This window comes from Malania oleifera, chromosome 5 (genome assembly GCF_029873635.1).
Source record: "Malania oleifera isolate guangnan ecotype guangnan chromosome 5, ASM2987363v1, whole genome shotgun sequence".
NCBI lineage: Eukaryota > Viridiplantae > Streptophyta > Magnoliopsida > Santalales > Ximeniaceae > Malania > Malania oleifera.
In genome coordinates this window covers 97,005,070-97,077,158 of record NC_080421.1, presented here as the reverse complement: position 1 = coordinate 97,077,158, position 72,089 = coordinate 97,005,070, and the positions used below count along the sequence as shown (strand labels likewise).

The following is a 72,089-nucleotide window of genomic DNA, read 5'->3' as shown; positions in this document are numbered from 1 at the left end:
ATGCAAATTTATTTAAGAAAAGGATATTTTTGTACTTTAAAATATGACTTCTTGTAATGAAAATATGAATAAATCAATTGCACTTTCTAAATAGTGAATTTCTATCTAAAATATTCATAATTTTTTTTTTTGTTTACTTGATGATCAATTAATGAATTTTTAAATTTTAAATGAGTTTAAAATTATGATGTGAGGGCACTTCTAGTTCTAGGTCTATCATTTTATTCTTAAAATGCATTTTTTTTTTTAAATTTATACTATTATTTATCTAAATAATGATAGACATTTAACAATAGTTTTAGAAAATATCATAAAAATTTACCAATTTTATTTTGAGATATGTTATTCATTTATATTTATAGTAGTGTTATATTTATATTATTTTTAATTCACTGATTTTTTTAGAGTCCAATCTTAACATATTTAAAATAAAATTTGTAAATTTAAATTCACCAATCTTTTCTTAAATTTGGTTTTTTTTATAAAAATGTTCTATCTTATTTTTAAAAGATAATTTTTTAACAAAAATAATTTGCACTATTTGTACTTTTATATATGATATGTATATCATTGATATTTTTTTTTTTTAGCCAATTGAAGTTTCTTTCTTTTAGGTTCAAACATTTAACTTATCCAAAATAGATGTTATGAATACAATTTTATCTAATTTTGATTACAATTTATTTCTTTTAGGAGTATTTTGTCATACATTTGAATTATAAGGATATTTTTTTTTGTAAAATAATTTATCATATTTGCACTTTTATTAATTTATATATATATATATATATATATATAGATATATGATTTAATTTTTTCAGCCACATATTTGTTTTTCTCTTGCATTCAAACAATAATTTGAGATGATATAATATATAGTCTTATCTAATTTTGAATGAATTACTTTCTAGTATCGAAATTTACTTCTTCGCGAAATATTTTTCTTAGGAAGACATTTTTGTTCACAAAATAATTAATTTTGAATTATGGAATTTCTAGGAAATTTTGGGCTTTCTAAATTTTTGTGATATTATTGAGGTGAGGTTGTACAAATCTTTGTGAAAATTTTGGAATCTTGTGAATTTTTTGGAAATTGACAATATTTTGTAGAATTTCTTAGATTTTAAAAAAATTTATATTTTTTTAACAATTTTTCTTGGCTTATTTAACTTTAACATTTTCATGGAATTATCGGAAATTTTATGGAATTTTTAGAATCAAGTTTTTACTTTTATAAATTTTCATTTAATTTAGAGACGTTTTATGAATTCTATGATATTTTAAAATTTTCTAAGTTTTTATGATTTTTTAAATTGTATGAATTTAATTTTTTAATCTCTTGAGTATTGTATGATTTTAAAATTTTCTAAAATTTATGTCATTTTAAAGAATTTATGAGATTTATTGAGTTTTTATGTTTCTAATTCATAAAATTTTTTAATTTTTTAATTTTTATAAGATAAAGGGCACTCACCATCTGTGAGGTTTGACAAAAAAATAAAAATCTCTTCTAAGGTTTCAAAATTTTCGTTGATCTCTCTTGAAAATTTTAAAATATCCCAATCATCCCCTAAAATTTGCCAAAAAGGTACAAATCTTTCTTTAAAAAATTTATCATTTTGTAAAATATTTGGAGAAATTTGTATTTTTTTTGATAAATTTTAGGGGAAGATTCCTAAAATTCTTTCAAAATCTTGGGAGAATTTTGTATCCTTTTAAAGATCAATGTCTTTTTACCTTTTTGGATTTTTGAAAATTTATAATTCCCTAGTAACGCTCTAAGACCCAACGCTCTCTAAGCCTAAAAAAAAAAATTTAATGAAATCACTGTTACAGTGAATCCTATAAATAAGATCTCTTTCAATTTATTTTCTCTAAGTATATCTCTTTTAGGGGTGGCAAAACGAGTCAAAACCGATGAGCGATCCTTGATCCGCACATTTAAACCAAATTAAGATTTAATACAAGTCAATCCATTTATAAATGAGTCAACCCGAATTCGACCCGTTTATTAAACAGGTTAGAAGGGTTCAAGTCGGGACACCACGGGTGACCCATTTATTTGCATGTATGCACCAAAATAACCCTAATTTCTACCCACTACCCCGCACACCATCTTCCTCTTCCAGTTCCAAGTACCACCCTAAATCCCTAATTTTTATCCACTGCCCAGCACCCACATGCCGCACGCCATCTTCCTCTTCCAGTCCCTCCCTAACCCTCATTCTCCATTTCCCCAATTCTCCCAAACCTGAAACCCTATTCCGGCAGCCGGCTGTTCGGCCTTTGACTAATAGCAACAGGAGATGTTGATTGTTAGGGACAATGAAGAAATTCCACGTTGAAGCTTATGACCCTAACTAACAGCAACAGGAGATGTTTATTAACGATTTGAATGCACGTGTGGGACTGTCAAGAGAGAGAAGTAGAGACAGAAAACAGATTCTGGTCGTCTGGGGTTTATAGGCTTGCTGAGTTGCTGTGAAATGGGGTGGTTTATGAGCTTGTTGAGGACCAATTATGGGTTTGCCATGAAAGGGCAAGGAGTGCATTTATAAAAAAAAAAAAAAAAATTATGTCATTTTTGTTATGAAAAATGTGTATGACCCTCCACGATCCCATCTTCCATCACTTCGATTTTTTCACCCCAATAAATGACTTATTATCCATATTGCCCTGCACCCTACGCCTCAAATTTTGGAACACACATCTATACATGTTTGTATACATGTTGCATGTTTGTATACTCACATGCATGCTTGAAGTAAGTAAGGTATATAAAAAGAAGATGAGAGATAAAGAGCTTGTACAAGACCGGTTCCGATATTTTGTACAAGATCGGTTTCAAATCATCTTGTAATTCCACTTGAAATAGTAAAGTTTTTATTTTTTCCGCTCGTGAAGTAAGTATAGTCAAACCACGTAAATTTCTGTCTCATCTCTATTTATTTTCCTGCATGTTGTATAACACGTTATATAACCAATTGAGTTATTTCTTTAATTATTATTTAATTTGTTCATTTCTTATAAGCTTTATACCCCACAAGAGTATAATATTCTCTAAATTAAAATAGAATATGCCTTTTAATTTTTAAAGAGTACCAATCTCTAGAATAGATGGTAAGATAATCCTCCTAAAAACTCTATATATATTTAAATCTCTTGAAGAGATAGTCGTTCTAAAGAGGCAATATATTTAAATCTCCTGAAGAGATAGTCGTCTTGAAGAGACAATATATTTAAATTTCTCGTCTACATATTTAATCTTCCAAAAAGATAGACCTTCTGAAGAAGATATATTTTTAACCTCCCGAAGAGATGTTAAAATCGACCTCCTAAAGAGGTGAAATGTTTATCCTCCAGATGAGGTCATATATTTAACCTCCGGAAGAGGTGGTAAATTATTACATAATTTAATATTGTAAATTAGAATCATACTTCTGAAGAGTACAAATTGAGAAAAAATAAAATAATGTTCCTGAAAAAACATATTTAAGTACCCCAGGAGGGTGAAAATAATATTATATTAAATTGTCTTATCATTGTTAATTTATTCACATGTCAAACATAAACAAAATTTAATTTGTTTCCCTTGACATCAAAGGCAATAATTATTTATCATGGATTATTGATATTGAAATCCATTTAAATGCAATGAAATTGGGAAATACTATTTTAGATGAAAATATTGCATCCCTACAGGATCATCCAAAAGTTATGATCTTCCTTATGCATGTATATATTATGATGCGTGGAAGGTGAATGGAGCGGGCGACTTATTAAGAAAATATTATATATTATTACATATATAATCATGCATGGGCTTAGACGTATTTGCCTCTTCTATTTTTATTTAGTTCCCCATTTAATTAATAATCTCTCTCTCTCTCTCTCTCTCTCTCTCTCTCTCTCTCTCTCTCTCTCTCTCTCTCTCTCTCTCTCTCTCCTCATAAATATTATCTCTCTCTAATTGCTTTCTCTCTCATATATTTTTATTATCATTGTATTTATAAAAGGAAGAATTAAAGACTAAATAGATTACTATCAAAGACTCACTTATCCTATATAAAATTTTAAATAATAGATTTAACCATCAAAAGACTGTGATTTTACCAAAAGTTCGATATAAATTATTACACCTGAAGTTGTAAGACTTTAAAACAGTCGGTGAATATAACTCAGTTTTGCATAAGATTAGGTTAAAGTTAAAATTATGTGGTAAAAATATTACTAACGAATATATGCTTGAAAAAAAAAAAATTTTACTAAATTTCCCTAAAGTGAATATTCTAAACTCATATCATGTCTTCTTGTTGCTAAGTAAATAACAAACTTTTGATAAAATATCACCAAACTCGTCCAACTAGTTCGACCCCATTCCCTGAAGTGAATATGAACACATTTCGTGGTCGAGGACGAGGCCGCAAGTATGATGGGCATGGTCATGGTCGTGGTCGAAATAACCAGGGGCATTGACGTGAGGTTACAATCCCCCAAAAGTGGGATAGCCTCTAGAAGAGGGATGGGCCCTAGAAGCGGGATAATTAGCAAAATCAATGACTTAGGCATCATGAAAATGAATACTACAGATGCGGAGAAAAATATCATTGGTCACGTACCTGTCCTATGCCCAGGCATTTGATAGATCTATACCAAGCATCTATAAAAGAAAAGGAAAAGAGTAAATAAGTTGAAACAAATTTTATCAATAATGTTGTTCCAATAGATTTTAATGTTGGACTATCAAACTCTGTTTATCTTGATGTTGCTAATTTCGTTGTAAATCAAAATGAAAATAATGATGTAATATTTTAGGATATATAGTAAGCAATATTGTATTTTGATTTTAATAAATAAATTGCTGCTATGGTCAATTATAATAATGGGTTTTTAAAATATGTATTGCACCGTGGATTGTCCTAAAGTTGTGATCGATTTTAAGATGTCTTTGGAAGAAGTTTATTTAACTGATAATGCTGCAACACACATAATTCTTCGAGATAGGAAATATTTTTCATTACTTGAATATATTTTCAACAAATGTTAATACAATATCTGGTTCTACAAATTTGATTGAAGGCTCCAGAAGAGCTAATATAAAGTTATCTAATGGTACTTTATTACAAATTGAAAAAACTTTATATTTCACCATATTTAGAAGAAATATATTAAGCTTTAAAAATTTAATGGATATCACATTGAAACTACAAATGAAGGCAGTAAAAAATTTCTCTATATTACTTCTATTGTTTATGGAAGAAACAAATTTTAGAAAAATTGCCAACTTTATTTTTCTAATTCGTATTATACAAAGATTAAAGAAGTTGAATCATATAATGTATTGTGTTAGCTTTGGTGTAATCCCATGAGGCGGGTGAATTGGCATTTAAAAATTATCACCTAGGTCAATCAGTCTAGCAGCAGTATTACACAACATAGGGGCAGTATAAGTATATATGAAATTGCATATATGAAATATTTATCAATATTTAAAGCATACAACGCAATTTCAATATTTCTCAACTCAATGCAATTCTGTGTCTATTAGATACGCAATATATTCAGGAAGGAAATTAAATCAAGCACACAGCAAAATATAATGCAGGAAATGTAAAAGTGACACCGAATATGATATCGGGGTTCGGCCAATCTTGCCTACGTCCCCGCCTTGGCACACCCGCACAAGGATTACACTAAGGCTCACTTAACGGGTGGAGCAGCACCTGAACAACCAGATCAATTAGCACATGACTGACCTCAACCTTTACAGACAATCCTTATCGAGCTAAATTACCGCCCCCTCAGACCACGCCTAGAATACAACAGTATTTTCACAATATAACTGGTACAGTGATTATGCTTCTCAGTCAAGTAGATATGTACCAAAATACAGTACAAACAAATATGCACTCATATATGGTATAGATTTAATGCTCAGGTGAGATCCAATATGTAAACTCTCTAAGATATGTGAGTATATGTATATGTGAAAGTTCAACCTTTGATTCAAGATAAGATATTCAACACACAAATAATCAAAAGAAGTTTAATACAATCCAAATCAAATATCTCAAGGATATTCTAAATGTATAGCACAATAGATATTTTGGATTGAAGCTAGCAAAAACAATATCAAAGATAATATGCAAACTTAAGTAAAATAATATTTTTGAAAATCAAAATCCACAAGCTTGATGAGTCTTGCAATCAAGATGCAAAGACTCACTAGCTATAAGGGTATTCCTGCTCAAAGATTTATTGTTTAAATCGGGGAAAAAACCCTAACTAAGAACTCGCAATGAAAATAATCAATCAACAAGCAAGGAGAGTTTTAGTAATGTAAAACACTCAATAACACTCTTGGGAACTTGATTTATCAAGGGAATAGCAAAATAGAAAGTGCATGGAACTAGTATGAGCTAAATGAGATTTGAAAATTTGAGAGAGTTTTTCTTTTTTAATGATCTTACTAATCAATCCTTAATTTTGCAAATGAGAAGATATATATACACAAGGGCAAAATTATGATCGTTGGGGATATGTAGGGTATTCTTAAACTTGTTTTAAAATGGTTTAGGAAAATTTATACTGTTTAATTAAATTTAACCCTAGTAAAAAATAATTTGACCCGTGAGATTCGGATGCCCAGTTTAAGGTTCGGGTGCCCGAATAGACTCAGCCATAAATTCAATTTTTAAAGGTTCAGGTGCCTGAATTGAGGATCGCTTGGCTGAACCAAAGTCAGTTGCATTCTGTCCGAGGTTCGGGTGCCTGAAGCTAAGTTCGGTTAACCGAACCAGCCAATTCGGTCGCTCGAGCCCATTTTGAACGTGATCGTTCGGGCGCCCAGGTAGTTGAAAAGTGTTCTAACACAGGTTCGGGTGCTCGAGGGAGATATGCTCAAAAGTGGTTCGGGTGCCCAAACACAAGGTCAACATGTTGACTTGTTCGGTCGCCCGAGTCGTTTTACACGGCTTGGGTTTAGTCGCCTGAACCCTCTCAAGATTTTCAAATTAAGTTCATTTTTACCTGAATTGATTCCCCTGATATAATAAGTGATGTTGGGGACTTATTAGTGCATATGTGTTAGGACCTAAGGTCTTTTCAAGTATGCCCAAAAACCTAGCGTCAGTCGACCAGTGCCCTAAATCCCTATGGTCTTGTTGAGCATTAAATCCTATCGTGCATGCAGATGCATTATTACAGACCATGTAAATTATATTACAGACCAATTAAAAAGGAATGCAAATACAATAGAGAATAGGTCTTTATTCTTTCGATTCTTTAGACGCCATAAATGAAGCTTGATTTTCATAGTCCATATGACTTGCTTGAGTTCCTACCAACAGTGTATGCTAAGGATAGACCTGTTCAAGAAGCTCAGTGCACAGGTGAGAAATATTGGTTTTGTCATAATCAAAACGGGATCAGACTCATAGAATCAACATTTTCCCCCTTTTTGATGATGACAAAACAACTTGCAAAAGTGGGCAAAGCCAAACAGGCTCCCCCTAAGTATATGCATAGAATTTAAATTTGAAGTACAGTCACATGACAAATGAAGACCAATTAACACAAATTTTGCATTCAATTTTAATTGTCAATAAGGCTCAATTCTGACATGTATTTAGATGTATTTAGCTTTCCCAATTTTGCATTAGACATTTCTCCCGCTTTTTGACATTAGTAAGAAAGGGCTAAGGCAGGAAAGTAAACACAAGACATTTAGATATAAGATTCAATTTTTGGAAAATTTTTTGAAATTTCGGCAGCATGTCGTTTGAAAATAGAGCAATTCCTAAAAATAAATCAAAGACCTGAATGATTACAAGAATAGCTCATTATCAATGCATGCAAGATATTCAGTATAGTCTAAAACAATGCATGCCATGATTCAAATACACCCAGCATTCATGATCAGTATGATGAACACATCTCAATATATATTAAGAACATGAATGAAAGTGCTAGAATCATTAAGGAATTTCAGAGCTTGAGAAAGTTAAGTTGAGTTGCTCCCTCTAACAATTTGAAGATATGGCTTAGGTGAAATGATTTGCTTATACAGATTAAGATTCATTTCATTATGCCTAGTAGTATAAGTTTCTTACGAACTATACTGGATATTGATTAAAATAAAAAAAATTTTAAACCAGTATAATTATCCCAACAAATCATACATGCATAAGAACAATGATATTGAGACATAACATGATGTTTATAAACCAAGAACAGTTCATATTAGATTATGAAGCTTTAAGTACTGGATATAATGTTCAAGGTTTTTCTAAAGAGCCTCAATATTTCAATAAATGATAGTGATGCCTATAAGATCTTTAAGCTCTTTCTCTAGGGATGAAGCTTAACTCCTTTAACTACCTGATGATTATGCAAGGATGAAATTTAATTTTCAATTAGTTTTCACTCATCATTTCAAAAAATATTTTAACATTAATTTTATCATAATCATCTTTAACATGAGGTTTTATATGGGAAAATCCTAACAAAATTTCGGCAGCATGTTGTTTGTATATAGGACAATTTCCCATAAAACTTGTACCTGATAGTAGGTTGTTTTCAACAGATAAATCATATAAAGCAAGGTACAACCTAATATCCACAACTGGCATGCAAATTATATCACTGCATCCGCCATGCAGGAGGCTTTTAACACAAGCATGCTTTCCAGTAGTTCAATCAACAACGCATAAAATAAATGAACTATCTAATAGATGATATGAACAATAACTAACAATGGATAGTTATGAGATTAGTGCAGAGTTGTTCTCACAATAGCATACATACATATAAGTATAAATAAACAATGAGAGCATTTTAATGAACATAGATACGAAAGGTAAATGCTCCCCCCCTTAATTATGCACTCGACTTATTTAATGTCTTTTTCTTATTTTTCAAATCATTTAGTCACACTACAAAAATAAGGTTACTAGTAACGGTTTTGTGAGTATTAGTGACAGTTTTGAATTAGTTGCAAAATTTGCCGTTACTAATACTTATTAGTGACGAATTTTTGAAATTGTCACTAATAATAGAGTATTAGTGACGGATTGAAACCGTCACTAGAAAACCTAAGCCTGTCATGTCACGACCTGCTCATTTTTCACATTTTTTTTTTATAATATTAATATCAACGTTATACATTCCAGCTCAGCAGGTCACCATCCACTTAGACCCGTGGGTACCAGGGATATAACAGAATATATATAGCAGAAGCCTAAGCAGCAGAAAACATATAATCATATACATCTCATCATAACTTGCATTATAACAACAGAGTTACTACAATCACTGTATCTCAGAATATACATCCCAGAAATTAAATCTAGGGACATTCCCCACAAAATCTAACTGTCCCTACAAAAACTTACCCTTCAAAAAGGGCAGCTAAATAGTACTATATCAGCGGGGCTTTTCCCACTCTCCTATCTGGGGTTCTTGAAAAGTTAATAAGATTTAGGGGTGAGACACCTCTCAGTAAGAGAAATAAACTAATACCAGTGTGTGGCAACATGAGTATTTCGTGTTATACATATACCATACATAACATATTCAGTACTATTTCGTCAAATCTGGAAAAACATATATATATCAACACATGGCAGAACATACTACATTTTCATAAACATATCTCATCTCATACAATAATAATAACATAAAAACATTCCTGGTAGGTTAGCTGACTGTTGTCATGTATTACCCCCACATGACTAGGTTGTGTGGCCTGAAGGCGGGACCTGATAATGGTTGGCCGACCACTTCCAAGTCAAACATATAGTCTGTAAATCCGATGGGCTTGCCTGACTTGGTCCGTACACCAGGGGCGATCACAGACACTTCTTAAAAGCCACATCGACCATCCAATCTCATACCACTCCGTACAGTGGCGTTAACACAAATATCATGATCATGAAGACCATGGACACATAGTAACGGTACCGTGCAAGTGCTAGCCTAGACCAAGCCAACCAGGTTCTGATATCATATAACATATTCTAAAACTGTGATACATAGATATCTCATATCATTTATTTTCACATCAATCATATCATTTTGCATATATACGTGTATCATGAAAATCATCAGCCCGTATGCTAGTATTACACATTTTATTATAGCTCGGCCCGTACGCCGGCAAATCATAGCACAGCCCGTACACTGGCAAATCACATCCACATAGCACGGCCCATACGCTGGCAAATCATATCCACATAGCACGGCCCGTACGCCGGCAAATCATAGCCCAGCCCGTACGCTGGCAAATCACAGTCACATAGCACGGCCCGTACGCCGGCAAAACATATAAAAATCTTAGCCCATACGCCAGTTTTCCATCATAAAAATCCATATCATAAACACATTTCCAAAAACAATATCTCATAACATTTTATACTCATGCCACACTAACAGATTTTCATATATTCAACATACGATCATTTTCACAGTATTTTCCAAATATAAATCATATATATATATATATATATATATTTTTTTATTTATTTATTTTTCCTGAATCCATATGCTATATATATAAATACATGCATTTTCTCAAAACAAAACTAGCTTAGTTTATCCCCTTAATTGATTCCTGAAAAGCCCCTAAGAAAATCTTCCCCGTGCCTGCAGGGTTCTCGACTCAACACCCTGAAAATGAAAACTCCTAGTATTAAAGTTCAATATTTTCGTACGTACTACATTTTCTATAACTGCCCCAAGTCAAATTTGGCTTAAAAAGCCTTACCTCAACTTAATGATGATTCCCAACTTGCTTTCACCAACGATCCGCTCCAACAGATTTGGAAAGAACTTCCCCAGGAGCGTCGTGGTGACTTCGGATTGTCGATTCAGCATAAATTTGGCCCAAAATCGATGAAATAAAGAGAGAGGACCGAAGGAGAGAGAGAGAGAGAGCAAGAGAGAGGAGAGAGTTTGCTTATGAAAGAAGTTAAAAATCGGATTTTTCCATACTTATAGACCAAGATTTGTCGAAGAGTCAAGTCCTTCGTCGACGAATTCTCACTAATTTCGTCGATGAAATTCAGTCGGTTCAAAACCCCCTCTCGGTATTTCTTCGTCGAAGAAATTCAGTCTTCGTTAACGAATTTTCTTAAGCCTTTGTCGACGAAATCCCTGTATTCGTCGACGAAAACCTGCTGTTTTCCCTTCGCGTTCATCGACGAAGTCGACGGCCTCCTTCTGTTTTTGGTTTCCATTTCCTTTCCTTTTATCATTTAATTCCCATTTTTATTTGGGTTGTTACATGTCACTATAAACTTTACATCGGTTCGATCAAAAATCGTCACTAAAGGCATAGTATTAGTGACGGTTTTAAATTCATCACTAATGCTCTATTGTTAGTGACAATTTGAAAATCCTCACTATTGCTCACAGGAAATTATTAGTGACGGTTTTTAAACCATCACTAATACTATAAAACTGTTACTAATACTATATTATTAGTGACGGTTTGAAAACTTTCACTAAAACTCTTTAAAAAAAGGCAATTATTAGTGACGATTTTGAAACTTTCACTAATACTTAAATTGGACAATTAGTAGTAACAATTTTAAAATTGTCACTAATAATTTTAAATTAATATTTTTATCAATTATTAATTCCTGTAAAATCTGTAATTACATTTTCGTATATGTAACATTAAACCATAATTACTAAAAAATTCATAAATTATTCAAAATTCTAATTCTAATTCAAATATATTATACAAATTCAAATTTAAATACAAATACATTATACAAATTCAAATTCAAATACAGAAATTTCATCTGTTCAGATAACAAAAAAAGTCAAAAGCTGCATCCGTAGTGCATGGCATCGTGCTGACGTTGTGATGGTTGCAAACCCTATAAATTAAGAAAGTAAAAAAAATTAGTATATGTTTTTTGAAAAATTTGGGCAACATTTCTCCTCTAAATATGACATTTTCCATAGAGATATGCTACAAACCTAGGTATTTACAATAAACAGTTCACAATAATCCAACCAGTAATGAATTTTACCAATGCACAAAAGCTTCATATAATAAACATTAAATAATGTAACGTGTTCATGCATCTCATAAACAATATATATTAGAATATAGTTCTATGAAAAATTAGAATATGATGTTTATGGTTTACATGGCTTCCATAGAACTCTAAAACAACTATAATAATCAAATAATGCAAATGAGTCCATGATTGATAAAATTTTTACTTAGCATATGCAAAAGTAAATTTAGAGATGAAGTTCAAAGTTCATTTGAAGTTCACTCATTCTTTCAAAAATGTTTTAACATTAAGCACAGTATAACCATATGAGCATATGGTATAGCTATGATTATTTTGGGAAAAAGTTAACAAATTTTCGGCAGCATGCCGTCTATAAATAGAACATTTCCCAAACCTACAAGTCACAAAAGCATGCAATTCACAATAATTTTGCATCATACAGATGTCATTTAGATTAAGACATGCAACAATCTAAAAGTATCTACTAGCAGGCAATACACATCACTGCATGGCATTCCAATCAATCATGCAGTCCTAATGTCCACTACCAGCATGCAGTTCACAAGGTATATCAATCCAAGCATGCAGTCCAGAAGTTAAATCATCTATTAAACTGAAGTTAGATAAGCACAAGGCAATTGTGTGTTGTGCGCAGGAAAAAATTTTGAGTGCGCAAACAATAGAAATTGCATGTGCTGTATGTACAAAACAGAATTGTAAGTGTGTTATGTGTGTTGGCAACATGGAAGTGTTTTGTAAGTAAGAATGCTTAGTGTTAGTTATCTTGTAGTACTTGTGAGGTACATTAGTGTGTGACCATATTTATTGTCTTGTGAGTGTCTCGATGTATGTCCAAGTGTAAGGTCTTGGGCATGTATTTTCATCTTGCAAGGATGTCCAGGTCGTAAAATTAAATAAACATAATACTATATATATACATATATATATATATATATATGCAACTCAACACTAAAACTACATACCCAAACAATTATTATTCAATCAGAGGAATTCAACAAGATGTTTGTTACTATCCAAGTGTGAAAAAAAGATGCCACAAATAACTTTAACACACACTGATTCCCACAACTTGTGAAAACTTACAAATCCTTTCTCGATCAAACAACTTTTCAGTTTTGGGAGTGCTTAGATATATACCCATCTCTAGCTGCAATCAAACAAGAATCCTAAATCACAAAAGCAGAATACAAAACTTCAAACTCAAAACAAGAGAATAGAAAAGAAAATTCGCAAGGCCTCACTAAGGAAAAAAAAAAAAGGAAGAAGAAGTCTAACTACAAATTCAATTTGAATCATAATGCTCTTTTTGGTTGCTTCAAAAAATGTAGAAGACATCATAGAAAATATAGATCTAATAAGAAACAAAAAAGGATTTTCAGAATACATGAACAAGTGAACCATATTCAACCCTCAAACTAGTAAACAAAAATTTGATTCCTTAATACAAAAATTAATAAATACAATCATCACATCAACCTAGAACGTGATGGTCACTGTATGATAGTATTTTATTTTCTATCTTGAAAAAAAATGAAAAACCAAGTGCTTGTAGGGAAAAAAATAGCACATTCATGAATCTTTGTTAAGAATGTTCTGAGTACCAAAGAAGATAGTAACCTTTGTCTTCCCCAAATCAACTTTAGAATCCTCGACCTTGATGGTGATGGAGCAGACGACGAGGTCATGGAGGGTAATGGAGGACAATGAGGTCATGGATGACAGAGAAGGACGACGAGGCCATGGTAGGTGGTGGCTACATCAACAATTCTTTATCTAATTTACCCGAAATTTCTTTTCAAAATTGATTTGAAATGCAATAAGCCTGCCCATGTAGAAAAAATGAATTTTAGTCTTTCATCCGATAGGTTGTCTCTTATAGTTAAGGTATGATTTAAATATTAATTTTATTTCTCTTGAATCTTAATGCCCTTCTTGTGGTCATTGCATCCACTTGCCTTATTTACATCTTAACTATAAGAGACAACCTATCAGATGAAAGGCTAAAATTCATTTTGTCTACATGGGCAGGCTCATCGCATTTCAAATCAATTTTGAAAAGAAACTCCGGGTAAACTAGATAAAGAATAACCATCCACCCCACTATAAGAGTACCTGAACCTCCTAATTCTTACCTCCATGTTTATCATAAACTCCAAAGAATGAAGTGAAGGACCATGGCCAGTAGCTTCACGAGAAACATGTAAACCTCTATGTTAGCCATAAATGAAATTGATCAGTATTTTATTAGGCTTCATTCGACATTTTATGCCTTTATTTGGGATGCAAAAAATGTGATAAAGCATAAAAATAAAGTCATATATTGGTCCATCAAAAATATAAAACGATGTTAAAAGATTAGAATTTTAGAAATATATGTTACAATTACAAATCAGTGGCAGCTTTTCAATGTTCTAATATATAGAATCTTTCTCTTAGCTATAGAATTTTACAATGTCAAATTTTTAGATGTCTAACACATGTCTACACCAAACTAAATCTCCTAAGAATTTTGTATATTGTCATATTGCACAACAAGTAGGATACATCGAATTGGACAATCCTTAAGAGAGACATTTTAACGAATCGAGCTTAAATTTAACTTCATTGTTGAAGATTCAAGTTAATATTAACAAAGAAGAAGGGGATATGGAGAGGGAGATGCAAGTTACCTCTTATTGTGTAGAAAAAGCACTATATAGGCCACTGATGAATGAAAAATATAGGCCACTGATGAATGTCCAGTGAGATCAAGGGCGTCAGTCACTTGGGAACAACGGGAGACCGGGAAAGGGGTTCGACGGGGGTAGCAGTGGGAGACTAGGAGAGGGCGTATGTACTAGGCCGTTAGTCCGCTACGGCTTCGACGAAGCCTGAGATGTCCGGCGAACAGGGCATACCAGGTGAGAACAACGGGAGACTGGGAGGCCGAGAGAGGTTCGCAGGAGCAGAAGAGGGAGACTGGGAGGCTGAAAGAGGTTCGCGGGAGCAGGAGGGGAAGACTGGGAGGTCGAGAGAGGTTCGCAGGAGCAAGAGGGGAAGACTGGGAGGCCGAGAGAGGTTAATGGGAGTAGGAGGGGAAGAGGACGAGCCAGCTGGGGAGCGGGAGGGGAAAGTGTGGGAAAATATCTCGCGGAAAGGAATAAGGGTTTTTGGGCATTAGTGATGGTTTCAAAACCGTCACTACTATTCTCCATTTTATTTTTTTGAAATAACATAACATTAGTGATGGTTCACAATTCGTCCCTAATAATGGCCTAGTACTGACGAATTTAGAAATTCGTCACTAATAAGGGACCAATGATGACGAATTTATAAATTCGTTACTAATATTTTGAACTTAAATTTTTTTCTTTTTTTTTTAAAAAGAAATATTAGTGACGCATCTAAAAATTCGTCACTATTGGTCCTTTATTAGTGACGAATTTACAAATTGTCACTGATACTCTGAAATTAAATTTTTATTATTTGTTTTAAAAAAAGGAAGTATTAGTGACGACTATCAAATCCATCACTAATAAGTGACCAATAGTGACGAATTTATAAATTCGTCACTAATACTCTGAGCTTAAATTTTTTTATTTTTTATTTAAAAAGGAAGTATTAGTGACAATTGTCAAATCCGTCACTAATAATGGACCAATAGTGACGAACCTACAAATTTGTCACTAATACTTTGAACTTAAAATTTTTTATGTTCTTAAAAAAATAGTAGTGATGGTTATTTAATCGTCACTAATGTTTATCTTTTAGTGACAAATTGAATTCGTCACTAATACCCTAGAAATCATCACTAATATTTTTCCGAGTTAATTTATGCGCAAAAAATGTTTTCGCGCGTTATTTTTCGATTTTTAGTGACGAACATATTAGTGACGAAATTGGTTTTTTTATAGTGTCAAGAGTTTTAAGTTAATGATTTAATCTTGGATTTGAGTTCTTAGGCTTATTTGACCAAAAAGTCACAATGGATATTTCTTTAAAAGAACTAAGCCTTCATTGCCTCTTTTCTTTATGAATCCTAACAAGTGAGAGATACAAGTTCAAATAGCTTTGAATTTTAAGGATCATGCATAGGTTTCTATAAATTTTGTTCTATCATCTAGATTGAAACCTATATTAAAAATTTTAGCCCTTTAACTTAATTCATAAAGGTGAAGCTCTAAATGATTTTATATAAAGTTTGAGAGCTTATGAAGGAAGGAAAAGTAAATACTTTTAAAGATTAAATCTTTATTAAGTTTGGGAGAGTATTTTTGAAAAGCAGGACATTATTTAATATAGGCAAGCCTAGGATTATGTTCTGCCATTTTGGCAAAGAGCATTATAAAGTATATGAATTTTGACTGTAGCTCTTTGGTGATTAGAAAGCATCCTTTAAGTATGATCACTATTTTTAAGTAAGGATACGAACCATGGAATAGGATGAAAACTTTACCAAATGTGATCGTGATTGGTAAAGATTCCCTATGGAGGATACAATGAACCAAAATTAGAAGATTTTTATATTTTAAGCACAAAAGAGAATATTTTGATTAATTAGTGAAACTAGAATCTCTTAGTGGTTGCCTCTAATTTTGATTATGGAAGGATGTCTTTAAGTAAGCACTAGTTAGAATAGGGACTAATGATCATTAGTGCTTAAGCCTAAAGTGATGACTAAGCTATGGTTAAGGCTTTTAGATTCAAAAATGAGTTTAGGTTTACTGATATATATCGAGATTGATTCCCTAAGACTTAAATATATGTGATGGACAAGATATGCTTAACTTAAGATATGTAGATTCAAGTATGAATTAAGCACTAAAAATTTGATACCAAGCAGGGATACTTTTATCCATTTGAAAGTGGATTTTTATTAAGTTATAGCCAATGATTTCATATTTTAACCCAAGAATGTATGCATTAAGTTCATATTGGTTATATACTTGGATTTGCAAGTTGGCTTGATTTTCAAATGATCTTAGTATATCAAAGGTGGAATGAATATGTTAAGATTTGACATTTTAGGGATAGACCACTTCATAGGCAAAGAGACATCACTCCTCCAAAGCCTAGAACCTAAGAAAAGCATTTATGTAATAACCCCAAAAAGAGACTATGTAAGTGAAGTGGGGTGATTTTAAAAAAAAATAATAATAATAATAATAATTAATTAATTAATTAATTAATCAGATTTAAAAAAGAAAAAATAATAATAATTAAAATTTATTTTTATTTTAGTTAATAAAATATATTATTATTATTATTATTAATTAAATATATTATTTTTATTATTATTATTATTATTATTATTATTATTATTATTATTATTATTATTATTATTATTATTATTATTATTATTATTATTATTCAGAATCTTCTTCTTCTTCTTCTTTCTTTTTCTTTTTCCTACAATGCAGGTTCTCTCTCTCTCTCTCTCTCTCTCTCTCTCTCTCCCCTCAATTTCATGGCAGATTTTTGTCCGATCGAAAATCAGAAGATACCGTTGAACTCCATTCTCCGCTGCCGTCATTTCTATTGGAGCGGATTGGTGGTAGGAGCGGTATAGGCGTATCTCCTAGGGTAAGCCAATTTTCTATTTTTCTTTAATTTCTTGCAAAATATAAGTCCAATCAACGAACGGACACCACCACGAGAATCTAGGGATGATTCTCTACAAGTCTTGCGGGATACAATTCTCGTGGGGTCGTCGTGGGCAAAACCCCAAATTTGGGGTACGAGGGTTATTAAGGGATTTATTTTTAATTAATTAGGATTAATTTAGAAATGCTAAAATGTTGAGCATTTGGAGTTGAAGTAGAATTTTAGAAATTTAGGACCCGGGTGAGCGTCGCGGGTGTAATTTTGGGACCCACGAGTAAAATTTAAAAAATTAAGTGGGGCTGTTAAATGTTAGTTTAAATATTAATTTGAGGTATATGGAGCCTAGGGAAGGTTAGATGAGTTTTATTTTGGAGAAATAGATTAATTAATCTGGGAAAAATATAAATTGCAGGAGTTGAATTTTGGGCGCCAAGGGCGTAGGAGTTAGGGTGTTAACGAGACTCTCAGTAAGCCAGGAAAGGGAAATAAATTATAACAGTATTTTTAGAATTACTATGTGAATTAATATGTGAAATTGAGCATATGGTATTTTACCTGAAAGTTATTATGATATAAATATTAGATAAATTGTGTGGCATGTGAGTAATATTAAATTGTGAATATTAAATGAAAACTGTGTGGTATGTGGCTTATATTGAAAAATGTGGAATATGACGATGTGTATTTTTTGATAAAAATATTGAAATGAGAATGATTGATGTGATTAGTGAAAAATAATGAAATGTGATATTTATGTATGGGTAAAGATTATTTGCATGAAAAATGAGTTTGTACAAATTGCTAATATGAGTATTTTGGGAAATATGAAAACACGTGAAATATGATATATATTATTATGAGATGATGAAATGCGCATAGAAAATGATGAGAATATTTATATTAAACGGAATTGTGATTTACGAAACATGATTGATGATATGCCAATACCGCACAATAATTGCGGGTGGGTGGTATTCCTTTCTTACTGATGCCATTGGGAAGGTATGCTCAGTAGAGAGATTGTGTGCATGAAGTTCCTACTGATTCCGTTGGGGAGGTATGCTCAGTATGAAAATTGTGTTGTGAAGTTCCTACTGATGTCATTAGGGAGGTATGCTTAGTATGGAAATTGTGTTATAAAGTTCCTACTGATGTCGTTGGGGAGGTATGCTCAGTATGGAAACTATGTGTGCATCTGAAGTCCCTATTGATGCCGTTGGGGAGGTATGCTCAGTATGGATACTATGTGTATATGTGAAGTCCCTACTGATGTCATTGGGGAGGTATGCTCAGTATGGAGACTGTGTGTATGTGTGTGTGAAGTCCCTACTGATGCCGTTGGGGAGGTATGCTCAGTATGGAGACTATGTGTATATGTGAAGTCCCTACTAATGTCGTTGGGGAGGTAAGCTCAGTATGGAGACTGTGTGTGTGTGAGATTCCTATGCTCAGTATGGATATCGTGAATATGTTGAGAATGGGACTTATGTGATCTAACGTATTATGTAAAGTACATAAATGTGAATTTATGTATACATAAATATGTAATGAGTTAAAATGGGAAATGATTATGAGAAATGAAAGAGTGTGTTTTTTATAAAATAAATAATTGAGGTGAAGTGAAACTCTCCGCCTGAGGGCTTACTAAGTAAGGTGAGTGCCCTGATAAGTATCAGATGTAGCCATTTCTGGCTGCATAACGTGTTAGGGCAGGGGGAAGTTACCTGTATGGGCGGGTAACCTTCCCTATTCTTAGGAACTTCGCGGTAAATATGTGTTGGAAATTATTGAATTTAAGAAATGGTTTTAAAGCTTATAAAAGCTTGTGTTGTATATCTATAGGATTATAAGAATGTGTATATCAGTGTATTTTCTCAGATGAAACGATGGTTTGAAAAGTAAAGTGTATTATAATTGAACTCATTTGGCCACACACTGTAAATAATTTATTCCGTCTTACTGAGATGTGTCTCACCCAAATTATCTAAATTTTTTAGGGAACAGGAATAGGCTAGGTGATAGGGCTCCGTGATCATAGGGAGCTGGAACCCTGATATAAAGGTGAGTTTGGACTAGGGAGGTGTGATTCCCTAGGGTTGTATTGTTTTGGGTATGAGATAGTATTGTGTAAATATGTATGTTAATACTCTGAATATTGTATTCTGGATGATATAAATATACTATCTTCTGCTATTAGGTTATATAAATAAAATGATTTTTACCCAATACCGAAAGCAGGTCGGGTTGTATGCATGATAATAGGGTTGTTGACGTGTCCGATTTGCGGATGTTATTGATGACGTGTAAATTATTTATTTATTATTGTTGTTTATAAAAAAAAAATTTACAAAAATTGGGGCGTCACAGACCTTCTCGGAGATAATAGACAGGGTTGCGGTGATTGAGAGCAGCATATAGAGAGGCGCAGCAGCACAGAGCCAAAGGAAGAGGCCCGCACCTTCTGATTTTTAGGCCGGGTCCAGTAAAGGTTCATGGAGGAGATTTGATAGCCGAGGTGGACGACGACAGGGAGGAGGAGATCGAGCAGTATAGGGCAGACAGATGCTCCCTCCTTGTCCCAGATTTTTGAGGAGGCACCCAGGAAAGTGCTGAGCGAGGCAGGTTGTCTACTATCAGTGCCACCAGCCTGGGCATTTTGCGAGGAACTACTAGGCATCACCAGCGGTAGCGGCTACTCCTCGACCATACAAAGGAGGCTGTCAGGCACCTCAAGGTGGACAACGGAGGAATACTGCGTCAGCGCAAGTTTATACACTGACGTAAGGAGATGCTGAGGCGGCGGGAGATGTGGTGACAGGTACGGTTTTAATACTGTCATTTAAAGCTACTATTTTGTTTGATTCTGGGGCGACGCATTCGTTTATCGCCCAGGATTATGTTAAGTTGTGTGAGTTTGAGCCTCAGCAGTTAGATATTAGTTTGTCTGTTGCTACGCCGACTAAGGCTATTGAGATATGTAGGAAGGTACTCAGAAACTATCCAATGGGTATTCAGGGGAGGTCTTTGTTAGCTAATATGGTGATTTTAGACATGCATGGGTTTGAGGTAATCTTGGGTATGGATTGGCTAGCTACCCACTATTCCAGCATTGACTGCCATCAGAGAGTGGTAGTATTCAGACCTCTAGAGCGACAGAAGTACAGATTCGTGGGATCACGTGTGCACACGCCACCTCAGTTACTATCTACTGTTCAGGCTCATAGATTGTTATCAGAAGGTTGTCAAGGATATTTAGCCTTTGTGAAGGCAGTATCAGAAGGGGAGCTGAGGGTGGAGGATATCCCAGTGGTGAGGGATTTTCCTGATGTATTCCTCAAGGATTTTCCGGGACTACCTCCCAATCGTGAGGTAGAGTTTGTTATTGATATGGTTCCGGGGACAGCGCTGATTTTGAAGGCGCTGCATAGAATGGCACCGACAGAGCTAAAAGAATTGAAGGAGCAATTGTAGGAACTATTAGATAAGGGGTTTATTCAGCCCAGTGTGTCGCCCTGGGGAGCACCGGTTTTGTTTGTGAGGAAGAAGGATGGCTCGATGAGGTTGTGCATCGACTATCGAGAAATAAATAAAGTGATTATCAAGAATAAATACCCTCTCCCATGTATCGATGATTTGTTTGACCAGTTACAGGGGACACAGAGATTTTCGAAGATAGATTTACACTCTGGGTACCATCAGGTGAAAGTCAGGGAGGAAAATGTTCCGAAGACGACAGAATTTCTAGTTTTTCCGTTTGATTTGATGAATGCTCTTGCGGTGTTTATGGATTTGATGAACAAGGTCTTTCACCAGTATTTGGATCAGTTTGTGGTAGTGTTTATCGATGTTATACTGGTGTATTCGAAGAGCCCAGAGGAGCATGAGGAGCATACGAGTATAGTGCTTCAAGTATTGCAAGAGAAGAAGATATACACAAAGCTCAAGAAGTGTGAGTTCTGGTTAGAACAGGTTACTTTCCTTGGACACGTCATATCCAAGGGTGGTATTTCTGTTGATCCGAGTAAGATTGAGGTGGTGGTAGACTATGCACGACCAAAGAACGTGCACGAGATCAAGAGTTTCTTGGGATTGGTTGGGTACTACCATAGATTGGTTGAGGACTTCTCTAGACTATCAGGCCCGTTGACCAGATTGACAAGGAAAGGAGCGAAGTTTGAGTGGTTTGACAAATGTGAACAGAGCTTCCAGGAATTGAAGCAGCGACTCATCAATGCGCCTGTGTTGACGATTCCTTCAAGAGGAGAGGGGTTCGTAATTTATAGTGATGCGTCCCATAAAGGGCTTAGATTCGTGTTGATGCAGCAAGGGAGAGTGATAGCCTATGCCTCACGGTAGTTGAAAGAATGTGAGAAGAACTACCCTACCCATGATCTGGAGTTGGCAGCGGTTGTTTACGCGCTGAAGATTTGGAGACACTATCTATATGGGGTTAGGTGTGAGATACTTACTGACCATAAGAGTTTAAAATATTTCTTCACATAGAAGGAATTAAATATGAGGCAAATGAGATGGTTGGAACTAATAAAGGATTACGACTGCACTATCAACTACCACCCAGGAAAGGCTAATGTGGTCACTAATGCTTTGAGTCGGAAATCGGTGGGTTCATCTATGTCTGCAATGGAGATTCAGCATTCGATCCAGATGAATCTATAGAGGCTCGGTGTGGAGCTGGTAGAGGGCGATCACCAGGTGTTCATTATTGATTTGGTTTTGCAGCCGACTCTACAGGAGAGGACGATACAAATTCTGGAGGACATGCTGCGAGCATGTGTGCTGGACTTTGGAGGTCGTTGGATGCAATATTTGCCACTGGTCAAGTTTGCATATAACAACAGCTACCAGGCCAGCATTGGAATGGCACCGTATGAGGTGCTGTATGATAGGAGGTGTCGATCCCCGTTGTACTGGGATGAGACTGGGGAGAGACAAATATTGGGGCCAGAGCTGATACAACAGACTCAGGATAAAGTCAGACTCATCAGAGACAGGATCCAAACAGCACAGAGCTGGCAGAAGAGTTCTGCAGATACTCGCCGGTGAAAATTAGAGTTTGACGTAGGAGACCACGGTGTTCCTCCACCATAAATGATGGTAATTAATAAAATTAAGATGTTTCTCTTTAAGGATGGAAAGCTGATAAATAGCAAATTTCGAGGATGAAATTTTTATAAGGAGGGGAGAATGTAATAACCCCAAAAAGAGACTATGTAAGTTAAGTGGGGTGATTTCCAAAAAAAAATAATAATTAATTAATCGAATTTAAAAAAAAAGAAAAAAATAATAATTAAAATTTATTTTTATTTTTATTAATAAAATATATTATTATTAATATTAATTAAATATATTCTTCTTCTTCTTCTTCTTCTTCTTATTATTATTATTATTATTATTATTATTATTATTATTATTATCATTATCGAGAATCTTCTTCTTCTTTCTTTTTCTTTTTCCTGCAACGTATGCTCTCTCTCTCTCTCTCTCTCTCTCTCTCTCTCTCTCTCTCTCTCTCTCTCTCTCTCTCTCTCTCTCTCTCTCTCTCCCTCTCTCTCTCTCTCTCTCTCTCTCTCCCCCTCTCTTCTCGATTTCGCGGTAAATTTTTTCCCGATCAAAAATCGAAAGATATCGCTGGACTCCATTCTCCACTACCGTCATTTCTACTAGAGCGGATTGGTGGTAGGAGTAGTGTAGGCATATCTCCTATGGTAAGCCAATTTCCCCTTTTTCTTTAATTTCTTGCAAAATATAAGCCCAATCGACGAATGAATACTATCACGAGAATCTAGGGATGATTCTCTACAAGTCTAGCGGGACGGAATTCTCATGGGGTCGTCGTGGGCAAAACCCCAAATTTGGGGTACGGGGGTTATTAAGGGATTTATTTTTAATTAATTAGGATTAATTTAGAAATGCTATAATGTTGAGCATCTGGAGTTGAAGTAGGATTTCTGGAATTTAGGGCCCGAATGAGCGTCATGGGTGTAATTTTGGGACCCACAGGTAAAATTTAGAAAATTAAGTGGGGCTGTTAAATGTTAATTTAAATATTAATTTGAAGTATATAGAGCCTAGGGAAGGTTAGATGAGTATTATTTTGGAGAAATAAATTAATTAATTTGGGAAAAATATAAATTGCAGGAGTTGAATTTCGGGCGCCAAGGGCATAGGAGTTGGGGTGTTAACGAGACTCTTAGTAAGCCAGGTAAAGGGAATAAATTATAACAGTATTTTTAGAATTACTATGTGAATTAATAGGTGAAATTGAGCATATGGTATTTTGCCTAAAAGTTATTATGATTTAAATATTAGATAAATTGTGTGGCATGTGAGTAATATTAAATTGTGAATATTAAATGAAAATTGTGTGTTATGTGGCTTACATTGAAAAATGTGGAATATAACGATGTATATTTTCTGATAAAAATATTAAAACGAGAATGATTGATGTGATTAGTGAAAAATAATGAAATGTAATATTTATGCGTGAGTAGAGATTATTTGCATGAAAAATGAGTTTATACAAATTACTGATATGAGTATTTTGGGAAATATGGAAACACGTGAAATATGATATATATTATTATGAGATGATGAAATGCGCACAGAAAATGATGAGAATATTTATATTGAACGAAATTGTGATTTACTGAAACATGATTGATGATATGCCAATATCGGACAATAATTACGGGTGGGTGGTATTCCTTTCCTACTGATACCGCTAGGGAGGTATGCTCAATAGGGAGATTGTGTGTATGAAGTTCCTACTGATGCCGTTGGGGAGGTATGCTCAGTATGGAAATTGTGTTGTGAAGTTCCGACTAATGCCGTTGGGGAGGTATGCTCAGTATGGAAATTGTGTTATGAAATTCCTATTGATGTCGTTGGGGAGGTATGCTCAGTATGGAAATTGTGTGTGAAGTCCCTACTGATGCCGTTGGGGAGGTATGCCCGGTATGGAGGCTGTATGCATCTGAAGTCCCTACAGATGCCGTTAGGGAGGTATGCTCAGTATGGAGACTATGTATATATGTGAAGTCCCTAGTGATGCCATTGGGGAGGTATGCTCAGTATGGAGACTTTGTGTGTGTGTGTGTGTGTGTGTGTGAAGTCCCTACTGATGCCGTTGGGGAGGTATGCTCAATATGGAGACTGTGTGTGTGTGAGATTCCTACTGATGCTGTTGGGGAGGTATGCTCAGTATGGAAATCATGAATATGTTAAGAATGTGAATTATGTGATCTAATGTATTATGTAAAGTACATAAATGTGAATTTATGTATACATAAATATGTAATAAGTTAAAATGAGAAATGATTATGAGAAATGAAAGAGTGTGTGTTTTATAAAATAAATAATTGAGGCGAAGTGAAACTCTCCGCCTGAGGACTTACTAAGTAAGGTGAGTGCCCCGATAAGTATCAGATATAGCCATTTCTGGCTGCATAACGTGTTAGGGCAGAGGGAAGCTACCTGTATGGGCGGGTAACCTTCCCTATTCTCAGGAACTTTGCGGTAAATATGTGTTGGAAATTATTGAATTTAAGAAATGGTTTTAAAGCTTATAAAAGCTTGTGTTGTATATCTATAGGATTATAGGAATGTGTATATCAGTGTATTTTCTCAAATGAAACGATGGTTTGAAAAGTAAAGTGTATTATAATTGAACTCATTTGGCCATACACTGTAAATAATTTATTCCATCTTACTGAGATGTGTCTCACCCAAATTATCTAAATTTTTCAGGGAACAGGGATAGGCCAGGTGATAGGGCTCCATGATCATAGGGAGCTGGAACCCTGATATACAGGTGAGTTTGGAATAGGGAGGTGTGATTCCCTAGGGTTGTATTGTTTTGGGTATGAGATAGTATTGTGTAAATATGTATGTTAATACTCTGGATATTGTATTTTGGATGATATAAATATACTATCTTCCGCTGTTAGGTTGTATAAATAAAATTGGTTTTACCCAGTACCCAATGCGGGTCGGGTTGTATGAATGATAATAGGGTTGTTGACGTGGCCGATTTGCGGATGTTATTGATGACATGTAAATTATTTATTTATTATTGTTGTTTTGAAAAACAAATTTGCGAAAATCGAGGCATCACAATTTATGTAACTCCAATTGGTATTCGTTCCTCCTTAAGTTCTAAGGAGTTTCCTTTCTTTACAACTCATACCATTGTTCTATCTTTGAGTCTTGATGGGTTAGGACTAGGTGGTACTTTGACTCTCCATACTCGTTTGGGTTTCACACCTTTTCTTTTAAATGGGTAATCAAATTTTATGTGCCCCTTCTTTTTACATAAGATGCATGTGGTGTGAGTGTATGGACTGGAGGAGGTACTAGCATAATGTTTAGATTCTCTTACAAAGTACCCCATGTATAGGTTCTTCCTTTTCCAATTTTCAATTCCATTAAAACCTATACCTTCTTTATCTAAGGTGATCTTTTGTGAACCTAAATGTTTGTCAAAATTTTCTTTACCTTTAGTGAATGTATGGATGATCTTAGACTGGTCTTCTACTTTCTTTTTAAGATCTTGCATTTTTGAATCTTTCAAGTCTTTGCAAACACTTTGTAATTTAATAATCTCTTTAGTCATGTTATTTGCTTTGCATTCAAGTTCTGCAATAAGAAGATATTTATTATTATCATTTGAAGTTTGAGATCTTACGACTTTCAATTCTTTTTCTAATTTTTGATTCTTATTTACTAACTCTTTGATTTTAAAATCATTTTCCCTTTCAACAAGAACTTTTAATTCACATTCTTTCTCACATGCCTCATACTTGTTCTTCAAAGTAGTATATCTTTTGTTAGCTTTAACAAGTGACTTATGAATTCTAACATATTCAATTTGTAGTTCTTCATAAGTAGGCATGCTCTCACTATCACTACTATCACATGATTTAGAATTAGATGCATCATTCAAATCATCACATGAATCATTGTGAGGATTATCTAATAACATAGAAGGAGACAGGTTTACCTCATCGTTGATTAGAGCTATGAAGCACGATTTACCTCCTTCATGACCTTTTGAGCTGGAGTCAAATGGAGCTATAGACTTTTCATGCTTAGATGCTCCATATCTCTTTTCAAGTTCCTCCCATATTGCTTTAGCGTTTTGACATACTCTTACTTCACAAAAGATATTAGTATCTAAAGCATAACATAGAATATTCATGACATCAAAATTTATTTGAATTAAACTCTTATCGTTATCATTCAGCTTAATTTTTGATTTGGGGATTTCTACATTATTGACACTTTTCATAGGTATGATATCCCCTTGAGTAATGACTCTCCAAGTCCTCAAATTCAATGATTTTATAAAGATAGTCATTCTAAGTTTCCAATAAGAAAAGTTTTCACCAGAAAACATTAGAAGATTTGCAGAGAACCTACCCTCACATGATTAGGATACACCAACATGAGTCATTTTGATCTTTTACAAAATAACGTTTAAGTGTAGGTAACGAGGCTCTGATACCAATTGTTAGTTTTGGTGTAATCCCAAGAGGGAGATGAATTGGTATTTAAAAATTATCACCTAGGTCAACCAATCTAGTAGCAGTATTACACAACCTAGGGGCAATCTAAGTATATATGAAATTGTAGATAAGAAATATTTACCAATATTTAACGCATATAACGCAATTTCAGTATTTCTCAACTTAATGCAATTCTGTGTCTATTAAATACACAGTATATTCAGCAAGAAAAATAAATCAAGCGCACAACAGAATATAATGTAGAAAATGTAAAAGTGACAATGAATATGATATCGGGGTTTGGCCAATCTTGCCTATGTCCCTGCCTTGGCACAACCGCACAAGAATTACACTAAGGCTCACTTAATGGGTGGAGTGACACCTAAACAACTAGGTCAATTAGCACAGGGCTGACCTTAACCTTTACAGACAATCCTTACTAGGCTGGATTACCTCCCCCTTAGGCCATGCCCGGAATACAACAGTATTTTCACAATATAACCGGTACAGTGATTATGCTTCTCAATCAAGCAGATATGTACCAAAATACAGCACAAACAAATATGCACTCATAGATGGTATAGATTTAATGCTCAGGTGAGATCCAATATGTAAACTCTCTAAGATGTGCGAGTGTATGTATATATGAGAGTTCAACCTTTGATTCAAGATAAGATATTTAACACATAAATAATCAAAGGAAGTTTAATACAATCCAAATTAAATATCTCAAGGATATTCTAAATGTATAGCACAATAGATATTTTGGATTGAAGCTGACAAAAACAACATCAAAGATAATATACAAGCTTATGTAAAATAATATTTTTGCAAATCAAAATCCACAAGCTTGATGAGTCTTGCAATCAAGATGCAAAGACTCACTAGCTATAAGGGTATTCCCGCTCAAAGATTTATTGTTTAAATCGGGAGAAAAACCCTAGCTAAGAACTCTCAATGAAAATAATCAATCAACAAGTAAGGAGAGTTTTAGTAATGTAAAACACTCAATAACACTTTTGGGAACTTGATCTATCAAGGGAATAGCAAAATAGAGAGTGTATGGAACTAGTATGAGCTAAATGGGATTTGAAAATTTAAGAGAGTTTTTTTCTTAATGATCTTGCTAATCAATCCTTAATTTTGCAAATGAAAAGATATATATAAGCAAGGGAAAAATTTTGACCGTTGGGGATATGTAGGGTATTCTTAAAATTGTTTTAAAATGGTTCAAGAAAATTAATCCTATTTAATTAAATTTAACCCTAGTAAAAAATAATTTGAATCGTGAGATTGGGGTGCCCGGTCTGAGGTTTAGGTGCCCGAATAGACTCAGCCAGAAATTCAATTTTTAAAGGTTCAGGTGTCCGAATTGAGGACCGGTTGGCTGAACCAAAGTCAGTAGCATTCTGTCCGAGGTTCGGGTGCCCGAAGCTAAGTTTAGTTAATCAAACCAACCAATTTAGTCGCCCAAACCCATTGTGAATGTAATCGTTCGAGTGCCTGGGTAGTTGAAAAGTGTTCTGACATAGGTTTAGGTGCCTGAGGGAGATACGCTCAAAAGTGGTTCGGGTGCCCGAACACAAAGCCAACATATTGACTTGTTCGGTCACCCGAGCGGTTTTACATAGCTTGGGTTCGGTCGCCTAAACCCTCTCAAGATTTTCAAATTAAGTTTATTTTTGCCTGAATTGATCCCTTGATATAATAAATGATGTTGGGGACTTATTAGTGGATATGTGTTGGGAGTTAAGGTCTTTTCAAGTACGCCCAAAAATCTGGCGTCAATTGATCGGTGCCCTGAGGTCATTTGGTCCCTATGGTCTTGTTGAGCATTAAATCCTATCATGCATGCAGGTGCATTATTACAGACCATATAAATTATTACAGACCAATTAAAAGGAATGAAAATACAATAGAGAATAGGTCTTCATTCTTTCGATTCTTTAGACGCCATAAATGAAGCTTGATCTTCATAGTCCGTATGACTTGCTTGAGTTCCTACCAATAGTGCATGCTAAGGATAGACCTGTTCAAGAAACTTAGTGCACAGGTGAGAAACATTGGTTTTGTCATAATCAAAATGGGATCAAACTCATTGAGTCAACATATTGCACTAAAAGTGCAATGACCCAAAGTCATTTGTACTTTGGTCCAATCGCCTTGGACATCCTGAAGATATAACGATGCGAAGAATCATTGAAAATTCACATGGTCATTCACTTAAGAACTAGAAGATTCTTTTATCAATTGATTTCATGTGTACTACTTGTTGTCAAGGGAAATTAATTTTTCATTTTAATGAAGCAGTATTCCTTACATTAGGGGGAGAAAAATCAGTGCTTGAAACATAAGATGAAATCACATGGAATGTCATATGTTTATCTCATTTTGATTCTTGCACAAATCAAAGTGAACTTGATGTTCGGAAGATTATACATTTGCAAGGGGTTGCAAATCAATTACTAGATTCTTTTGCAGATACCAAAGTCATATTAAAATCTCATACACTTGCTGCAAGTATTCTAGCACGTATTGATGTCCCTAAAAGACAACAGCCGGCTAATGAACCTAAGTTGCAAGTTAAGCGTGGAAGGCCTGTTGGTGTAAAAGATAAAACTCCCAGAAAGAGAAAAATGAAATATGTAAACACTCCAGAAGAGCTTATAGAGGTGGATAATCCATTTGACATTCACAACCTCATTTCTCCTGAAAATGAAATCCTTATTATGAAACCTCCTGAAGAGGAATCCACTGAATAGAAAACTCCTGAAGAGACATCCCTTGAAAAGGGACAAGTACCTGAAAATAATAATGAGATCTCAATTCATTACACATAAGAAATGTGGAATAAAAATAAAGTTATTGTTAACAACACATTTGCATATGCAGTAGCTACTGACATTACCAAAAGTAATGATGACATTACCAGAAGTAATGAGGATCTTGAACCTAAATTTGTTAATGAATGCCGATATAGAAGTGATTGACCAAAATGGAAAGATGCTATCACATCATAATTAAATTGTCTATCAAAAAGAGAATTTTTTAGACATGTAGTCTAGACACTAGAAGATGTCCAACTTGTTGGATACAAATGGGTATTTGAGTGCAAGAGAAATAAAAATAATTAAATTACTCAATATAAAGTAAGGTTTGCGACATAAGGTTTCTTATAGATACCTGAAATTGATTATGTGGAGACATATTCTTCCATAATGGATGGAATCACTTTTAGAGTCTTAATTGGCCTAGTAGTTGCTGAACGATTGAACATGTGTCTTATGGATGTAGTAACAACATACCTATATGGATCATTGGATAATTAAATTTATATGAAAACCCCTTAAAGATTTAAATTGCCTGATGCAAAACCCAGAAATTCATATTCAATTAAACTCCAATGTTCTTTATATGGATTAAAGCAATCTGGACACATGTGGTACAATCAATTATGTGAGTACCTTGTGAAAGAAAGATTCATAAATGATCCAATTTGTTTATGCATTTTTATTAAAAGATCAGAATCCAGATTTGTTATAATTGTAATTTATTTTGATGCTTTAAATTTAGTTGGGACTCCTAAAGAGCTCACTAAAGCAACTAATTATTTACGGAAGAGTTTGGGATGTAAGATTTAGGAAAGACAAAATATTGTCTTGGCTTACAAATTGAACATGTAAATGGCGAAATTTTTGTTCATCAATCTGAATATACCGAAAAGGTATTAAGGCAATTCTATATGGACACAATTCATCATTTGAGATCTCCAATGATGGTGCAATCACTTGATGTTAAGAAGGATCCATTTCGACCTCATGATAAGGGGGAGGAAATATTTGATCCTGAAGTACCATATTTAAGTGATATCGGCTCTCTAATGTATCTAGCCAATTGTACAAGACTCGACGTATTGCATTTGCTATAAATCTACTAATAAAATATAGTTCTGCTCCTACACGGCGACACTGGAATGAAATTAAGCACATTCTACGCTATTTGAGAGTAAAGTAGACAATTACAACAACATTCTCCAACCATTATGAATACTAGCTATTCATGAAATTAGTAGAGAATGCGTGTGGTTTATAAGACCAATGATTTCTCATATTCAAACAAATTGTAGTCTTCAATCAATCAAGGATATTACAACAGTTTTATATGAAGACAATGCTGCATGTATAACTCAACTAAGAGGATACATAAAGGGTGACAGAACAAAGTATATCTCTCTAAAATTCTTCTATACATATGAACTCTAGAAGGATAGTGATGTAGATGTTCAGCAGATCCAATCAAATGACAATATTACAGATTTGTTCACCAAAACTTTGTCTACTCAATATTTAAGAAATTGGTTCATCCTATCGGAATAAGACATCTTAAAGATCTTAACAAAATGAGTTAATATATGAGTGACATCTAAGGGGAAGTGTTATGAAAAATATGTATGTCACCCCATCTTCCACCACTTCGATTTTTTCACCCCCAATAAATGACTTGTTATTCATATTATCTTACAAAAGGACACCCTAACCCTCACATTTTGGAACACACATTTTTGCATGCTTGTATACATATTGCATGTTTGTATACTTACTTGCATGCTTGAAGTAAGTAAGGTATATAGAAAGAATAGGAGAGATAAAGAAAAGAGAGATATCTTGTACAAGGTCAGTTCCGATATTTTGTACAAAATCGGTTTCAAATCATCTTATAATTTCACCCAAGATAGAGAAGTTCTTTATCCCTTTTGTTTATGAAATAAATATAGTCGAACCACGTGAATTTATATCTCATCTTTATTTATTTTCTTACATATTTTATAACAAATTTTTTTATATAGAAAGTTTAAAAATTTTTAAAATAAATAAATTATATTTTAAAGGGATAATCCGTTTATGACCGTTTATTAAGCAGATTTAAATTTATAATAACTAGTTAATAAATGAGTCTAACTCGAGGGTTCACCCGTTTAATCCCGACCCGTTAACCGGTTTGCCACCCCCTACTGTCTTCCTCTTCGCATTAAATTATAGCCTGAAAGCACCGGATTTCACCGGAAACACCAATGTCTTTCTCACAGCTTCGCAATGCGCTTCCCTTTTCCAGGATCATCAGGTACCGCAATCCTCTTTACCAATTCTCACAATCTTCCTATTTTCCATTCCGTATGTGTATTTCTTCTTTCAATTCAATCCATTTTCTTTAGGTTTTTTATTTTTTTGTTCATGCTACCATGCTCCATATGATTGCGTATAAACTGTTAGGAGGGATAAAAATTCGAAGCCAGGAACCCTTTTGACGGCGCGGGGTTGAGTTTTGAGAGATAAAGTTCAGTTCCGGATGGTAACGTTTCTATGATTTCTCGGCAGCCAAACGGGAAACATTCCGTTGTGTGCATAGGGTTGTTTTTGTGATAGAAAAATTTAACCTTGAAAAAATCTATAAAAATAGAACCGAACGCGATAGTAATAGAAAGAATGCTAAAAAACTATACTTTTCTTTCAATTTTCAATTTAGTCTTGGCAATTTGATTGTGGTAATCAGGGAAGATTGTTTTGTTTTTCAGAATGTACGCTGTTTACAGACTAAATTAATATAGTACTCTGGGTAGTTATCTCTAATTATATAAGTAGTCTGTCTGTTCTATATATTTGCAGTACGCGGTTTCTTGTGTAAATTCTCATTAATCTTTTAGTCAAATTTATATTTTCATTGTGTGAAAAGCCTTTTCCTTTGGCAAGTTGAAGAAAATCTCATTGTATATCTATTCCACTGCAATTTTGTGGCTTGCCAGCCAAGATACTTCAGGCTAGTGTTTGGATTCATTGATATGATGGAGATGGGTGTTGATTTGAGCCCTAAAATTTAAATTTATTGTTTTCAAAAATCATATGTCCATTTGAAATATTGAATTTTAGTCAAAGAAATTGGGACTGAAGGTGGGGTGGGGTGTGGGAATTATTTTATAAGAAACTGGGGCCAAGCTATGGGAAAGCCCCAAAATGTAAATCCTTAATGTTATATAGAAAAGGAGTTTGTCTTCAAATACATAGAAGTAAAGACTTAAAAATTAGGAATAAGGAGATTAACATCATGCTTGGTTCAAGGAATGGAATGGGGTGGGAATGGAAAGGAATCAAAAATTGAATGATGAATGTGCAAAATCAAGTGAAAAGTTCAATTCTTTCCAATTCTACATAATTGGACAATTATTGTTCTCATATTATGTTATTGGGTGTCTAGGCTTTTGAACAGGATGAAGCCATGAAGGGAAGTTTTTTTTTGTTTTTTGTGTTTTTGTTTTTCTATACACTAAATTTGGGTGTGTTTGGGAGTTAGATAACTCACTAGTTATTGTCAACGTGTTTAGCTTACTTGCCTCCCTCGCTAAACACACGATGTCAACGGAGGTGCTGTTAATGAATTGCATAGTTTCAATATTTACTGCTTGCGTGCCACTGCTTTCATAATTGTTTATTGTTTGTGCTGCCATTTGATTGAATGCAAATGAAAGTGTTTCGTAAATGGATGTTGGTAAACGATAGGCTGACTAGTTAAACAAGAGTGTTTTAGCTAGCGTCGCACGGCCCTTTCACAACGGTGTGAAAATAGTTGGACCGTGACACTTGGTATCAGTGCAATGGTCATTGAATGTGAGGGGGTTCAAGACTTGATGATCTTTTTCTAGTCCTAATTGCAAGATTCTAATCATTGGGAGAAAATGGTACTAGGTGTAGCTTAAGGAATGTTAGTGGGGAGTTTGGCTCAAAGAATTTTATTTCTTGTGAGTTGGAAAATCAAGATTTCATCTCGAGTTCAGTGGGAAATCAAGCTAGAAGGGAGTCTAGTTGGAAAATTCGAGGCATAAGGTGTATGCTCATTGAAAGAATATGTAGATGGGTCTTAAAGGGAGTAAGTTAAATGAATAAAATAGAATTATGAAAACACATAAAATTATAAAGGGATTCCAAAGGTTTTTTAAGTATGGCGGAAGAGCCAATTGTTGAGAGGGCTAAGTTGAGCAAGGAAAGTAAGAGATGGGGAGATGTTTCGAATGAGGACAACATAGGGATTAGTGAGTTTGAATGTAAATGGTAAGGACACTTGTAACGTAGGTCACATAGTGCACTTGTGAGGAAGAGTGATTTAGTTACTGTGGGAGGCAGTAGAAGGGATAGGGGTAGACCTAAAATAACTTGGGAGAAGATGGTGAGTAAGGATTTAGTATCCTTGAATCAATCAAAAGAAATGGTCCATGGTCGCATAAATTGGCGGAAAAAGATTTATATAGCCGACCCCACTTAGTAGGACTAAGGCTTGGTTTTGTTGTTGTGTTGTTGTATTCAGGAATAGTGTGGATATTGCTTTGATTCTTCTATTGATCTGCTCAAGGATCTATCTTGCGTGTCACCTCCTCCTTTAGATGGTTTGGAAGGTATTAATTTGTTTGAAGATGACGTACACAAAGATGATAAAAAGGTTAAGGATGGAATTTTGCCTACCTCTGTCCAAGATGAAATTCCTGCGAAGAATATTGATACTCAGAGGCTGTTGGATGACTTGGGCCTCAAGTTATTTGATCAAGGAGGTAATGAAGTCAAGGTTGATGGTGGCAAACCCAAGGTAAAGAAGGGTCAAAGGGAGTTAGCTAATTTGAAGTGTTCGGTGAATTGTGTTAGGAAGGGTTTGAAGATGGGATTTCTTGGCTGTATTACTTTGTATTGTCTCTTAGCAACACCTTATCAAGTAGTTGCTCTTTTAAGGTTTCCCTTGTGACTTCTTTCTTCTTTACAAATGGTAGAGCCACAAGTCAGTAGAGCAGGTGTATTGTTTTCATTGCATTTGTTCTTTCAAGAAGGAGTTCTTGAAACATAGCTACCTGTTCTTAAGGCAAGAGTGCTTGAAGAGATAGCTACCCAAAGGAGGAGCAGTATACGCAAGGTCTAAGCCGACCATAGTTGTCTTTGTCCCTCTTCTTCTTCCGTCCGACCCTCGAGTGCAAAGGCAGAAGGGAGCTTGATTGCAAGACCCACCCATCAGGCAGGGATGAAAGTCGGCCTTAGTGATCCGACGGTGTTGAGTGGAAGGGCCGTCGCTCAACGGATAAAAGTTACTCTAGGGATAATAGGCTAATCTTCCCCAAGAGCTCTCATTGATGAAAAGGTTTGACATCTCCATGTCGGCTCTTCGCCACCTGGGGCTGTAGTATGTTCCAAGGGTTGGGTTGTTTGCCCATTAAAGCGGTACGTGAGCTGGGTTCAAAACGTCGTGAGACAATTCGGCCCATATCTGGTGTGGGCGTTAGAGCATTGAGAGGACGTTTTCCTGGTACGATAGGATTGGGAAGGACGCACCTCGAGTGTATCAATTATCATGCCCACAGTAAACGTTGGGTAGGCAAGTGCGAAGCGGATAACTGCTGAAAGCATCTAAGTAGTAAGCCCACCCCAAGGTGAGGGCTCTCTTATCTATGCCCCTGTAGGGATGGAGTAGCAGAAGATTTGAGAATTCAAAAGAAGGTCACGACAAGATGACCCGTTTATTATTATGATAGGTGTTAAGTGGAAGTACAGTGATGTATGCAGCTAAGGTCGAAGAAAGAGAACATCTCTCCCTGAGAATGAGAACATTGATGAAACAACCAAACAAAAGCTTCTATGAGATCTTGACTGATCATGTACATGTGGATGTAGAGATCACACTCTAACCCAATTCTCAAAACATAGTTGTGTATTGAAAATAGATCTTGGACAGTACATGACAGTTCAATCTGCACTTTGATCAACACGAAATATATGATGTTTTTTTTTTTTTGGATGAGAGGCCCTTATGGGGCATTTCATGATCTAGAGTAAGGGCTTGATGTGGTCTATGATTGGTTGTGGTATAGGCCTCAAGTTTTTGCTTTTGAGATCAAAGGCTGGAACCGGCCCGGCAGACTACTCGACACTTTGAGGTTACGAGATGACGACATAGACTTACAATGGCCTGATGAACTATGGAGAAAGTTCATGAACCACCAAATATGATAAAACTTCTAAGGAATCCCATGGTCCTATGAAAAAGATAAGTATGGGCTCTAGTGGGTGGAGAGGCAAGGAAAAGCTATGGGAAAGGTAGGAAGGAGCTTACAGCCTGTGATTAATTTTGTTAAATGCGTGGCGTATATCACGCTTCGTTGTTACAATAAGGGGATTTAATCTTCAAAAACCGGGTCGCACACTAAACTGAACACAAAGTAAATTGAAAGCTTGAGTTCTTTCAAAACCAAACCTTGAAGAGCAGCAGCACGCAGATCAAAATCTGACCTTCAAGCTGGGTTAAAAAAAAATGGGTTTGGATCTCCTGGGGTAACGATTTGGGAGATCCAAAACCAAAAATAGTGGTATTTGCTATCAACAACATAATGGAGGCAGTCAATCAATATAGATTGATCTGAAATCTGATTCAAAACCAATATAGCACCTATAGGTCCATAAGAAATGTATTGAATCGATTCTTTATATTTTATGAATAGATCTGATTGCAACTTCAAATATGGAATTGCATATAAGCACCAAGCACTGCTACTGCAATAATAACAACGGCTACTTTGCTATGAAGCACTTGGACTACTAATGTGGAGTCAGCTTGAAAGACCTTCTAGTCAGATGGTCCATGGTTAGACCGGAGTTGAAAATACCTATTTTCAAAATCAAGTCATTGTAAACTCACTTTACTTTCTCAATAAAGCTGACCAGCTCACTGGGGAAAGTTACTTTTATCCATTGAGAGCCCTATTCTGCCTCCAAAATATTCAAGCCTATAAAAGAGGAAGTGTATGATGCTGCAATATGAAGGGCGAAAGGCAGTCATTTCCAGTACAACTGCAGGTTCTGAAAGATCTGTTTTGATAGGAACAGGAGATTACCTTATGACTCCTCCAACCCTTTTTTTGTCTGCTATTGGATACGCCTAAGAACGAACTGAGTAATCTTACCATTTTTATGCAATTGCAGAGTCATCTCTAAGGGAAGGGGTTGGTAAACATTCTCTTTTAGTACACCGCTAAAAGGAACTTGACAGCTGAATTGCTCTTCTTTTCCTCCGTACTTCAGGGCTTATAACTGGCCTTCCACTGGATGCCAGCTGGCAGGGAACTTTCTCTTTTCTACTTCTTTTCCTAAGAAAAAAAGTACTGATTGAAACTGGAAAATAAAAGGAATATGCCCTATAGTTTAGGTAAATATTTAATGGGTTCCCCAACTAGAGAGGTCTTTCTTGGAGGAGAAACTATGCGCTTTTAAGAAAAGGTTGGAAAAACGAGTTTAAAGATAAAAAAGGGCCAATTTTCTTATTGATTTGACATCTTGTCTTGTGTGTTCCGTCTTGATAATATCGAATGAAGTAGAGCCAGAGTGAAGGGGCGATGATCCGCCCACACAATTGGTAGTATGAGAGGCAGCCACTTGGGGCCTATCCATTCCAAACCCAAATGCAACTCATAATGGCTATGATTAGCATGCTTAGCCGCCGGTGCTACTTCCTTAGTGAAGTATCCCATTTCGACTTCTATAGGGTTTGTTTACTGCTCACAGTTTCAGCATTGCACCTCACTAGGACGGCTTTCTTTCTTCCCTTAAGAGTCCTTTTAGCAGGTCTTAGTGCCTTCCTCTCTTCCACAAGAGGGAAGATCTTACCAAACTTCAAATACATACTTTTCTTAAAGAATTGGATATAACAAACACTTACTTTATTAGCATAGAATTACCCTCAGTCCCTTCTCTTTCAAGCTTGGAGTTGAAATCGATCAATAACCTTAGACGAAATAGCTTGCAAACCCTTATACGAGTCCATCAGCCACCAATATCTTGTTCTTGAAATATTACCAAGAAAATCAAGGATTTGGGGCTTCTTGCAGCCACTCACTTAAAGTTCGGTGTGAGATCAACGAAATTCCTTGAGTTGCATGCCTTTCTCTCCCACCACCTTTTTTTGAATCCCTAAGAGAAGCTTAGGATAGGAAGGCTGTGTGGGAAAAATAGAGTTCCACTCTCCCAATGTTCTTTCAATGCTTGAGGGACCGGAGCGTGTGGACAAAGAGAAGGCAAGGTTGACGAACAACAAGGATAAGGATAGGACCCAGTTCGGCTAAGACCCTTAGTCAGTCATCGTGAGTTATTTTCTCTAAGTCCCTATTTGGTACTGTTTTTTTTGCGAATTCCCAAATCCACCAGATGACTCTTTCTCAAGAGCCCAAAGAGAAATGCCTAGCCAGACAAATAGCTTAGTCGCAGGAAGATTCCCCAACTGAGGTACGATAACCTAGCTGCACTGGTATAGAATCAGCTGCACATTAATCTTCCTCTATTCTATCAATTTCATTTCTTTTTTATGTCCACATGTTTGCTTTAAAAAGGAAGTCAGGGAGTGAGCTTATAGCCATAAGAGGTTTTTAAAGAATGGCTTTTGTTAAAATTACTAATGCTATTATTGCAGTTTTTGTTTTTTTGTTTTGCTTTAATTTTTTTTCTCTTTGAGTTTTACATGTATATATATATATATATATATATATATATGTTTGAGGATTTAATATTCTCACTTTGATTGTACATTCTCATCCTTAATATATTTTCTTTTAGTATCAAAAAAGAAAAAAACTTTCTAATCATGCTCCGAGGGATTTGCTTACAGTTATCCCTAACTGTGGGGCCTATGGGTTTTCAAGCCTTGGCTCTTTTCAATTACTAGGGAAGTTGGCATGCTTCTCATCGAACAATCTCCTCCCTCTTTTTCTTTCAACTATAAAGTAATCTAATGGAAGTTCTCTCCACTTGTGTATATATATATATATATATATATATATGTTATATCAATTTCTTTTGCCTTTTTGGTCCATTGGGAGACTTAAGGTTGACCGGGGTAGCCCAACCCATAACCTTCCCACTCCCTACCAAGGTTTGAACCCAAGACCTCTAGCATGAATATCTCACACTCTAACCATTGGGGTGCCCTCGAGGAGATTATTTTGTGGATGTTAATTTAGAGACTTTGATAATAGTTATCTAGGGGAGAAGTGGATGAGCTGTCAAATTTAAATTGTTTGAAATTGTGATTTGACCTATTACATCTTCTTCCTTTTGAAAACATGGGATTAACTGAAGTTTTTGGTGTATAAATCCACTTCTCCCCTAGATAACTATCAACAAAGTCTCTAAATTAACATCCACAAAATAAAGAGAGTATCAATAGACTTCCATGAGCAGAACGTGTTGAGGATAATAAACTGTTTCAGAGTTGCATGTAGTATCCTTTTACTTTTGCATTGTTTTTCATTTTATTAGCTTTCTTTATTGTGTTCCTCTACATGGCCATGAGTTCAGGCGCCCTATGAAATTAAGGCAGACCAGCGTTTTAGGCATTAATAGGGTTTGATATCACCATATTCAATTAGGTTGGCAAAACTGCTTGATAGGAATATGTCTCCTTTTCTAGACATATTTGTTATTAATTTTTAGTGTCATAAGAAAATCTTGCCTGTATTGAGAGTTGCATTTTTTTCATTTTAAAAATTTTATGTTATAATATGAATCATTGGATTCATTAGATATGGAAACAGAAACCTTGCAAACACTTGCTGTGTTTTTATTTGGTCTTTTTTTTTTTAATCTAATGTAAGCAGGAAATTTGTGCCTTAGAAGATAATAATTCACCATATTCTATAAATGTAGCAAAACACCACCACCATCAATAATGAAAATCTTTGAAGTCCCACTCAGTGGAATCAGGTTTATGAATCTTTTCTACCATTTTACTCTTATCTAGATCAATGTCCTTTGGAACTTAAAAGAGTGTTGTTAAATCTTTTCTATCTCCATCCAAGCTATTCTAAGTCGTCACCATCCTTTCCTAGACTAGTGCGACTTGGTTTCTGGTGCAAGTGTCCGAATCATCTCAACCTTCTTTACCCAAATTTATTTTCTGATAGTGTTACTCCTAATTACTACAGATGTACTCATTATTTACTTCAATGTTGTAGAGTTACCAGTGCACCCATCTTAATATTCTTATTTTAATTATACTTACTCTTTGTATAATGTATTTGTTGTTTCTTGGTTGTCCAACAATTTTGTCCTAGTAAAGTAGTGTAAAGTAGTTGGTCTTAAAGTTGTCTTATAAATTTTCATTTTATTTTACAGGTATTTGACAATGACATAACATGTCAAATGTACCACTCTATTTTGAAAGAACTTTTGACTCTCTGCATCGTATCTTCTTCATTTTCTTAATCTGCTTGGATGATCAATCTAATGTACAATGTAATGATCCTAGGAATTTCTTGATCAGCAAGTTCAACTTTTTATTTGTCATCACTCTTGGAATTAATAGAAACTGCATTTCAAATGTAATAAAAAAAAATGTGGCGCTGTTTTAAATTTGAGTGAGTGGTTTCATTTTTTACCATTTAAAATTTTTTCAGACTATAAATTTGTAAGTTTTGCTTGTATGAGGTTCTCAATATTTTTGTTTCTGACCGCTCACAGGCTACTGCCTCTTCTTTGACAGGCAACTGGAGCGAGAGATGGAAACTGTGATTAAGGTACTGCAGCCTGGACCTCTAGGAATCATAGAGCACAAGTTCTCTGCTAAGGAGATACACGAGGCAAATGCCACTGTTGCTAGAGCAGTAGCAAATTGGAAAATGAGGGCGAACCTCGAGCAGAGAAGCGACATTTTGAAAGATTATATTCAGAAATGATAGAATACTTGTTACTTACTTTTTCAGGAATAATTGGATATAAACAATTCTGTAAATGACTTACACTTGCTCTTCTCAATGTCATCTTGTGTTGGAGCATCTTTTGTTTCTGAAACCCGTTTTTCACAAGTTCATATAGAAACAATTTCTTTTTCGTGCATGATTAAATTGCTAATCTAAATAAATCTATGTTTTGCCAAAACATGGTGAAACATATATATGTACCTAATATGTGAAATGAAAAGACAGAGGAAATAATGTGCATTCTCACAGGAAAACAATCAGCTGGAGAAACTATATATATTGATTAAGAAAGCATTCAACATACCACTTACATGGTGCATGCATGCATGCTGGTTTTCAGATTATGCTACCAAATTATATTCAGCAAAAGTAGTAAATTAATGTGATATATATGAGCATGTTGTATTATTTATCTATCCTTTCCAAACCCATATAGCTTTAGCCTGGATGAGCAGTGGAGCGAGCTTGCCCTGGATATGGAGGCTCATGACCTCATTGGCACCTCCGACAAATTGATGACCAATGAACACAGCTGGGACATGGGCAGTGCTGGAAGTTTCAGCACTTTGCCCCAGCAGCTTGCAAGCGCTCTCCATCTCCTTTCCACTCGGGACTTTGTCGAGCTCGTGAACTTCAGGGTTTGCGCCATAGCTGGATATCAGCTTCTGGATGCTATGGGACATGCAGCAACTGCTCTTGCTGAAGATCACCACTGGCTTTTCAGACCCCAAACTCATCACCATATCCATTAGCTACAACTTGGGAGATATTGATCAGTCTCTCAATGCTAGGTAACTAGGTAGCTAAAAACTCTTGCTATCTTAATTGCTGTTTGCCCTGTGATTGTGAAGAGCTTTGAGCTCCCATGAAGGTTATTTATATTGCTTCCCATATAGCAAAAAAAAAAAAACAAAGAGAGCTTGTGAAAGAAATGTTCCTAAGAATATATTGGATTCCCAAATTACCCCCCCGATCATTACTTGATAATGACCTCTGGCATATCAGTTCTGGTAATTTGCAAAATGTGGCCACTGGCAATTACATAAAGCAGATAAGGAGGGCCTTACAATATTCCTAAATGACTCTCATCCCACATGATCGCATGATAGTTAAATTATCCATTGTGTGAAAGGGACTTTTTGCACACATGGAAACAAACATCCTGCATCTTAAGGCATCCCCCTTGACCTGAATGATGCCGGGGCTATTTTAGTAATTTTATCTTAGTAATTTCTTTTATTTATTTATTTTTCAGAAAATTTCATGTACAGGAGTTTTTGCCATATCCATCCAAGAGCATCTGCCTGAAATATCAAAGACTTATTGGGTTTATCCAATTGAGCTTGCTGCCCTTTATCCACATAGAATGATTCGCATCAGTATCAACTCAAGAACGCCAAATTTTTATTTTTATTTTTTAATATTTGGTTTATTTTATTTTATTTTATTTATTATTTATTAGTGGGGAAAGATTTTTGTGGGGGGAATATATATGCTGATTTACAAAAGGTAAATCTGCATTCAATGCAGATATTCTGATAAAAAGCAACAAATCTAGATCAATATATGAAGCAATATACCACCAAAAAAGAAGAAGAATATACCAAGGTGATCTACAACATTATCCGCTTTGCCACATTGCTGTAAATAACAGCAAATAGAAAGCTATGGCCCCCCTGTGTGATACGCATAGTATCTTAGCAGGGTTTGGAGCAGCACAAAGAGACAATCATGGAGAGTATCCCTAGTGTTAAAAGATCATTAAAATTTTTTTCTTTACAGTTCAACTCACTAACTTTAATTTAATATAAAGAAATCTACTAAATATTTAATTATATCAAATTAACCTAGTTTATTATCGGTGAACTAGGTTATTAATTCTTAATAGTTAATATTTATAATACTATTTTTTTATATAATAACTTTTTAATGGCCTTACAAATTTCTTCAAATTCATTTCTCCAATTAAAATATTTTTTTTAACAAATTTTATCTTAAATAATGTATTATTTCTCAACGGCATATATGTTGTAATAAAATTTAATCTATTATAATAATGTTGTTCTTTGTTGATTGGAAAGCCATAAAATTTTCTTTTCTTTCCTTGCAATAAAATTTGTACAGTTTGTTTATTTTGAAGCTATTTTCTTAACTTATTGTTAGCTTTACCGTAATCCCAAGAGGGGGGGTGAATTGGTATTTCAAATTTTATCCCCTAGGTGAATCCCCTAACAACAGTGTTACACAAGCCTGAGGTCAGTCTAGTGCAGATAAGTAAATGAATATAAATATACAATGGAAATTAAACTGCACAAATAATTTAACTAAGTATGCACAACAAAGTAGTAAATAGAGATGACATCTAGAAATGTTATCGAAGTTCAACAAACTGCCTATGTCCCCGCCTTAGCTAACAAGCACAAGGATTACCACTATAGGCTCACTTAACGAGTGGAGCAGCACTTAAACAAGTAGGTTAATTAGCACAGGGCTGACCTCAACCTTTACAACCAATCCTTACTGGACTGGATTACTGCCCCCTCAGGCCATGCCTAGAATACAACAGATTTCTCAATATAACAGGGTACGGTGATTATACTTCTCAGTCAAGGAGATATGTACCAAATGTAATCAATCAAATGCGCATAAATTATAGAGGTAAATGTAAGTTCAATGATGTGTATTTTTGTGCAAGCCACACTCAACAAGATATGATTGCGAGAATGCTTAAGAGTGTTATAATCAAGCTATTTTTTTGAAACAAGTTATATCAAATCTCAATAATGAATCAGAGTTTCAAAGATGCTGCAACAATATTGAAATCAACTCGAAAATATTTTCTTCAATGAAATATGCTCAAGAGTTGTTTGAAAGAATAATATAGCTTGTAAAAATGTTTGTACAACAAAATATAGTTATAGAAATCTTGCAACAACAATGCAAAGATCCTCAAACTGCTAGGTTTTTCCTATTGACAAGTTTTACAAAATAAAATCTATGGGATAAACCTTGCGTAACTCCCTAGAATCGATACCAATCAACCAAGCAAAGTAATGAGAGTATGAGCAATAATTATACGCACTAGCACAACAAGAAGCTCTCACAAAGTTAAGATGAATCAAGAGAATGGACGTATGAGAGTTTTTTGAAAATGTTATAGGCAAAATAGGATTTTGAGTTTGAGAGAATTTTGACTAGTGATTTTTTTAATCTTCTCATAATCCTCACAAATGAACTCATATTTATAGACAAAGGCAAAAATATAACCGTTTAGAACGTGTAGGGAATTATTAGAATTGTTTTCAAACAATTAAGCAAAGTTAACCCTATTTAAAAACTTTTGACATCGGTAAAAAAAAATATTCAACCTGAGAGCACCAATCGACCAAACTTAAGGTTCGGTTGACCAAGTGGCTGGGTTCGGTCGATTGGGAAAAGTTTGAACTAGAAGGATGGTCGACCATACTTGCATGGTTCAAGGGCGATTTTCCAAATCCGCGCGGTTCGGTTGACCCGGTCAATTTGAATTATGAGGTTCAGTCGATCGAGCAGTTGGCAATTCCCACGTGGGGGTTTGGTCGGCTAGAACGTTGCCCATGTAAACTTAGTCGGTCGAACGAGCGGTCAATATGTTGACCTAGGGTGGTTCGATCGACCAAGCTGAATAAACTTGGCTAGGTTCAATCGTCCGTATTGTGGTCAAACAGTTGACCACTAGCCAGTTCGGTTGACCAAGCTGAATAAGCTTGGTTGGGTTGGTTGACCAAACATGCTTATTTTATCCAATTTATTTCAAGTTGATCTCCTAATTGTGCAAGTGATAATGGGGACTTATTTGTGCATATGTATTGGGACCTAAGGTCTCACTAAGATTTATTGAGCTTACAATTTATCTTATATGTATGATATGCAAAGATTTATTATAGAACTTTTTTTCTTTATTACTATTACAAACCTGAATTGAATAATAATGAAATACAATAAATTGATCTTTAGGGTCTTCATACTTTACTTTATGTGCCATCAGTGTCTCTGCCAATATAAACCTGCACATGAACTAGATAGCCATCAAATACTTGAGTATTTGTCATTTTCAAAGCCGGATGTGCCCTATGAGGTCAACATTCTTCCCCTTTTTGATGATGACAAATACACCATACAAAAAGTAGGTATAGCCTTGAAAGGCTCCCCCTGACAATATGCATAATGTAAAAAGTATATCAATGCAAATTCAAGTACTAAATGCTATCAATGCAAATTCAAGTACTAAATACTACCCAATATTTTCCTCTCATCTCTATCTCCCCCTTTTGGCAACAGCAAAATGGGCTAAAAAATAAATAGCCAAAGGCATTGGGTATGATGCATTAATACACAAGATAAGTTTGGGAAATTTTAAAAATTTCGACAACATGCCATTTGAAAATAGGACATTTTTCCAAAAATACCTGAATAAAAATGACATGTTTTGAGTTTTAATATTAACAATTTATCTACAATTACTTAACCCAAACAATTCTAGTATGATCAAGACATAAAATATAAACACAATCATCTTCATGCGGTAGATATGAGAATTATGCATTGCAAAACACAAATAAATTCATAAAGTCTAAACCAATGAAAGATACCAATAGTTATATCAATTGTTAAACTTAGGATTTGTTAGAAGCCCCCCCCCCCCCCTCCTTTTTAAGTTGATGCACTCTATCAAATGTCTAGGAGGCATCTCTACTATGCATGAGACCTAGTTCATGTCTAATTTGTATAAACCTATCTTCTGGAAGTGGTTTAGTAAAAATGTCAGCCCATTGTTCATTTGTGCACACAAACTCAAGTGTCACATCACTTTTCTGCACATGATCACAAAGGAAATGATGTCTAATCTCAATGTGTTTAGTTCATGAATGTGAGATAGGATTCTTTGAAATATTGATTGCACTAGTATTATCACATTTAGTCGATACTGTATCGTAGTGCAACTCAAAATCCATAAGTTGTTGTTTCATATAAAGAGTTTGAGCATAACAACTTCCAGCCACAATATATTCTGCTTCGACTATGGATAAGGCAACTGAGTTTTGTTTCTTGGAAAACCAAGAGACCAGAGATTGTCCTAAATAATAAGAAGTGCCACTAGTGCTCTTCCTATCAACCTTACTACAGGAACAGTCAACATCAGTATAACTAACAATCTCAAAGGTTGTATGCTTAGGATACCATAATCCTAACTCTGGCTCCAACTAGATAACTGAGGATTTGTTTAACTGCTAATAGATGAGATTCTTTAGGAGTGGCCTGAAACCTAGCACACATGCACACACTAAACATAATATCAGGTCTACTAGATGTAGAAGACTCCCAATCATGCCACGATACAATTTAACATCAACAGGGATTCCTTACTCATCTTTATCAAGTTTGATGGAAGAACTCATAGGAGTACTGTCACAACCTGCTCATTTTCCACATTTTTATTTATTTATATATAATAACAATGTCATACATCCCAGCTCAGCAAGTCACCATCCACCTGGACCCGTGGGTACCAAGGATATAACAGATTATATCGCAAAAGCTTAAGCAACAGAAAACATATTATCATATACATCTCATCATAACATGCATTACAATACCAGAGTTACTACAATCACCGTCTCTCAGTATATACATCCCAAAAATCATAACTAGGGATATTCCCCACAAAATCTAACGATCCCTATAAAACTTACCCTTCAAAAGGGCAGATATACAGTACTATATCAGCGGGGCTTTTCCCGCTCTCCTATCTAGGGCTCCTAAAAATTTAATAAGATTTAGGGGTGAGACACCTCTCCGTAAGGGAAATAAACTAATACCAGTTGTAGACACCCCATTTTTACCCAGGCCCAATATATGTATTACTATTATTATTATTATTGTTATTATTATTATTATTATTATTTTATTTATTATTATTATTATTATTATTATTAATTTTCACTAATCTTATTATTATTATTATTATTATTATTATTTTCTTTATTATTATTATTTTTTTTCATTAGTATTATTAATATTACTTTTATTTTTATTTTTTATGTCTATTTTATTATTATTATTATTTATTATTTTCATTATTATTTTTATTATTTTTATTATCATTATTATTAGTATTTTTATTACTATTATTACTATTATCTCATTTATTATTATTATTATTATTATTATTCTTATTTTTCATTAGTATTATTATTATTACTTTTATTTTTATTTCTATTTATATTGTTTATTATTATTATTATTATTACTTATTATTTTTATTATTATTGACATTATTTTTAATATTAGTATTTTTACCTTTATTATTACTATTATTATCATTATTTTATTTATTTATTTATCTTTGTTATTACTATTATTATTATTATTTTATTATTATCATTATTTTTTACCTTAGTATTATTATTATTTCCTTATTACCATAATAAGTAGTTATACTCATATATATTGTTTCCAAAAAGAAAAAATACCATAAAATACAAAAAAAACCAAAAAAGGAAAAGGGATGGGTTAGGGTTTCTAAAATTTTTATATAAGGGACTTTTTTTTCTCTCTTCAAGGGGAGGCCAGGCGCACACACAGGAGCCCGGCAACGCACAGGCATAGGCCAAAGAAAGTAAAAAAAAATTCTGCTTCTTCTTCTTCTTCCCTTGCCAACAGCCGCCGCCACCCTCTCCCATCACCACTCTCTCTTCATCAGCCCCCACGCCCTTTCTCCTTCACTCTCACATCCTACAAACAGCCGAGAAACCCATCTCTCCGCTCTTCATCTCGTCATCTCAACGCTGTCCCTCTCCACGCACATAGCCACGCCATTCAGGCCACAGCACCATCTTCTCCGGCCACCGCTGCAACTCCGGCGACCACGAACATCCACAGCCACAACCACCTCTGCTGCACGGTCTCCACAAGCACGGCCAGCACACCCAGCCCCCTCACACACGGCAAGAACAGTAGCACAGCAGAGCGGGGGAGGCCTCTTCTTGGTTTTCTTCGTCAGCTAGTGAGACCAAACGCAGCATTGGTCTTCGTCTCCGGCAGCTGGTCCGTCATCTCCGTAGGGGGTAGCAGCAGTAGCTGTATCAAACGGAGCAGGAGCAGGTATTTCGGCTTGGGGTAGCAGCAGCAGCAACGCTGAAGTGGAGCAGAGGTCTTCACCGGCGAAGTAGCGCAGGCAGCGTTTTTTTTTGGGGTAACTTGATAGATTATTATTGTCAGGATTTTATTATAGTGTTTATTTTTATTTTGTATATTGTTGTTAAAAGGTTTTATTTTGTGCTTATTATAGGGAGTTTTCTTTTATAGTATATTATTAGAATTTTCCTTTTATTATTATTAGTATGTGCTTATGATATAATTGTTAATATTGTTATACATATTTACTTTATGTAATCTATATTGCTATCTATTCATCATATATAATTTTAATTATTATTATTTATCTTGTTGTTATATTTAATGCTTATAGTGTAGTTATATTTAATTTAATATGTATTGCTAGGGTTGTGTTGTTAGCTGTTCTAATTGTTATGAGAATTTTAATATGGTTGTATTTATCAAAACATTAATATTTACATTGTGGGATTTGTATTGTTGACATATGTAATTCGATATTTAATACATCTTTAGGGTGTCGTTGCTATTTGTTATGTATGTAATATTAATATTATAGGATTTTATCATAATGGTATTTGTTAAAATGTTAATGTTCATATTGTAAAGTTTAAATAGGATTTAATTTTAAAATGTATTTCTAAAGTTTTCATTTCGTTGTGCTTATTATGTGTTTGATATTTATATTATAAGGTTTTTATTATTGTGGTCTCGATTCAAATGTGTGATTTTCGTATTAGGGTTTCCTTTGTATACATATTGTTGTTGCATTTAATAAATGGTATGTTCATATTTAGGGTTTTGTCCTTCCTTTTTTTTTTTTTTATTGTACTATTTGTTTTATAATTTGATATTCAAATTTATGTGTTTGTTGTATCTATTGAATGATGTATTATCAAGATAGGGTTTTTATTGTCATCATATCATGTGTAAGGTTATTATCATGTTTATCACTATATTTAACATATCAAATATTTAGGATAGTATATTGATTTCTAGTTTGATTTATTACCATAATTTAGTATTTGATGGCTATATTGATCGTTTCACGTATTAGTAATAATTTGAATTTATTTCTATGATTTCACTACTATCTTACCCTCGTATATTTACCCGCTAAATTTAGAGTTAATTGGTTTCCATGTTTTCTTCATAAGTTTGAATTGTTTCCTTAACCTTGGTAATTGCTTCCATGTGTGTATTATGTATATCCTTAACCGTGTGCTAATATTAAGGTAAGTATTATTAAAATATGTATATTATCTTTACTACTATTATTAATAATATGATTATTATTACTATTAATATTATGATTATTATTATTATTATCACTTTTATTGTTTATTATTATTATTATTATTGTTATTATTTATTGTTACTACTATTATTATTTATTATCATTATTATATTTATTATTATTATTATTATTATTATTATTATTATTATTATTATCATTATTACTATGATCTTTATTGTTATTATTATTATTATCATTATCCTATTTTGAAGTATACGTATATTCAATTTTAGTATTTTTTATATTATTTTATTATTATGATTATTTTCGATTCTCTTCCCTATGATTTTTTTGCGAGGGTATGAGCCTTCGGGCATCACGTACCCTAAGCTCTGAGGGAATATCTATATATATCTATATATTATCTTTATTTATTTATTATTTTATTTATTTATTTATTTATTTTTTTACATGTACTTATAAATTCATAAAAAAAGGAGTAATTTAAAGAATTATTAGATTAACTTAGGGATAATTTTAAATTAATTAGGTACCGTTCGTAAGAACGGGCGTGTAGGGGGTGCTCGTACCTTCCCCTCGCGTAACCGAACTCCCGGCCCCAACTCTGGTAATGTAGACCGATTCTACCCCTATCGGGGTAGTAATCATGTGTTCTAACCGTACTAAAGGTTAGTGGCGACTCCGATATCCATGTTTTTCCATGAAAATATTTAATTGATTTTTAATTTCGCCGCCCGGGGCACACGCGCTCCCGGGACGTCGCGACACCAGTGTGTGGCAACATGAGTAATCTGTGTTCTACGTATACCATACATATCATATTTAGTACTGTTTATCAAATCTGGGAAAACATATGTATATCAAAACATGACAGAACATACTGCATTTCATAAGCATATCTCATCTCTTATCATAATAATAACATAAAAACATCCCTGGTAGGTTAGTTGGCTGTTGTCATGTATTACCCCCACATGACTGGGTTGTATAGCCCGAAGGCTGGACCTGATAATGGTTGGCCAACCACTGCTAAGTCAAACAGTAGTCTGTAGGTCCGATGGGTCTGCCAGACCTGGTCCGTACACCAGGGGCGATAACAGCACACTTCTTGAAAATAACCACATCGACCATCCAATATCACACCACTCCGTACAACGGCGTTAACATAGATATCATGATCACAAAGACCATGGACACATAGCAACGGTACCGTGCAAGTGTTAGCCTAGACCAAGCCAACCAGGTTCGAATATCATATAATATATACTGAAACTGTGATACATGGATATCTCATAACATTCTTTTCACATTAATCATATCATTTTGCATATATATATATATATATATATATATATATATATACATGTGTCATAAAAATCATCGGCCCGTACGCCGGTATTTTACATTTTATCATAGCTCGGCCCGTACGCTGGTAAATCACATAGCACAGCCCGTACGCTGGCAAATCACATAGCACAGCCCGTACGCTGGCAAATCATATATATATATATATATATATATATATATAAATATCTTGGCCCGTACACCGGTTTTCCATTAGAAAACCCATATCATAATCGCATTCCCAGAAAACAGTATCTCATACATTTAATACTCATGCCACACTAACGGATTTTAACATATTGATCATACGATCATTTTCACAGTATTTTCCAAATATAAATACATATAATTTTTTTTCCTGAAACCAGATGTTATATATATATATATATCTATCTTCCCCGCACCCGCAGGGTTCTCAACTCAACACCCCTGAAAATGAAAACTCCCAGTATTAAAGTTCAGTATTTTCGTACGTACAACGGTTTCTATAACTACCACAAAGTTAAATTTGGCTTAAAAAGTCTTACCTCAACTTAGGGGTGATTCCCAAGCGATCCGCTCCAGCAATTTTGGAGAGAACTCCGCCAGGAGCGTCGTGGTGACTTTGGATTGTCGATCCGATGTAAATCTGGCCCAAAATCGATGAAAGAAAGTGGGAGAACCGAAGGGGAGAGAGAGAGAGAGAGAGAGAGAGAGAGAGAGAGAGAGAGAGAGAGAGAGAGAGAGAGAGAGAGGGGTAGCTTTGTTTGGAAGTTTAAAAATCTGGATTTTCATATTTTATAGAATAGGGGATTTCGTCGACGAACCCGTCCTTCATCGAAGAATTCTTTATTAATTTCGTCGACGAAATTTTGTCCTTCGTCGACGAAATTCAGTCGGCTCCAACCCCCCTCTCGGTATTTCTTTGTCGACAAGTCCCCTGTGTTCGTTGACGAATTCTCTTAAGCCTTCATCGATGAATCCCCTATATTCGTCAACGAAGCCCTGCTGATCTCCTTTTTCCGTTATTCCTTCCAAAGTTTGCGTTCGTCAACGAAGTCGACTGCTTCCTTCTATTTTCGGCTTCCATTTCCCCTTTCTTTTATTATTTAAATACCATTTTTATTCGGGTCGTTACATCCTCCCCTCTTTATAAAAATTTCGTCCTTAAAATTTACTATTCATATAACTCGTCATCCCTTCACAGGAAAAATGGTCTACTCATTTTATTACCTACCCTCACTTATGGCGGAGGAATATCGTGGTTACATTCTCAGTCTTGGGAGATTACATATACAAAAGAAAACCATTCTCCCAAAACTAAAATACTACACCAATTATACCCTTACATGTACCTGCCAAAGAAAACTACTTAACCACTTACATTTTATCCAATCAAATTTCTTAAAATGAATGCGGATACCTCTGTCTCATCTGCTCCTCGGACTCTCAAGAAGCTTCTTCCACCGCATGATTCCTCCACAAGACTTTTACCTGAGGAATTTTATTGTTACGTAGCTCCTGTACTTTCCTATCCAAAATCTGTACTGGCACCTCCTCATACATCAGTGAATCACTAAGCTCCAACTCATCGTAACTGATGATATGAGAAGGATCTGGAACGTACTTCCTCAACATAGCAACATGGAATACTTCGTGGATCTTGGATAACACAGGTGGTAAAGCTAGCCTGTAGGCTACCGGCCCCACTTTATCTAGAATCTCAAATGGACCGATAAATTTAGGACTAAGTTTACCCTTCTTCCCAAATCGCATAACCCCTTTCATCGGAGCTATCTTTAGAAATACGTGATCACCCACGTCAAACTCTAAATTTCTGCGGTGATGGTCGGCATAACTCTTCTGCCGGCTCTGAGCTGCACTAATCCTATCTCTGATAAGCCGAACCTTATCACGCCCTTGCTGTACCACTTCTGGCCCCACTACTCACCGCTCACCCACTTCATCCTAAAACAAAGGAGAACGACATATCCTACCAAATAGAGCCTCAAATGGTGTCATGCCAATGCTAGACTGATAACTATTATTATACGTAAATTCTACTTATGGCATGAACTGAGTCCAACTACCCCCAAAATTCAATACGCACGCACGTAGCATATCCTTTAATATCTGTATCGTTCTCTCAGTCTGTCCATCTGACTGCAGATGGAATGCCGTGCTAAACGATAACTGAGACCCCAGAACCTCCTGTAAGCTCCTCCAAAATCATGATGTAAAACACGAGTCTCGATCTGACACAATCGATACTGGCACCCCATGAGAACAAACTATCTCCTAAATGTAAATCTCCACTAAACGGCTGAGGGAGTAGCTGATCTTGATAGGAATAAAGTGGGCGGTCTTCGTCAAATGGTCAACAATCACCCAGATGACATTCTATCCATGTAATGCCGTCGGTAGTCCTAACACGAAATCCATCGATATATGATCCCACTTCCACTCTGGGATAAATAACGGCTGCAACTGCCCTGCCGGCCTCTGGTGCTCAGCCTTTACCTGTTGGCACGTTAAACACTGGGCTACATACTCGGCGATCTCTCTCTTTATACCACTCCACCAGTACGACTCTTGTAGGTCTCTATACATCTTCGTACTGCCGGGATGAACTGTATACAAAGATCTGTGAGCCTCCTCTAAAATAGTCTTCCTGATTTCAATATCAGTAGGAACACATAATCTGGAATGGAACCGCAAAGCTTCGTCATCTGCAATACTGAATCCTTCCCCTTGACCACTCTGCACTCTGTCCATCACCTCTACCAATTCTATATCTTCTTTCTGGGCAGCTTTAATTCTTTCCTACAGAGTAGGCTGTACTACTAGGTTGGCAATACATACTGGAAGATCACTCTCTACGAACTCTATGCCGAGTCTCTCCAAATCCATCATGATTGGATGCTGGATCCCCATAGCTATCAACACTGGCTCCCTGGATTTCCTGCTCAACGCATCAGCTACCACGTTTGCTTTCCCTGGGTGATAACTGATGGTACAGTCAAAATCCTTGATCAATTCCAACCACCTTCTCTGCCTCATATTCAGTTCCTTCTGCGTGAAGAAATACTTTAAGCTCTTGTGGTCGGAGAAGATCTCACACTGCTCACTGTACGGGTAATGCCTCCAAATTTTCAACGCATGTACCACTGCAGCCAATTCAAGATCATGTGTAGGGTAGTTCCTTTCATGTTCTTTCAACTGTTTGGAGGCATACGCCACCACTTTGCCATGCTACATCAATACATAGTTAAGTCCCTTCAAGGACGCATCACTATAAATGACATACTCCTTGCCCCCTGATGGGATAACCAATACTGGTGCTATGACTAAACTCTGCTTCAGCTCCTGAAAACTTTGCTCACAGCTGTCCTCCCACTCAAATCTGACATTCTTCCTCGTCAGTTGTGTCAAAGGTCCTGACAAAGCTGAGAATCTCTCAACAAAACAACAGTAATAGCCTGCTAGCCCCAAGAAACTCCTGATCTCCTGGACATTCCTCAGTCTAGCCCAATTCACTACCTCCTCAATCTTGCTAGGATCCACAGAAATACCGTCTCCAGATACAACATGCCCCAAGAACACGACCTTCTCCAGCCAAAATTCACACTTACTGAACTTGGCGTACAACTTCTTTTCCCGCAGTGTCTGCAAAACCTACCTCAGGTGCGTCTCATGCTCCTCATAGCTCCTCAAATAGACCAGTGCATCATCAATAAATACAATAACAAACTGGTCTAGGTATTTGTGAAAGACTTTGTTCATCAAGTCTATAAATACCACAGGAGCATTCGTTAATCCAAACGGCATAACAAGAAACTCATAATGCTCGTACCTGGTCCTAAAGGCCGTCTTCGAGACATCTTTTGCTTTCACCTTCACCTGGTGGTAGCCAGATCTGAGGTCAATCTTTGAATACACCCGTGTACCCTGGAGCTGGTCAAACAAATTGTCAATACGGGGTAGAGGATACTTGTTCTTGATGATCACTTTATTAATCTCCCTATAGTCTATACATATCCTCATGGTCCCGTCTTTCTTCTTCATAAATAAAACTGGAGCTCCCCACGGAGATACACTGGGTCGTATAAAGCCCTTATCAAGCAGATCTTACAACTGATTCTTCAATTCTGCCAATTCTACTGGCGCCATCCGATAAGGTACTTTAGAAATCGGCGCCGTACTGGAAGGTAGATCAATAGAGAAATCTACCTCACGGTCAGGTGGCAAGCCTGGTAACTCATCTGGGAAAACATCTACAAACTCTTTTACTACTGGCGTGCTAGCAAGTTTCAATTCATTCTCCGACATCTCTTTCACAACCTCTACAAACCCCTGACAACCACTCAGCAATAGTTTTCTGGCCAAAATAGCGAAATTAGCTGAGGTGAGGATTGCACTCGCGACCCTACGAGCTTGAATTCTGCTTTCCCCGGAGGTCTGAATATCACTTCTCGTGCTCAACAATCTATGTTGGCAAAATTAGCTGCTAGTCAATCCATGCCAAATATAACATCGAACCCATGCATGTCTAGCACTATCAGATCAGCAGACAAAATCTTCCCTTGTATATCAACTGGACAATCCCGAAGCACCCTACTAGATCTCACTACCGACCTAGTCAGTATAGATACCAACAATTCAATATCTAATGACTGTGTTTCTGCCCCACTAATCTAACACACCCCGAGGATACAAACGAGTGTGTAGATCCTAAATCAAATAATGCAATAACTTCAAAAGAAAGCATAATCATCATACCTGTCACCACGTCACTTGACGTCTCAGCCTCACCCGGCATCAGAGTAAACACCCTAGCTAGTGCCGTATTCCTCTGTTGGCCCCCATGTGACGCCTGATAACCTCCTTGATATGGTCTAGGAGCTAGAACTACATCTGGTGGGGTAGGACAGTCTTGTACCATGTGCCCCGATCTACCGCAGCGATAGCACATCAGAGCTGCATCTGGTGGGATAGGACAATCTCGCACTATATGCCCGATCTACCACTGCAATAGCACACTATACCACCAGCTCGACACTCTCCCTAGTGGCTCCTACCACAAATCTGACAAACAGGAGGACCCTGCCCTGTCTGCCCCTCACGTCCTCCTGTCTCCTGTCTCCGCCTTCTGCCATGATTACCTCTCCTCCACTAGCCCGGTCTATGACTCTGCTGATAGCCTGTAGATGTAGATCTCTTCCTCTGTCCCTACTCCTCTGCATCCAGATGCTCACCAATCTCTGCCAAAGCTGCCCTATCGACTAACTCAGCAAAGTCCTGAATCCGTAGCACCACTACCTACTTGAATATACTCCACCTCAAGCCTCTCTCAAACTTCCTGGCTTTCCTTACTTCATTAGGAACAACGTATGGGGCGAAACGAGAGAGCTCGATGAATCGTGCTGCATATTACTGGACCGATAGCTATCCCTATTTCAGACTCAGGAACTCTTCTACTTTAGCCTCCCTAACAGTAGCTGGAAAATATCTATTGAAGAACAACTCTTTAAACCGGTCTCATGTCATGGCTATCGGAGTCACCCTCTGCTGCTCTAGCAATCTCACTGTAGTCCACCACCTTTCAGCCTCTCCTGTTAGTCTATAGGTGGCAAAGAGAACCCTCTGTTCCTCAATACACTGTAATACCACCAAAATTTTCTCAGTCTCCTGCATCTAGTTCTTAGCGGCTATAGGATCAACTCCGCCTGAGAACGCTGGAGGATTCATTTTTGTGAACTTCTCTATGGTACACCCATGGCCTGCAGATGGACCACTCTGCTCCCTCGAACTCCTAGCGATCTCAGCCATAACTGCTGAGCCACGCTATGTAATACCGCGTCAGAGTCGGTCTCAGCTGCACCTGATGGTCCTACTCCATCACTGCCACTGGCATGGGCACTATTTCCTTCCGAATCCATCTTGAAAACAATAGACGCAACTCAGAAATCTTATCCTTATATTTTACCCACCTATCCTCACCACTTATCTCAACAAATCCAACTCATTTCTAATCCTCAGTCCTACATTCTAGGAACACAACCCGATAATAGCTTACTATGGTTTTCCTGAAATCTTCACCCCATAAAAAACATAGAAACTACCACGAAAGTCCTGCTTCTAGACTGTAGAACAAAACCTCAGATCATTTCCTAAACTCTGGTATTGTTTCTACTGCATTCTAAAGTCTACAGAACCTAGCAACCTAGGCTCTGATACCAAGTTGTCACGACCTGCTCATTTTCCATATTTTTTTATATATATATAATAACAATGTCATACATCCCAGCTCAGCAAGTCACCATCCACTTGGACCCGTGGATATCAGGGATATAACAGAGTATATATCGCAAAAGCCTAAGCAACAGAAAGCATATTATCATATACATCTCATCATAACATGCATTACAACACCAGAGTTACTACAATCACCGTATCTCAGTATATACATCCCAAAAATCATAACTAGGGACATTCCCAACAAAATCTAATGGTCCCTACAAAACTTACCCTTCAAAAGGGCAGATATACAGTACTATATCAGCGGGGCTTTTCCCGCTCTCCTATCTAGGGCTCCTAAAAAGTTAATAAGATTTAGGGGTCAGACACCTCTCAGTAAGGGAAATAAACTAATACCAGTGTGTGGCAACACGAATAATCTGTGTTCTACATATACCATACATATCATATTCAATACTGTTTATCAAATCTGGGAAAACATATGTATATCAAAACATGGCAAAACATACTGCATTTCATAAGCATATCTCATCTCTTATCATAATAATAACATAAAAACATCCCTGGTAGGTTAGCTGGCTGTTGTCATGTATTACCCCCATATGACTGGGTTGTGTAGCCCAAAGGCTGGACCTGACAATGGTTGGCCGACCACTACTAAGTCAAACAGTAGTCTATAGGTTCGATGGGTCTGCCAGACCTGGTCCGTACACCAAGGGCGATAACAGCACACTTCTTGAAAATAACCACATCGACCATCCAATATCACACCACTCCGTACAGCGGCGTTAACACAGATATCATGATCACAAAGACCATGGACACATAGCAACGGTAACGTGCAAGTGCTAGCCTAGACCAAGCCAACCAGGTTCTGATATCATATAATATATACTGAAACTGTGATACATGGATATCTCATAACATTCTTTTCACATTAATCATATCATTTTGCATATATATATATATATATATATATATATATATATATATACATGTGTCATCAAAATCATCGGCCCGTACGCCGATATTTCACTTTTTATCATAGTTCAGCCCGTACGCCGGCAAATCACATAGCACAGCCCGTACGCTGGCAAATCACTTAGCTCGGCCCGTATGCCGGTAAATCACATAGCACAGCCCGTACGCTGGCAAATCACATAGCACAGCTTGTACGCTGGCAAATCTCATCCACATAGCATGGCCCGTACACCGGAAAATCATATATATATATATATATATATATATATATATCTCAGTCCGTATGCCGATTTTCCATCAGAAAACCCATATCATAATCACATTCCTAGAAAACAGTATCTCATACATTTTATACTAATGCCACACTAACGGATTTTCACATATTCATCATACGATCATTTTCACAGTATTTTCCAAATATAAATCATATAAATACATATAATTATTTTTCTTGAAACCAGATGTTATATATATATATGCATTTTCTCCAAACGAACTAGCTTAGTTTATTCCCTTACCTGACTCTTAAAAAGCCCCTAAGAAAATCTTCCCCGCACCCGCAAGGTTCTCAACTCAACACCCCTGAAAATGAAAACTCCCAATATTAAAGTTTACTATTTTCGTACGTACAACGTTTTCTATAACTACCACAAAGTCAAATTTGGCTTAAAAAACCTTACCTCAACTTAGGGATGATTCCCAACTTGCTTTCTCCAATGATCCGCTCCAGCAGTTTTGGAGAGAACTCCGCCAGGAGCGTCGTGGTGACTTCGGATTGTCGATCCGAAGTAAATCTAGCCCAAAATTGATGAAAGAAAGTGAGAGAACCGAAGGGGAGAGATAGAGAGAGAGAGAGAGAGAGAGAGAGAGAGAGAGAGAGAGAGAGAGAGAGGTAGCTTCGTTTGGAAGTTTAAAAATACGGATTTTCATATTTTATAGAACAAGGGATTTCGTCGACGAACCCGTCCTTCGTCGACGAATTCTTTATTAATTTCGTCGAAGAAATTCAATCCTTCGTCGATGAAATTCAGTCGGCTCCAACCCCCCTCTCGGTATTTCTTCGTCGACGAGTCCCCTGTATTCATCAAAGAATTCTCTTAAGCCTTCGTCGACGAATCCTTTTTATTCGTCAACGAAGCCCTGCTGATCCCCTTTTTTCGTTATTCCTTCCAAAGTTCAATGTCGTCGACGAAGTCGACTGCTTCCTTCTGTTTTCGGCTTCCATTTCCCCTTTCTTTTATTATTTAAATACCATTTTTATTTGGGTCGTTACAAGTACCAAGAATTCTACTATCTTCGATCCATATTAAATTTTTTTAGCAAGTCCCTGACATATTTAGATTGGCATATGAAAGTTCCATATTTAGCTTGTTTAATTTGTACCCGTAAAAAGAAACTAAGTTCACCTATCATGCTTATTTCAAATTCACTTTGCATGCATTTGGCAAACTCATTACACACTCATCATTGGTTGCTCCAAAAATGATATCGTCAACATAAATTTGAACTAGGAGCATACCATCATTTTTGGATTTGATGAAGAGTGTAGTGTCAATCTTGCGACGAGTAAACCCATTTTCTAGTAGAAAACCACTAAACCTCTCATACCAAGCTCTAGGAGCTTATTTCAATTCATACAAGGCTTTGGACAATCAGTATATATGATCTGGATATTTATGATTTTTAAAACCGGGTGGTTGTTCTATATACACTTTTTCATTAATATAGCCATTAGAAAAAGCACTTTTAACATCCATTTGAAACAAATTAAAATTTTTAAAAACGGCATAAGCAAGTAGCAAACGAATGGCTTCCATCCTAGCAACAGAAGCATATGTTTCATCAAAATCTATCCCCTCCTCCAGATTATAACCTTGGGCAACTAGTCTAGCCTTATTTTTAGTTACTACCCCATTATTCTTTTTTATTTCTATAAACCCATTTAGTTCCAATAATTGTATGATCATTAGGCCTAGGAACTAGGGTCCACACTTTACTTCTTTCAAATTGATTAAGTTCTTCTTGCATGGACATCACCCAAGACTCAGCCTCTATTGTTTCTTTAATATTTTTAGGTTCCTTTTTAGACAAGAAAGCAGAATGACTCACTAGATCTTTCAAGGAGGATCTTGTGGTTACACCACGTGAAGGTTCACCTATGATTTGATCTATAAGATGGTTTCTAATGAATTCCTAATCCCTAGACAACTCCTAAGTTTCATTGTCATTGTTATTATCTTCAGATGATTTATCATTAATTTCTAAATCCTCACTTGCATTGTTTTCAATGGATAACTTGTCTAAGAATTTTCTAATGTCAATGTCATCTTCATCATTTTTCTTAGATGAATTAGATTCATCAAATAGAACATGAATAGATTCAATGACAGTTAAGGTTCTTTTATTGAAAACTTTATGTGCTTTACTATTAAGAGAATAACCTAAGAAGATGCCTTCATCAGATTTAGAATCAAATTTTCCTAGATGCTCATTATCCCTAAGTACAAAGCATTTACAACCAAAAACATGGAAATAGGAAATATTAGATCTATGGTTGTTCCACAATTCGTAAGGGGTTTTATTAAGTGATAGTCTAATTAACACCCTATTCATGACATAACATGCAGTATTTATGGCCTCTGCCCAAAAGTATTTAGGTAGCTTATGCTCATTCAACGTGGTCCTACCCATTTCTTGTAAAGACCTATTGTTTCTTTCTACCACACCATTTTGTTGAGGGGTCCTAGGTGCAGAACAATTGTGTGATATACCCTCTAGGTCACAATAATCTTCTATACCTTCATTTTTAAATTTAGTGCCTCTATCACTTGTTATGTGAGTTATCTTATAGTCTTTTTCATTTTGAATTCTCCTGCAAAGCTTAGTAAATTGTTCACATGATTCATTTTTATGTGAGAAAAATAGCACCTATGTGAACCTAGAATAGTCATCAACAATGACAAAAACATATGATTTTTCACCAAGACTTTGCATAGAATTAGGACCAAACAAATCCAAATAAAGCATTTCAAGTGGTCTAATGGTAGATATAAATTTCTTTTTCTTAAAGTTGGATATTGTTTGCTTACCCATTTGACGTACATCACAGATTTTATCTTTCATAGATGGTGTTTTAAGCAAGCCTTTTACTAAATCTTTTCTTACTAGTTTTGACAACAAGTCCATGCTAGCGTGTCCTAAGCACCTATGCCATAACCAACTAGCTTTTTTTATTGCAGAAAAAAAAGTTACTTGTGAAGCTAAATTATCAAAAGTAGTAGTATATACATTTTAATGGTTATCTGCAGTGAAAAGAATTTTATGATTTGATTTTCTTTCAACTATGCATTTATCATTTTCAAATGAGACTCTATATCCTTTATCACACAATTGTCTAATGCTCAACAAATTATACTTCAAGCCATCAACTAATAGAACATTATCAATAACTAGGCAAGGATCCTTACCGACCTTACCTACGCCGATGATGCGTCCCTTTGCATTGTCACCAAACGCCACATACCCTCCATCCTTGGGAGGGATTGAAGCGAATTTTTCCTTGTCGCCGGTTATGTGTTGTGAGCACCTGCTATCTAGGTACTACCTATCCTTTGAAGAGGACGAACTCAAACATACCTACAAGATAGACTAAGTAAATGAAGCCGGTCCCCAAATTCGGTTGGGTCCACGGGGGTAAGTGACTGGATCACCCTTAACTACCCACACCTTTCTAATTTTTACACATCTATTTTTAAGTGGGCAATCAAATTGAATGTGGCCTATTTGCTTGCATTTAAAACATTTCATTCTACACTTAGGATCTTTAAGTGAGATTTGAGATTTAGATTCACGTGTAAAATGCCCCAGGTAAAGATTAGTTCGTCTAACATTCTCAACGCCATTAAAACCAAAACCCTCTTTATTGAGAGAATTTCTTTGGGTTCCAAGTAGTTTTTTAAAATTGTTTTGCCCCACGGTGAATTTAAAAACAATCTTGGAGCTATCCTCCAATTTTATTTCAAGCTCATCAATTTTCAAATCCTTTTCTTTAAGAATCAAAACATGAGAATTTTTTGCCATCTCAAATAATTTTGACCAATTTTTGCATTTCTTTTTCAAAACATCATTTTCCTTGGTCATTTTATTCAATAGTTTAGACACATGAATATATTCAAATTGTAATTCTCAAAAAGTAGGCTTTCTATCAGATTCACAATCATCAGAAGAATAATATGAAGATAAAGAGCAAGAAGACGATACCTCATCATCATGTGCCATCAAGCACAGATGAGCAACCTCTGAGTTGTTGCGGTATGAGTCTGAGTCACTGCTACTTAGTTTATCCCATGAAGTGCCTGCTTTCATGGCTTTCTTCTTTTTCCTAGCATCCTTTTTCAGTAGTGGGCAATCTGGTTTGATGTGCCCAACCTTGTTGCAGTTATAGTACATAGGAGCGTTTGACTTTTCCTTTCTTTTACTCGACTCTCCCTTATCAAATGCAGACTCCCTATATCTTTTGTATGGCTTTCTATTCTTCCTAAAGAATTTTCTGAATTTTCTAGTTAGTATGGTCATATCATCCTCAAAATCAGGTTCGCCGCATTCACTAGATGTATTAATGAAAGTTTTCAATGCAGTCATCTTCTTCACCCAATTATGTTCATTAAGTCTCTCATTTATAGCTAGTTCATAGGTGATCGATGAACCTATCAATTCATCTAATGTCATGGCATTAAGGTCTCTACCGTCATAAATAGCCCTAGCATGAGCTTCTCAAACAGGACACAAGCCTTTTAAGGATCTTCCTAATCATCTCATATGTAGGATAGGTCTCACTTAATGCATGTAGCGAGTTTATGATGTGTGTGAATCTAGTGTACATACTCTGAATGGACTCGCCTACATTCATCCCAAAAGTCTCATATTCACTAGTCAGCATATCTATCCTACTATCTTTTACATCCCTAGTGCCTTCACATGTGACTTCTAATTTATCCCAGATTTCTTTTGCAGTAGCACATGCCATTACTCTATTAAACTCATTCACATAAAAACCACAATACAAATTATTCATAGCAGTGGCATTCAAACTAACAGTTTTCATATCATCATCATTATATTCTTCCTCAGTTTTAGGAACTCTAGTCTGACCCTCTGTTTTCATAGGAACATAATTTCCCTTAATGATAATCCTCCACACCTTCCAATCTATATTTTGAAGGTAGATGTGCATCCTCTATTTCCAGAAAGTGTAATTAACACCACTGAAAACCGGAGGTTATGTGGAAGAGGGTCCCTCAGAGAAAGGGGTCACAGTGCTATAAGCCATCCTAGATCTTTTGCAAATTAACTATTAATTCTATGCTACATGGCTATGATACCAATTGTTAGCTTTACCGTAATCCCAAGAGGGGGGGTAAATTAGTATTTTCAAATTTTATCCCCTAGGTGAATCCCCTAACAACAGTATTACACAAGTCTACGGTCAATCTAGTGAAGATAAGTAAATGAATATAAATATACAATGGAAATTAAACTGTAAAAATAATTTAGCGAAGCATGCACAACAAAGTAGTAAATAGAAATGACACCCATGTTATCGAGGTTCAGCAAACTGCTTACGTCCTTACCTTGGCTAATAAGCATAAGGATTACCACTATAGGCCCACTTAAATGGTGGAGTGGCACCTAAACAACCAGGTCAATTAGCACAGATCTGACCTAAACCTTTACGACCAATCCTTACATGGCTGGATTACCGCCCCATCAGGCCACACTTGGAATACAACAGATTTCTCAATGTAACATGGTACAGTGATTATGCTTCTTAGTCAAGCAGATATGTACCAAATGTAATCAATCAAATGCACATCAACTATATAGGTAAATGTAAGCTCAGTGATGTGTATTTTTATGCAAGCCACACTCAACAAGATATGATCGCGAGAATGCTTAAGAGTGTTCTAATCAATCTATTTCTTTGAAACAAGTTATATCAAATCTCAATAATGAATCAGAGTTTCAAAGATGCTGCAACAATATTGAAATCAACTCAAAAATATTTTCTTCAATGAAATATGCTCAAGAGTTGTTTGAAAGAATAATATAGCTTGTAAAAATGTTTGTACAACAAAATATAGTTATAGAAATCTTGCAACGACAATGCAAAGATCCTCAAACTGCTAGGTTTTTCCTATCACAAGTTTTACAAAATAAAATCTATAGGATAAACCTTGCCTAACTCCCCAGAATCGATACCAATCAACCAAGCAAAGTAATGAGAGTATGAGCAATAATAATACGCACTAGCACAACAAGAAGCTCTCATAAAGTTAAGATGAATCAAGAGAATGGATGTATGAGAGTTTTTTAAAAGTGTTATAGGCAAAATAGGATTTTGAGTTTGAGAGAATTTTGACTAATGATTTTTTTTAATCTTCTCATAATCCTCACAAATGAACTCATATTTATAGACAAAGGCAAAAATATAACTGTTTAGGATGTGTAGGGAATTATTAGAATTGTTTTCAAATAATTAAGCAAATTTAACCCTGTTTAGAGACTTTTAACATCGGTAAAAAAAATATTCAACCTAACAGCACCGGTTGACCAAGTGGCTGGGTTCAGTTGACTAGGAGAAGTTTGAACTAGAAGGGTGGTCGACCGGACTTGCATGGTTTAAGGGTGATTTTCCAAATCCACGCAGTTTGGTCGACCGAGTCAATTTGAACTACGAGATTCGGTCGATCGGGAAGTTGGCAATTCCCATGTGGGGGTTCGGTCGGCCAAGAAGTTGCCCATATAAACTTGGTCGGTCGATCGAGCAATCAATATGTTGACTCAGGGAGGTTCGGTCGACTAAGATAAATAAAATTGGCTAGGTTCAATTGATCGTATTGTGGTCAAATAGTTGACCACTGGCCGGTTCGGTCGACCAAACATGCTTATTTTGTCCAGTTTATTTCAAGTTGATCCCCAATATAGTGCAAGTGATAATGAGGACTTATTTGTGCATATGTGTTGGGACCTAATAAGGTCTCACTAAGGTCTATTGAGCTTACAATTTATCCTATATGCATGAAATGTAGAGATTTATTACAGACCTTTTTCTCCTAATTACTATTACAGACCCGAATTGAATAATAATGAAATACAATAAAATGATCTTCAAGGTCTTCATGTTTTACTTCATATGCCATCAGTGTATCTATTAATATAAACTGCACATAAACTAGATAGTCATCAAATACTTGAGTATTTGTCATTATCAAAACCGGGTGTGATCTATGAGGTCAACACTTATTTATTATTTATTTTTCTTTAGTTTGGTTGTTTTTAATTCAAAAAAATAATGACTTTTAGATCTTCACTTAACTTACTACTCGGTAATTATAGGGAACATATTTCTAGGATATTTTTTTCCATGTTAGATTTTTTTTTTTAAAGTTTTCTTGTATTTTCCTACAATTTTAGCTTTTATAAATTGTTTAAAAATCATTAAAAATTGTATAAAATTCTCAAAAAAAAAAATTAATAGAGGCATTTTTTATTTTATTTTTAAGATTTTCAAAATACTTAGATTTTATTTTCATCCTAATTTGAGTATGAGGATGAATGAACGTGAAAAACATAAGCTTAGGCGGCACCCGGTACCTTATTTTGCATGCATTTATCTCTGTGTGAATGTTCAAATAATTGAATTGTGTCAAAATACAATTGAAGAACACTCTTGTGAGGTTTGTTTGAAGAAAAGTTCATGTTAATTGGAATTATATATGTTGTTTTTATAATGTATGATGTCGTTTTGCTATGATGTGATTTGGAATTTTTATGAAATGATGATTGGCTCCATATCTAAATTTGGGAATGGTTTGAATGTTTGGAAATCTGGAAACCATAAACATTAATTAGTGAATCTAATGATGGATCTCCAAAGTACATGTTATTGTCCTTTGCATGGCTCTTAAGGAAATTCTTACAACTCTGACGAGTTAGCCAATGATGGTGAGATGGAATAATATCTAAAGGCAAGGTAAATAAAGTTCATTAAACACTCTTCCATAATCTTGAAATCATATTACACAGTGCGAGACATGAATGCATTTGTATGTATATTCAAGAAGAGATGTAATGGTACATTTGGTATAGATTTGAGATTGACCATAATAGAATATGTTACATAATTTGTGTAATAGAATCACTTTGACCAAAGTCATAAACTTTAATTGATGAATCTAACGATGGATTCCCAAAGTACATGTTATTGTTCTTTGTGTGGCTCCTAAGGCAAGGGAAGCCTCATAACTATGACAAGTTATTCAATGATTGTGACATGGAACAATAATTAAAGGAAAGGTAACTGTTGACTTTTTGAGTCCGATCCCTAGTTTTGATAATGGCAAACCGCATGTTACTAATGTGTGTGCCTAAGTAGTTGTGTAATAACCCAAGAAATTAATCAGGGTTTCGTCGACGAACACAGGAGATTCATCGATGAGAATACATGAGGGTCTTGTTGACGAGGACACATCTCGTTGATGAGAAGATACCAAAAGGGGTTTTTGGCAGTCTGAAATTCATCGACGAGGAGTAAAGGTTTGTCGACGAACTTCTTTAGGGACTTGTCAACGAGATGACATGTCTCATCGACAAATCCGGAGCTATAAATAATTAAAACCTGAATTTTTCAGTAAAATTTGGCTGAAGAATCCTTCCTCTCTCTCTCTCTCTCTCTCTCTAAACGTCTCCCTCTCTTTCTCTCTTCTATCCCAACTCCGTTTCTCACCGAATCGACAATCTGAAGCCACCATAACACTCCTGGGGAAGTTCTTTGCACGTCTACCGAAGCGGATCGTTGGTGGAGCTGGTTTGCATACCATCCCAATTTCAGGGTAAGACATTTTATTCAGAATTTGCCTTTCCCATAGTTATACAAGATGTTGTACGTAGAAAAATAAGGATATTTTATTCTGAGAGATGTTGTTTTTAGGGTGTTGAGTGGGGAACCCTGCGGGAGTAGTACCAGGCTCAGTGGGGGGCTTTTTCGGAAATCAAGTAAGGGAAATATGCTATGTTAGGAATTTTTAATCACATTATCAGAGATTTTATGTATATACATGTATACTAGTTTATTATTCAGTTTTTACAGAATAAGAGTTTTTAATGAATGTGTGGCCTGAATAGATATTTACCTGATATAGAAATTATACAGCTTTTCAGCATATCATGTTATACAGTATATAGACAAATATTCACAGATATTTAATAGACAGATATAAACAGATTTTATTCAGTTAAGTATATTACAGTATTTACAAAATGTTATGTTCTCCTAATACCATAACACTCAAATTACATAGACAGATTATACAGACAGTTTATATAGATAGATTATACAGTTATAGCATCCAGATGCTACAATTATATTATCCAGATATTATAGTATTTTCAATACAGATTATAGTGTTATGGTTATTTTGGAAACATGATGAAAACAACAAAGATAATTATAGTACATGTACTTTATACAGTATGTTGACCTTATATGTCACGCCCGATTTTGATTATGACAAATACTCATTGTATCTAATGGGTGTTTGAGGTTTTGTGCAGGAACTAAGGTTGTTAAGATCAAGATGGGCACAAAGCAAGCAAAGCCTAAAGACCAATTTATATTCAATGTTGTAATATATTTCATTTAATTGGTCTGTAATAATAATTAGGGCTTTGGTTTGTAATAAGCTCACACACATCACATGCATGATAATACATAAGTTCAAACAAACCGTAAATGAAAAATGACCTTAGAAAGACCTTAGGGTTTTCCCTTCGGTCGACCGACACCGGACTTTTTTGGTGTATTCAAAATTGTACCCCAAGTGACCTTAGGACACTCACCTTTACACTTGCATGTATTAGGCACTTGAAGAAGGTTTGTATGTTTCAAAACGGGACCGAAATGCACACTTGGTGCACTTTCGATCGACCGGCCAAGGCAGTTCATTTTGCCCTAGTCGACCGAAACAGGCCTAGGTCAACAGTTGACCAAGGCCCTGATCGACCGAACCTGTGTAGGTCAAAACCCCTTGGTCGACCAAAACCCTATCTGGTCAACAAATTGACCACCTGGTCGACCGAGCAAAAATTGTCCTTCAACTACCTAGTCGACCAAGGGTCCTCAAGAAAAACACTAATGGCCTGTTCGACCAAACCAGCCAGTTCAAAATGGTCCGATCGACTGAACCTCAGAGAAATGGGAAATCACCCACTTTCGATCGACCGACCATTCAGTTCAAAAATGCCCTGGTCAACCGAACCATATAAGTGTTGGTCGATCGAACTTGTTCTGATCGACCGGACCTCTCGGGTTGCCCTATTTTTTACTGCGGTTAAATATATTTTAAACAGGGTTAAAATATTTAAAATGTCATTAAACTTTCTTAATAATACCCAATAGGTCCCTAACGATCATATCTCTTCCCATGTTTATATATATGAGATCATTTGTGCAAATTAAAGATAGATTAGCCACTTTGATTAGGAGAAATTCTCTGAAATTTCCAAATCCTATAATACTCATATCTAAGCCCCAACCACTCATACTTACCTTCTCTTATTGTCTAAACTCTCTGTAAGTTGATTGAGTATTTGTTTGGCAAGGTTTACTCTCCTTGTTCTACTTGGTTGATACGATTTTATTGAGAGTTAAACCTAAGTATTTTTAGGGGACTTTGTTAATTAGTCTCTCCTAAGAAGACTTGTATAAAACTTCTAAGTAGTGTATATTCATTGCAATATCTCGAGAAGTTTGTATTTGTATTTTGGTTGCAAAAACATTTTCAAATATCTATTGTGATTTTATCTTGAAAAATATTTGAAGAGATATTTGTTTATGTGATAAAATCTTTGTTGCAATATTCATTAACTCACATATCCTTTACTGAATACAAAGATTGAATATCTTTTTGCAAACCAAACATATACATTACTAGAGCATCATACGATTGAGAAAACCCACTCATTGAAATATATATATATATATATATATATATATATATATATATATTGTTTGGCTAGTATCTTTGTGTGAACCTCTTGCTTGAATATGTTGTGATACAAAGATTGTTTGATTGATACTCTCATGCACTTATTACACTAATAGTAAATATATATATCTGAGAGTTGAAATATTGGACCACACTGAGCTTACATATTATATCATTTGTGGTGTATGTAACTGCGCGTATTTAGGTACATATCTGCTTTACACTAAAGCATAATCACTGTACCATTTGATTGTAATACACATTTGTTGTATTTCCAAGAATGGGCCTGAAGAGGGAGACTAGCCCTAGAATAGTCCCAGATTGGCTTAGATCTGATTAGGAAAGTTAGGTGCACCATCCTGTTAAGGCATGTAGGTTAAGGTCAGCCCCGCTAATTGACCTGATTAAGGTTGAGGTCAGCCCTGTGCTAATTGACCTGGTTGTAATCGGTGCCGCTCCACCCTTAAGTGAGCTATTAGTGGAATCTTCGGGCTTGCGAGCTAGAGGCGGTGACGTAGGCACAGTTGGCCGAACCCCGATAACATGTCGTGTCTATTTACATTTCAGCACTTTATATTTACCGCATGTATATGTTATAGTATGAATGATGTGCATGATTTAAATTCCCCGTATTTTATTTATCAGCACATTTGGAATTGTGTAGAAAGACCCTAGGTTACCAAATCATATTGACTTCTGACTTAACCTAGGAGAAAAGTTTTAAATTTCCAATTCACCCCACCCCCCTCTTGGGAATACACCAATTTTAACACAGTATCAGATCCCTGAGAAAATAGTACAAACAGATATAGTTTACAAAGCACGGTACCATTGCCATTTACATAATAGAGTGCAACCACATATCTCAGATAGTGTGTGGGTACCGTCAAACCATGTTCGGAGTGGATGCAGCTCCCTAGTTTCTAGGTTGAGGTGGCCAGTTTGATGAGGTAGCAGTCCAGTTCTGTGCTTAGGAGAGATGCAATTTGGTCGGACTAAGGTAGTGTAGAGTACAGTGACTTACCTGGTAAGCCAACCATAGTTAAGTCCCACCTACAAGTCGCACAACCCTGTCATGAGGGGTCAAATCATGATATACAGATTTCCAGAGAAAAGCACAGTTATGTATATGTATATAATTTTATTGCATTTGATGTATATAGTATGATATTAGCAGTGTGAAAGATAGAAAGTACATGATACAATTATATTTCAAGTTATGATAAATGTAAGATATATTTTTACTGATTTGCCAGCTTATACAGTTTTTAATGTTATTATTATAGGTATGCAACTTGGTCGCCACATACTAGTAATAGCATATTTCCACTTAATGAGCGTCGACTCATCCCATTATTCTAATAGTTTTCAGGTGAATCAGTTAGGCGAGCAGATCAGGCTCGTAGATAGATAAACCACTTTTGATTGCCCTGTATATAGGGTAAGTTTGTGTAGGGAAGTTGAGTTTTTGGGGAGATGGTACCGGTATATGTAATTATGATGTGGGAAAGTACTAAATTCTAATATTGTATGTATATATGTGGTTATGTGATTTATGTTTTTCCGCTGCATATGTGTGCCCATTACTTACAGAAATACTTCAGTGCCTAACTGAGGCCTGAGAGACTATAGCGGGGACAATAAAGTAATATTTATAGATATATAAAAAAATGGAATAATTTTTGGGTCGTTACATTGTGGTATCAGAGCCTAGGTTGCAAGGTTCTATAGACTCTAGAGTGCAGCAAAAAACAATACTAGAATTTAGAAATGGAATTTTAAGATGAGAAGCATAGTGAGTTAGTGAAAGTGATGTTGGGGAAATTAGGAGGAGAATTTAGGGTTTTGTGCTGTAATTTGGAGGTAGAGTTTCTGGGTGGTTTATGTGATTTTCCTGGGGTGACGATTCCAGGAAAAGCATAGTAAACTATCAATGATTTCTATTTTCGTGCAGTAGGACTCGACCTTAAATTAGTAATGAGAGTATTTTAGCTAGTATAGTATTGTAGAGTGCAGATACTCAGATAATTTGGTAATATTGTAGGATGGACCCCGGAGGTAGTAGTGCTCACGCTAGTGGTAATGATGAAGCTGGTCCTTCTGGTGTATGAGGCAGAGATTCAGATGTTGTGCTACGTAGTGTGGTTCAGCAAGTTATGGTTGAGATAGCTCTGAGCTCTAAAGTGCAGGGAGGTACATCTCTAGTTCAGGGGTGTACTATAGAGAAATTAATGAAGATGAACCTGCCAGCATTTTCAGGAGCGGCTAACCCTGCAGTGGCAGAGAACTAGTTGCAGGAGGTAGAGAAGATTCTGACAGTACTTCACTGCATGGATAAGCAGAGGGTTTTGTACACTACATATAGACTGGCAGGGGAGGGCGAGGGATGGTGTACGACCACTAGACTATTGGAGGAGCAGAGGACGACTCCACTCCTCAGTCAGAGAGGCTCAAGTACAGGAGTTTTTGAGCTTATCCCAAAGATCATTGACCATCCAACAGTACGCGGTGAAATTTATTAAGCTTTCACGTTTCTACCATTATATCGTCCCAGATAAAGTTAAGAAAGCTAGAATGTTCGAGAGAAACCTGAGGCGTGATATTTACAGACAGGTGGCGATATTGAGGATACAGGATTTTGTAGAACTAATTGATCAGGCTATTATAGTAGAGGAGAGTTTGCCAAGGGAGACTGAGATATAGAGCCAGAAGAAGAGGACTGCACCCTCGAGTTTTCAAGTGAGTCCCAACTGAGGCCCTTGGAGAGGAGGTAGATCTAGAGGGGGTTAGAGGCAGATGGTAGAGCATGGCAGATTTCAGGGTGGACAGCCTCTTGCCACTTGTCCCAGATGTGGACAGAGACACCCAAGTGAGTGCCAGCAGGAGGAGAATGTCTGTTATCACTGTAGGAAGCTCGGCCATATGGATCGATCGTGTAAAATGCCATAGAATTATGCACCAGCTCCTAGACCATTTTAGGGTGGGTACCAGGCGCCCCGCAGAGGTCAGCAAAGAAATACTGCACCGGCAAGAGTCTATGCATTGATGTCGGGTCACGCTGAGACAGCTAGAGACGTAGTCACAGGTACCCTTATTGCTTTACCATATAAAGTTATTGTTTTATTTGATAGAGGTGCCACTCAT

At 35.7% G+C, this 72,089-nt stretch overlaps 2 protein-coding genes across 3 annotated transcripts; one reads left to right on the top strand and one right to left on the bottom strand.

Annotated features, from left to right (window-relative positions):
• The first annotated feature begins 32,076 nt into the window (after window positions 1-32,076).
• LOC131155308 (uncharacterized) lies at window positions 32,077-41,061 on the top strand. Of its 2 annotated transcripts, none has more exons than XM_058108344.1 (2): window positions 32,077-32,278; window positions 40,709-41,061. In XM_058108344.1, exons 1-2 carry the CDS (start codon window positions 32,229-32,231, stop codon window positions 40,899-40,901), a joined length of 243 nt encoding a protein of 80 aa, XP_057964327.1. In that variant the 5' UTR covers window positions 32,077-32,228; the 3' UTR covers window positions 40,902-41,061. The 2 variants fall into 2 exon arrangements, with proteins under 2 accessions (XP_057964327.1, XP_057964328.1); XM_058108345.1 differs by having other exon boundaries at window positions 40,687-41,061.
• A 126-nt stretch (window positions 41,062-41,187) lies between these two features.
• LOC131155307 (monothiol glutaredoxin-S2-like) lies at window positions 41,188-41,674 on the bottom strand. The gene has a single exon (XM_058108343.1). It carries the CDS (start codon window positions 41,672-41,674, stop codon window positions 41,339-41,341), a length of 336 nt encoding a protein of 111 aa, XP_057964326.1. The 3' UTR covers window positions 41,188-41,338.
• Window positions 41,675-72,089: the final 30,415 nt, after the last annotated feature.

Bases quoted from the DNA above. Each gene is read 5' to 3' on its own strand.
- LOC131155308 (XM_058108344.1), top strand. From the start codon at position 32,229: ATGTCTTTCTCACAGCTTCGCAATGCGCTTCCCTTTTCCAGGATCATC. The intron at 32,279-40,708 runs GTACCGCAATCC...CTTCTTTGACAG, and splicing joins CCCTTTTCCAGGATCATCAG to GCAACTGGAGCGAGAGATGG.
- LOC131155307 (XM_058108343.1), bottom strand. From the start codon at position 41,674: ATGGATATGGTGATGAGTTTGGGGTCTGAAAAGCCAGTGGTGATCTTC.